General features: G+C 35.2%; 3 protein-coding genes across 3 annotated transcripts in view; 2 read left to right on the forward strand and 1 right to left on the reverse strand.

The window, feature by feature from the left end:
• Window positions 1–9084: 9084 nt before the first annotated feature.
• On the reverse strand, window positions 9085–17532 carry LOC119640162. The gene is made up of 5 exons (XM_038038017.1): window positions 17068–17532; window positions 16323–16612; window positions 14214–14362; window positions 11165–11575; window positions 9085–9695 (listed from the first exon to the last, which is right to left on the reverse strand). The coding sequence occupies exons 1-5, from the start codon at window positions 17266–17268 to the stop codon at window positions 9085–9087; spliced, it is 1662 nt and encodes a 553-aa protein (XP_037893945.1). The 5' UTR covers window positions 17269–17532.
• Window positions 17533–18097: 565 nt separating this feature from the next.
• LOC119640163 (putative protein TPRXL) lies at window positions 18098–21432 on the forward strand. Its single transcript, XM_038038018.1, has 3 exons — window positions 18098–18115; window positions 20526–21359; window positions 21418–21432. The coding sequence occupies exons 1-3, from the start codon at window positions 18098–18100 to the stop codon at window positions 21430–21432; spliced, it is 867 nt and encodes a 288-aa protein (XP_037893946.1).
• A 33377-nt stretch (window positions 21433–54809) lies between these two features.
• Window positions 54810–72089, forward strand: part of LOC119640123 (stAR-related lipid transfer protein 13) — a 30956-nt gene continuing 13676 nt past the window's right edge. Inside the window, exons 1-2 of the mRNA XM_038037958.1 lie at window positions 54810–55467; window positions 67704–67775. Of these exons, the coding sequence (XP_037893886.1) occupies window positions 55338–55467; window positions 67704–67775 (202 nt within the window). The 5' untranslated portion in view covers window positions 54810–55337. The remainder of the gene's footprint in view (window positions 55468–67703; window positions 67776–72089) is intronic.

Consider the following 72089-nt stretch of genomic DNA (forward strand, 5'->3'; position numbering starts at 1 on the left):
TCTGAGTGAGTGTTTTTACTCGTTTATGTATGTGCACAGCCACCGAACACATTTCGTCATTTTTTTTTTGCAAAGTCTAAAATATATTCTCCGTAAGTCCCCGTTCCAGTTTACTAGTTTAGAATCGAGGAAAGCTTTATATAAAGCTTTACTTATGTGTTTCAAACTAGAAACGTTACACAACTTTCACGTATTTTACTGATTTGACTTTAAACCAAGTACCGCTGCAACGTTGCTCTAGTATATTTTGGGCACTTATATAAGTTAAAAGTAAAAATTGTTGTACTTTGTCCAACGACTGCCCTTCCAGTAGAGAGAATGTTATATGAAATTTAGTTATCTACCGCAAAAGCGTTTATCTCCATATAATCCTCTCTATAATGTTGATAATAAAAAATTCGAATATGCTTTAACGTATCTAGCATGTCTTTTCTTTCATTTTGTGAGAAAATATATATTAATTAATCTCTGTCATATGAAACTACCCGGCCGAACATGAAAACGACCCAAAGTTTACGGTCATGCTTAATGATTTATTTTTAAATTTTATACAGTCTCAAGGGGATTAGACATCATTAGCTTCACTTAATATATAATATACTATAGATGTTAGCGGAGTTAATGAAGAAAGAATTTTAATCTTCCAAGTAATGAATCCCTTAATCAAAGCTTTACATTTAAATACTTAAGGTTAAAAATGCTGAACAGATGGAGATAAAGTGCTCACAGTTTCTCATTGGCTAGAGTTTTCTGTTGTAGAAGCTAAAATTGAAAAAAGGGGGGATCACGTATAAAATTTCTTTTCACACCTACTGTACAAATAGCAAAAATCGGTATCTACGTATATATATATTTTTATATCTATCGTCGAAGGATGAGGGGTATATTCATTTTGGGAAACCGCTTGCAACGCCCAAGAGGAAGCATCAGCCACCTCACCAATTACATATATTCTTGATCAGCATCAAATTCTAAATTAATTTAAGGATGTCCGTCTGTCCGGCTATGTAATGCCTATTGTTAACATTCTCCTGGCCGCAAAAATCAAGCTATCGACTTCAAAATTGGCAGAAGCATTGGAAATGCACGCCCACGTGAGCTGAGAACACCTCTGTTTTTGAAAAGGAATCAAAAATTGGTTTTTTGCTCATTACTCATAAACTATAGCAAATAAATGTACGAAAATTTGAACGCGTAGTCTATGGGCGATGCTGTAGCATTTGTGTACGAAAATGGGGAAAATTGACACTGCGTATATACATTATATTATAATGTACCAACGTTTAATATTTTCTTCAATATCTTTATACAAAACCACAGAAACAATCTTCAAAAATCCCATCAAGTATACAAATTCTAGGCCAGTTAGAACCCTTGAATGCACCTAAACATGGCCGCCTGTTCGTCTGTCCATTTGTCATAGATTTTACCATATTCCACTTGCGCACGCAAACCGAGATATTTTTGAAACGAGTTTCTAGTTCGCAGGAAACATTCATGGCATCACTTGATGAAAATAAAATTTCTCTTTCATTATCGTATGTCGGCATATGCAGGAATTAAAATATTGTCAGTGATTGGAAAATCTATATTTTAAAATTGTAAAGATTTTTGGAGTTAAAACATTTTTCTGGGGCACTCCACATCGGCCTCAGTGAACGAGTAGGCAAACGATCTCGACTAACAACCCAGTGGTTGTGTTTTCAATATACCCAATAGGCTTAAATGTTAATGCTTTAAGATCTGGTTTTAGAATTTGATTCTAATAATAATAAAAATCTCTATACATTTCATGATTACATAGTTAGAAGAAGTCGAGTTGCTTGCAAGTGGCTCAGGTGACATCACTTCTGCAGTGTTCAAATTATATCAATTCGATTATTAGACATATTCGGTTATTAGACATAATGTTATATCATCCCGCATATAAATTTAATTTCCAATTATAACAACAAATGCAGTTGAATAGTAATAACCAGCGGAACATTATTCCCTTTTATTAGTGCATCGACACATTCAAGGGGAAACAAATACTGATTTTTAATTTCCATAAGGGTAAACTAATTTAGCGCGTCCTCCTTCATTGAAAGGCGTAAGTTTGCAAAAATTAAAAAAAAAACCAAAAAGAAACTCAACGTATACACCCTTCGGATTTGAGAACTAATACTAACTTCAAGTACATGGCGGATATTATATTAAATTTTGACGACTTTTTAAAACTGGAGTGTAATAAAAATCGTCTGCCATCCGTCAAAGCGAAAACCTTTAAATTTCCATGCCTGTTGCCCTGCAACTTGACGACGAAACATTTCAAGCTTTTGTTTGCGAACTAACAAGTCCAGGAGAGATGAAGCAACTGACAATTTGTAGACATTGGTGAACATCGTTAAAGACTCGATTCAAGCTGAATATAATCTTTTTATACAACGGTCAGCTGCCCGTAGATTGTGACCTAAATATAAATTCAGTGAATGGAACGAATCTATTAATTTTGATTTCTTTAAGTTTAAGCTGGGGCCAGCGAGGAGGTAAGATATTTTGAAAAATAACTAAATTTCTCTGAAAAAATAAAATCATTCTTTCGAGAACAAGCTCTCGACTTTTATAAATGCAAATTAACCGAGAGGAGTAAGAGTGTGAGGATCATTTCTCGCATTTTTCTAAAACAAAAATTAAAAAAACTTCGCTTAACTAAAATGGCGTTAAGCAATTAATTTGCGTTTTCAAGAAATCAAAATATGCCCTGTCAAAAATATTCTGATTTTTTCCAAGCCAAGCAGTTTTTCACTAGCGCTTCTATATCGGTAGACAGCGTTTCACTAAAAAGTTACAACTCGACAGCCGAACTTCGAATCTCTGTATTGGTTTAAAGCAGACCCAAGTCTCTCAATTGTCCAAAATATCATTCTATTCGATAACGCCTCTCATCCAAAAGTGATTGATCATCATCAACTCTCTTGTAAAATCTCTCTCTCTCTCTCTCCCTCTCTCTCTCGCTTTCTCTGTTTGAGCAGTTGAAAAGGTACGAATCGAGATAAAAATTACTTAACCGTTAAGACTTACTGATTGAGCACACACATACACACACGTTGAAGAGCTTGTCCAAGAGCGAAATATTGGCGCGAATTTTTTCGAAACTTCATTTTCGATGCAGGCGTGCTAGCTGCTGGGCAACAACACAAATTCGGTAAAACTACGGTCTGTTCGGGAAAATCGTCGTACTCTGCGGTAGCGATGCACCGGCATTTTTGCTTTAATCTATAATTGGTTCAATAGCAACGTCTTCGAAGAAGTCCGAAGATTCGTCAATCAATTTGAAAAGATTTCATTAACATATTTTCCTGTTTCCTCTTTTCCTCTCCACTTTTTTTTTTTTTTCTATTTTTGAAGAAACTAATTGAAATCCATTTCCAACCATTTAAATGTTGATTTTGCTTTAATTAATATTTGACATTAAAAAATCACATTTTATTGCTAAAGGAAAACAGAAACAAGTTCATTTTGTTGTTAGTCGTGATGCGATGTCTGATCTGAATTAACGCAGGCACTCACTCTTCCCATCTCCGTTATAGATTTTAAATAATAATAATAATAATAATAAAAACGAAATGTCTTTCGATTAATTGAGATATAAAATAAAAAACTTAACAATTGACAGCCGTTGATTAGTTGACATGCAGCAGAAATGTTGAAGAGAAAATATTAACTGCACAGAAAAAAAAAGGAAAAAAGAAAAATATTCATTAAATTTTTTTTTTCTTTATTTTTTTGTATTGAAAAGCAATTGATCGTTTTTTTTTTTTTAATTTTTTTTTTTTTTTTAATACCAGGCGTTATGGATTGTGTGAATATATGTTTATCTAATAACTTGTTAAAAACTGTTATGAAAACGCAAGTCCTACATGTTCAGCATGAAAGACTCCCATTACCATCACTGTCATCGATGTGCGCGAAAGCAGCAGCATACCAGCAGCAGCTAAACCCTCAAAGTCAAACAAATTAAAAGCATTTTAGTATGAATTTCTGAACACACTTAACACGTTTAAAACGAAATTCATTTACCAGTTGTCAATGTTAGCTAAGATTATTACTTACATATGCTTACACACTAAACACTTACTTTAAAGCCTTAGTCATATTTCAATGATTTTTAGCTTTAATGACTGACAGACGCCAGTAACTTAAGTAACTAATGACTATTACTGCCTTAGTTGACGGCACTTGGGACGGCTTGATGATGTATACGAGGGTTACAAGAAAAGAAAGTTTTTAATATAGTTTCGCCATGAAAAACAAGCCATCAAAACAAGAATCCCAAATAGTTGCATATGCAGTTTTAAAGCTTGAAGTATTAAGGAGTGGCCGAATTCATCGTCAGAAAAGGCTGACAAAATCTATCGGCCATGTCACATGAATCTGCACACCGGAAGCCAGAAAAGACTTATGTCGTTGCACAAATCTCAAATATATCATATATTACTTTTACGTAGAGAAAGCATAGCTCGAGAAATGCGATTTGCATACGCACTTCATTTGTTAGAAAAACCGGAAGAAACTTACTTATATGATTGGTAAATTATAAAATGTCGTGGCTATGCTACGAAAAAACTCCTCAACGACATTGTCTACCGATGAGATAAGGGCGAGTGATTCATGGGAAATGTAAAGCAAGAGAAAACAATTCGAATATTTAAAGTAGCCTAGCGGTCCTACTCTGTTTATATGGTTCTTTCTTTCTTCTTTCCTAACTTCTTTGAGGCCACCACCGCGAATAGGGGATATCACCCGAGTGATTGGTCGTTTATGTAGCCCCTCTGCGTTTTAGTGCAATGTAAAATTTTTAAAGCATTTTTTTGATTGTGACCATACCTTTTTTTCGCAAATGACCCGTTTTTCAATTAGAAGATTCAGATATAAGCTACATAGGGCATATAACCGGCTTCTGATCTTTAGGTGCAAGTATCGATCCCATTCTCTTTATTTAGATCAGGCAATCAACCACGAGCTGCAAACTTTAGTCAGATTTAATCTATCCAAAATTCTTCTATTCTTCACTGTCTCAATGGATTAGACACAACGAAACTAAAAATTTGATTGTTTTTTGTTGCGCATTTTATTTCACTTTGTTCCATTTATTTTTGTTCGATTCTTTAAAGATTTCTAATACGTAAAAATGGGTGTTGTTAAATCCTCTCCCATTGTTAGAAATGCACTCAGAATAAAAGAAATCATATAGTCTTTGACAGACGATAAAGTAGGAAAAAGACAAGAGATTTTCTCAGTCTTTTATTTTTTCTTATGGTTCAACGACGCCACGTTACAGTTTGTTTGGGCAGTGAAGTTAGCAAGGCGTGCTTTTCGAATTTTATTCCAAGGTTCCGATCAGAGTTGCCGCATTACTTTCTTAGGTAGTGAAGTTGAAAAGGTCCCCTCTATTCCACTTTGATTTTTCTTCACTAGACTCCATTAAAATACAATTTATTTTAATTCTTCCTTTGATACTTTCTTTTACTTACAACGGACAAATCGCCCTCATAGTCCACCTTTATATACAATACAAAATAGGAAAAAATCGTTTCCGAAAAAGAAAATCCTATTTTACTTGAGGTGGACGATAAATTGCTTGATTGGCACAAAGAACGAAGGATATAAAATAAAGTAATGAACCATTTACTCTATCCAGTAAATATAAAATAGTATTGGAACTTTGTCTATTCTTCTATAATTGATGGTTTCCCTTTGAATGAAAGGACTATAACAAAGGTAGAATGCATGCAATATTTTACTAAAGATTACACCGTTGTATTCCAAGAACGAAATCTATTGGAAGACGGTACTGATTTTAGAGATTTTTTCTTTTTTTTTTTAATTTGAATGCATTTTTCTTTCCATTGAGAAAACCCTGCGGAAAGTTTTAACATATCCCTCGTATGTGGTGGCGATATTTATCTCCAATCATTAAGCCTTAAGTAATAAACATTTATAATACTAAGCTAATGAACATTTGTTACGTTATCAGTTCAATATAAGAGAAAGGAGACGTAGATGTAATGAATTTTTGACGTTGCTTTTAGTATTTGTTTAACACTTTTATTTAAAATTACTTCGCCGTAGTAAAAAATCGCTAGAATTGCAGTTACTTGAACGATTAAGGAAAAGATCGTGGTGTGCGCATATAGAGCAAAAATTTAAACTATATACGTCTTGCGAGATCTAGTATATGTTGTCTGTGGTAAACGATGTGTAAAGTTTCTCCTCGTTTAACAAGCAAATCGTTTATGCGCAGTCTTTCTTTACGATTTTGTTGTCATTACATCAATAGCCCTTGCTTATGACATTTTAAATATTCTCGTAAATGTCGTATGTGAAAGCAATTAGTTCGTGTTTTTATATCCTTTCGCTGATTTATTTTGTGTGCGGCCAGCCATACACATTCCGTAAGTTTTCGTCATTTTTGATCACTGGGAGAATTGATTTAGTTTGTTTGACTACATACGCTCCTGCTAAACATTTTTTGATGGACTATGGACATTTATTGCTTATTGCTTACTGCGAAATTTTAACACTCATTCATTTTTATACTAAAGCAATTCTTAGCATTTGTTTCGAATGTCCTACATTTATATTTCAGGATAATCTCCCCTTTTACATCTAGTACTTTATGGACAAGTCTCCCACTGGCTTGAGTAGATCGCCTTACACAATGCTACCTCGATACATAAAGCCGCCCAGCCTAGCGGCCAATTAAGTGCCTTTGTATCTCTTTTTGAAAATTTTTAGTCTTGGATTGATGGCTATAGAGTAGTGCTTTAAGTTGTATTGCTTTAAACAGCACAGCATTTGTCCACAAAGTCGTTTCGAATAAATGAAGGATAATTTGAAGATCGTTTTGTGCCTTTGCCTACTTGAAGTATCGATTTAAATAAAATATTTTTTTTTTTTTTTTGTTTATTACCATATTCAGCTGATTCTTATGAGGAGAACCAATTGAAATTGCCTTCTCCTTTAAGATGATCCAGAAACATTTATGATACGTATAAGATTATTATAAACAAGGGTCCCATTTAAAACAACATGAACAGACTTATTCCTTAACTAGTAGACCATTAACGTGTGAGAAGATTATTTGCCGCCGCTTCTGAAAAAGTTGGTAAAGACTTTCAAAGGTAACCTCGTCAAGTGAAAAACTGCCTGACATAGTTTGACATAAATTGAAAGAACCTCTTCTAGCAGATCCGGTAACATGGTGCTTATCTGAAGAACAAGTTCTGTTAAAAAAAAGTATCCACAATGGAGAACTCCTTACGCGTGATCCACACGTTTAACTCACAAATCGTGTTACTCTCACATTTGTTGCGATCTAAAAAGCGTAAACTGCACCTATGGTAGAAACGATATTTAAACCTGGATATGCTGAGTATCCAAAATTCATTTTAAGCCGAATGAATATCATTTTCTTAATCGTTTTTTCTTTCATTCTCATAGCAAGTATGCACTGGCTTCTCGGCTCGTGTAGGTTTGTTATTAAAATATTTTTAATTTTGGCACATTTTTCTTATATGATTTTTATATATATCTTTATAGTTTTTTTTTTTTTTTTGTATTTAATATCACAATGATTCGTTGGTGTCGCTGATTGTTCACATTAAACGCCTACGTTTACATATGTTACTACATTGTTGCATACGTGCAGACATATACAAATATGGTTAATAACTTTTAGGTGCGGTATAATAATGAAGGCAGATGCAATATTTGTAGAAAGGAAAATTCAAAAAGAAAAACATTATCGTTTATGGGAGTATTTGTGCCTTTTTTTTTGTTTTTTTTTTTTTTTGTTGTGTTTCTTCTTCTTCCATTTCAATAATATTATAAATCAGTTTTTATAAAATTTTTGCAGCCATCAACGAATGATCAGAGTAAAATTTATATATTATGCATTTTGCAACTAACGAAAATTTATGTCCGCGACCTCCATCCATTCCAGGTTAACCTGACATTCTCGATCGTTTTACCCAACGCTGTTGTATGTCCTTCCGTTTGGAGTCCCAACTGACGCGAAAATTGAGGGCAAAAACTAATACTCTTGATTAACGATTGAGCGATGAGCTTAGCTTGCTTAACTGCAGGCACCCTACCTATCGAACACGACTGTAACGACTATCGTAGAGATCGTAGCAGGCAGTAATCCGAAACTTGATGCAAGCGTTAACTGAAACCACGAGGAAACGACCAAATCGCAAATTAAAATTTGCGACTTGGTGGGTGTACGAAATTCGCTTCAACACAACTTTACAAATGTATTACTTGTGAGATATTTCTTAGTGGGTCTCAATGCAAAGGTGTGTTCTGATTAGTTTCCAATTTCAATTTCAATTCCAATTTAAATTTAATTTAATTATTGGTAAGAAATAATTGATCTTCAAAAGTTTGCACATATGATGTATTGGTGGGAAGTAAACTCGCTTTGATTCACTGCTAAGCTTATGAAACTGAAAGCTACGTTCAAGTGTATAGGTGTTTGTCAGGAATCCGTTGCCTTTCGGATATCTACAATGTTTTCCAAACATTGAAAGCTTGAAATATAAAATTGCTTCCTTTCGACGATGAGTGGTTGGAAGTTGAAATCTTCTTGATATTAATCGGATCATGATTCTGTACAATTTTTACATTAAAATAATTTGCTTTTTGTTTTTTTTTTTTTTTTATTGCTCACAATTATATTTTCTACATACGTACGCATAACATACATACATATACACATACATACGTGCACATATTTAAGATACATAACAACTTTAAGTTAACATGAGAAACAAAACCATATATACATCGTGAACGATTGAATATCCAAAGGCTTTGGCTGATGGTGTCAAAAAATCACTGCTTATGACTTGCCAGTTAACAGAAATAATGGCAATCCACGAAGGTAAGGTGTCTTTGCCTTACTTGCTTAATTATTCAACTAACGATAACCTTGATCCGTATTTCTTATTCTCTGCGTGCCGCGTGATGATAACGATATTGATATTCGAAGCTATATTTTAACTGATGTTTTTCTTATACACTCCAAGGTTTTAATCATTAGAACTCTTTAGCCAAAGGCGTCGCGCAATTATTTTGCTTTTGTTGTTGTTTTTGCCTTAAAACATTAACTATAAGATTAAAGCGTTTGTTATACGGTTGGTTATAGCTCTGCGGAATTACCATCTCTTTCGATAAATTCTCATTGTCAGGCATTCCATCGAAGAAATTTAATGCAATAGATTTATGTTGTACTTGTCTCTGAATTGTTGCCAAATTTTCTAGTTGAGGTCTTGCTTGCGAATCGTTCGCTTTAGAAAGCCACATATTATGTGAAATTCGTTCATTATGCGTTTGACTTTGAAAATTTCTTGCACTCCGTTTAAAGCGTAATCGATTAGGTTGAATTTGCGAATGCAATGCTCTTGAGGAAGATTTCATCCTACCTTGTGCAGTTTCTTCGTCTTCATTTGAGAATAGATTATTACGTTTACCGCGTGTCGGTGTAAACGGTTCCATCGACTTTAGCAATAAATTTATATCTGTTTTCGATAATCTTTTGCCGCGATTTGGTACAAATGTCTCATAACGTTGCAGTAAGCTATATAAGTCGGGTAGATCGTGTTTACGTCCCCGTTTCGGTATAAATGGATCGCTTCTGTAATCCCATTCTAAATAAATATTTTCAATTGAAAAGAAATTCGTTAATGAAAGTTTCAATGCTGTTAGGTTTTATTTTAAAAAAGATTTAAGGACCGAATGTCTTCTCCGTCGACGTCAAGTAAAGCATGAAATGAAACGCATCACGAAATCATTAATGCTCTTGAATGACGACAGGCGCAGTGATCTATTTTATGAGCACTTCCTTACAAGGTTTTCTACGTTCGTATTAGATTCTAGATCAATATATTTTAGTTAATATGGGCGTGTTTGCAAGTAGATAATGTAAAGTTTATCAAATAAGCAGAAGCTCCAGCCTTCGAATTACATTTTTAAAGGAGGACTATTAACTGATGAAGGAGTGATGGCAGGTGAACGGTGATTACAAGGACATTGTCGAAAGTAAATACCATTTTTAGAGACTCAGAGGAGCAACTCCACATACTACAAAAAAATAACTTTGCCAACGTACTCTCCTCGGACAGAAAACTCATACTCAATATGCCACCAGGTGTGAATGAGTTTTAAAGGATTTTTATGGAACGACTAGTACGTTGTCGTATAGGATGACATGGGGACTTTTTCATGACAAAAAGCTGTACCTACTGTTCAGGTCCGAGTACAAGCTATTTGGCAGAAGTGCAAACAACGTATTTGCTTTAGTTTATTTTGAACATTAAGTAAATCGAATTATCTGACGAAAGACGCCATTCGGGGTAAGCGTCGATTTTCCTGTTTACTTTGCTGAATCGTGTCGGCGGGTTACAATTGTCTAAAGCGCCAGAGCGATCATATATGTCAGGCGCGACATAAACCGTGTTCAAGCGCAAGAAAACCAAAGGACTACTGCCGACAACGTATGCAATCGGGATCGTTAAAGGGCAATCAACCGTGTATATGTCAAAAAGCCTGATGAAATGAATGAGATCGTTTGGCCCCATTTTTTAATATATTTCAGGATAACAGCAATTCTGCAGTATCCATCCCCTCTTCCCATCACTCCCCGACATATTCTGACTGGCGTTACTTTCAATTTTATGGTATTAGGCAAAGAATTCTTGATGTCGCGAGTAATCAGAAAAAGTCAACAATTATTTGGACACGGAATTCACTTCCTAGAAAATTCTTTCACACACTTCATACATAAAGGATGTGACTAGGGATCAAAAATTGTTCGCTCCTGAGCACATTTTGTCGGCATTTAGGAAATAAGCGAAGGAAGTAGTTCGACCCTTTCAATGGCGTGAGTTTTTGAAATGCTTCAAAAATTGAGACCTGTAAATTGATCAAAAACATACACGCGGGACAGATGGACAGACAAGCCTTTATCGATATATGCATCGACACAAACTTAATACACCCTTTTACAAAAACTTTCACCGTACTTCTGTGCCAGACCTAGCCTGAACTTTCAACTTTGTTAACTTTATACAAAAATTGTTCAATGATTGTTCTCATATTTATTATCACCAATACTCACCTCTTTCATCGTCACCGTGTGATTGACGACGTACGATCACATAATATGGTTCATCAACTATTAAGGGCGGTTCCACTTGCCCGGACGAGTTCAGTTTTTTCCATAGAAACATAGTCGGATCGTAATTATCGGCTGATGTAAGATCATTCAAATCGAGTAAATCGCGTGTGCGATACATTTGCAGTAAAGCCCACGTTAGAAATTTGATGAGACTACTTTCCGCATTTAATAACAAGAATATGTCATCATTACTCCGCATAGATTCTGTGGAGTCATCAAAAGTTTCAAAGGTTTCTGCTGGAACTGTATCGACATGCAATGAAGGATCTTCACTGTAATCACGTTGGCGATCCTGCTGACCTAACAAAGCATTATTTCTGCAATCAAAGACACAAAAAGCAAAAACAAAAGCTTACGCTGGTTAAGCCTCATTACGTTTTTTTTGTTTTTCTTCTTCTGAGATCGAATGCTAGCAATAAGTTATCAAGCCAAGTAACCTATTGCACCTACGTATTTAAGATATCATGTGACTTTAACGCGAAAAGAAAGAGACAACACAACACAAGAATTATGTTAACTGCGAAGAAACACTTGTAAATTAAAGGATCTTTTTATAAGCGTAGGCGTTTTAAATTTTCAAGTTGTGAACAGTATATCTTATTGAATTCGCAGTATTGATTACAACCGGCTTGGATGTGTGTTAAAAAATCTTAAGAACATAAAAGAAACAACCATTAAACTTATTATGTTACACACCTTAGTCGTAATAATAGCAACATAAAGTCAAGTATGTTACTAAAGCCTATTACTACAAGTTTCCCTTTTTTTTTTGTTTGTTGTATTTTATGATCTTGAGGTAAATTAATTTAAGCATTTTATTAAAAAAAAAAAAAAACCTCAATTTATTAAAGGAGCGGCTTAAATATTCTCAAAAAAAAAAAAAAAAAAAAAAAATTGAGTTAAAATAATTAATTGTAAATAATGTGTCAGCAAAAAGAAAAAAAAATTGTTCTTTTGCTTTTCGTGTTAAATACGATTTATTTGGTTACCGTTGGACTAAATTGAAATATCATAACGTATCATAATTCAGGATTTTTGATAACTGTATTAAAAAGTCAATACAGCAAAGACCACCTTACAGTCACATATTGCATATATATTTATATATATATATATATATATATATGTGTGTGTGCTCAGACGTAAACACAAGCACAAAGAAATCAAAAAAATTGCAAAAAGAAAATTTACTTACATTGTCCAGTCTATGTCTTAATGGCATTGTTGTCTTGTGTGTCTGCCCGTTCGTCCTGGGTGTGTTGTATCTGTCGGTTTTGGCTTATTGTAATCTACCGCCCTGATTAAAATCCAGCGATAATGTGCCAATTGTCAGTCATAAGCAAAAAGAGAGAAAAAAATTTCAATTTTGCAAAAAAAGGTGAAATTTTTTTTCTTTTATCTTATCCTCACAGCGCAAGAAGGCTATTTTTTTGTGTGAAATTTAAACAGTAGTAGTATTAATAGTAGTTTTTTTTCTTTTTCTGTAATTTTTTCCACTATTTTTGTTGACTTTTTTTTTTTGGTTTTGTTTTCTTTAACATGAAAATCAATTCATTTGTTTGGCAACTGTTGCACTGCCAGTGACCGTCTAGTGGTGCTTGGTTACGGTTGTTTGCGTCTGCGGCCCAACCCATTAATGGGATTTGCATGTCAAATTATTGTCCGTGTGTTTCACTGCGTTTCACAAGCGTGTGTGTGTGTGTGTGTGTGTGTGTGTGTGTGTGTTAAGTTTCACAAGACAAACTTGGACGCTGAACATATTTCCAACAACTTGTTAAACTTTATGTTTTATTTCAAACTTCAATTTCAGTTTTCTTTTTCTTTTCTTCTTCGTTTCTTTTCTTTTCTTTTCTCTTACATACTCCCCCACTATCCTCATTCATTTTCTTTTTTTTTTTTCTGAACGAAAGTGATTAATGTTCTGTTAATGTTTAAGAAGACATATTTCGGCTTTATCTCAAGCGTAATTTTTCTTAAAAGTGCTGCAACATTTTCGAGTATTTGTTTTTTTTTTTTTTTTTTGCACTGCAGCTCCTCTTAGTTATCAGTCAAACAAAGCATTTACTTAAGAGTGTTTATTTTATTAAAAGAGAAGAAAAGTTTATATTAAGGTAAACGATGTTAAGATAAAGACTTTTCTTCTATTTATGTACTTTGAAGTTACGATATACCAAATATTTTTGTCTACAAGAGCCGCACAAGCAACACACATTACACTAAATTCGACTTCGGTTAGCATTAGGTTTTGCAGATATTTCCGCGTCCTTCTTTCATAATTTGTTTTTTTTTTTTTTTTTTGCACTCGCTATCGAGGGATAGCGCGGATGTACGTTATTATATTTATGGTATCGCTGGTAACAGCCAAACAAAGAACACATCGAAGACCCGTTGAACTACATATATTGCTCGGCTTGTAGTCTGTTTTTGGATTATCGCAAAGATTCATGTAGATATAGGCCGAAAATGAGACAATTCTACCAAATCTGTCGGACAACCTACTTTTTATCTTTTGTTTATAAAGTCATTGACGGATAGTTGATGTTTACAGATTACTTTTGATGCATCTGGTAAAAGACCAGGGACAGACTACACTTAATGTATTGTTCAAATCATAATAGGCTTAAAAATTGATATAAAATATTGACCCATGCCCTTCTAGTTTATGCTTATAGTCGGGCGACATTATCGTATCTTCTATATCCGCCCATCTATTTGTAATTTGTTGTTTCCATTGATATAGACACAGGTGTTCCCGGAGTGAAATTGAAAGTGAAGTCATTTTGCGATATCCGGTCGCAAATTTTCATATAAAAAAGTAGAGCTTGACCCCCTTCAATGGCTGCCCTAGGATAAAAATTAAAAATTAGTGTTGTTCTGTTTTAATCATACGAACGTTATTCAGCCAGAACCCTTTTCCACACACTTCACTGCAACAATGGACTTACAAAAGCGGAGTACTATAATGTATTCCAAACGTGTTTCATCTCACGATCTACAGTAGAACTACAGACAAAAGTCTGGTAAAGGTAGTCCCTAAGGCCACAAGAACTCGAACTCTCGATCCTTGTTATTGATAAAATTTGCTGTAATTTTTGTAAATTATTTTCAGAATTGTTGTCATCCTTGTCCCTTGCCGCACTATACATTGTTTTAGCTAAAATTACAAGTGTAAGCATGAAAGGCATATTGAATTCGAGATGAGTGAAAACAATGTAGAAATATTACTAACTACTAACTAGTAGCAGCTAAGTCGATATAATTCTTAGTTTGATTTGCACCAAATTTTAAATGATAGTCTCCTATCGATTATAACTTAGGCGGGATTGTGGACATCAAGTAAAAAATAGTATGATATTGAGCATATAAGCCGTAAATACGGACAGCACACGAATGAACGGCCATTGTCAAGTGTACTCACTCTATCTTGTGTCAGTCATGAACAGATAAATTTTTTTTTTTTTTTTTTTTTGGAGCTTTGTAGTGTAGGATTTGATAGACAGACTAAGTTAAATGCGAACTTCAGCTCTTGCGGTTTCTAATGCCTATGACCAGCATCAGAAGAAGTCTTTCTTAAGAAGAACGCACTTCTTTGATATTTCAGTTCATGAACCGAAAGTAAGTTAAAGATCTACCTTTCAAATCACTTAAACTTTATTCATCTTCGAAGAATCTTAGATGTTCATTGCTTTTATCGCTGAAATGGACGTAATAAGTGGAGAAGTACTAGGTGTCAAGTCAAGCTTGTAGCATTTACAGTTAAATTATTTGTCAATATTTATTTGCTATAGCTTGTAAATAATAATTTTGACCTCAGCAAGTCTCAGATTCATTTGCTTTATGTCCAATTTACGAAAGTCTCTCATGGGAGACTTTTACGTAAGTCAATATCTCAAAGTTTCACAAGCCTACGGTCAATATAATCACCCTAAAAGTTGTTGTTCCCCTCTTGGCACCACTTTTAATGGTAAGCACGTTTATTCGGTATTGTCACCCAGTAATTTAACTTTTGAATAAGAAGTCAACAGTCCCTCTTATTTTGAAATCCGAAAGGTCTAATATGCAGAAGCTTAAAACTCTTTTTTAAAAATTTTCTTAAGCTAATGTTTTAAAATTAAGCTGAAAATTTTGAAATAATTTCATTCAAAAGCTATAAGCCATTATAAAATCATGCAAGTCTTTATTACTACTAAACTACTTATGAAAATACTTCAAAAATCTACTTAAAAATATCTTCAATCCCCTTAAAATTTGAACAAAAACCTAAACTCAAATATGTGGTGGCAAATTTTGAAGAAAAAAAAGAGGGAAAAAAAATAAAGAAAAGAAATTCAACGGTTAATGTTTAACATACCAACATAACAGCATTAACACATACCACAAAAAGCAATACAAAGCGTAATACAACGAACGCTGTAAGGTTTTATGAAGTAAGAAACCAAAGTAAAGTAAAAACATTTACCGCCAAACTCTGCCCCGTTGTTGTGCATCAATAACTGAATGAATAAAGGAATTAAGAGGACGAGGCATTGCCGTTTAAAGATCGCATGAGATGCAAAAATTGCTCTGACGGCGGCAAACACTTTCACTGCAACCTTGAAGTTTACGTTTTTTGTTGTTTTACTTTTTTTTCTTCTTCTTTTTTTATTATGCTGGTCTTATTGCTATTGTTGTAATGCATACTAATCTTTAAGGTTGTGTTTTTGTTTTTGTATTTGATGCTTAAAGCTATAAACAATACCCCAAAGGTTTAAATAACAGAAGAGTTTAAATCAAAATCTACTACAAACTGCTGGATGCACGCAGTTAAAGTGCATTAAACGCAAGACAAAAACCAAGAAGATGAAGTATTTGACCAATTAACCAAGTTACTTGAGGAGGTTACATGGTTGCGCTCAGTGGTAGGCAACGAGTGCGAGTAGATAGACGCAAGTTGCGCGTTACCATTTTGCGAATACGTACGCGTATGCACATTTCATGCTCACATACACACACACACACACAAACAAACACACACAAACAAACAAACGCACACACACATATATACATGCAGGCGAGCGCACATGAATACATACGCGAACGCACACGAACATACACTCACCTGTCAGCAATCAGAGCGCGATAATATGCCTGAGGGCAATTGTTTTCATTTTCAGTCTGACAATGTTTGCCCCAATATTTTAAAGGCTTTAAGAATTTATACCAATCGTTTGGTGCGGCGGGAACCGCTCGTTGATTATGTTGATCAGTAATTTCTCGTGGCTCCGCAGGCATTTCATTGAGGCCACTTTGTAATGTCGCCATCGCCACGGCAGGCATATTATTTACTGCATTGTCTGGCGCTGTGGAAGCAATATAATTTATTTCAATAATAGTTTCAAACGACGAGCATCAGCATCAGCATCATCAGAGCAATCAATAGGCGAGAAAAATTAAAAGCACTTTAAACTTAACACGCCAACAACACCAGCAACAACAACAATGGTAGCAACAACAACGACAAGATAATGTGAACTTAATGATCTGCACAATAAAGAATTCCCTATAAATAGTAAAAACAAAAACAAAAATCCATCCAATCACAACATCTCCCTCTAACACTAACAACACTAACAATAAGCCGAACGGATAATGGGTGCCTTACTTAGCCAATTCTATTACCATTTGCCGCTGCTGTTGCTAGAAGAATACACCAAACCAACGGGCAACGTGCTTGTTAAGTTTGTTTTTTCTTTTGTTGTTCTTGTTGTTGTTGTTGAGTTTTAATTTTTGCCTTTTGTTGGTCTTATTGCTGTAGTTGGTAACAACGTTGATGGTGCCGTGGCAATGCAACGATACCATCTTCAGAAAGCGATTTTAAGCTCACGTTTTTCCCAAAAGAAACGTGCGTCCTTTACCCAAAGACCTTTCGAGTCGCCATTGTGCGTTGGCCGCTTCTTCAAGGAAGCCGCTTGGGCGATAAGCGATGGTGGCAAAGATAATACCGTCACACACTTACAACAAATCGTTAGTCCAGCCAGAAATAACGTAACAACCGTGAGCTTCATATTAGTGCTTTGTGACGGTTATTGCTCTCCTTCAAAAATAAAAAAAAACAAAAAAAACGAATCAAGAAAAAGAAACACAACAGCAGCAGCAGCAACAACAAGAACGTGTATTATAAAAATATTGTATGTGACTACTACGCTATTGTTATCTGCTGACAAAGTAATTCACGTTACAATTTCGTAAAGAAACTGAAAGTTACTCTTGAAAATTATACCGCTTTTATAGCAGATATTTTCAACAGTTGTTTTACTCTACCAACTAACGCACAGGCAAACAATTTAACATTAGACCACACTTGTTGACCATTACCCTTAGAAATTTCTTCAGCTTCTCTGGCAAGCCAAGATTTTTTGTTTCCTTCCTTCCAGTGTTCTCTTGAGTATCAAGTTTATGTTATATGTTATTCACATACACACACACACATATATATATATATATATGGACAATTATATTTTGTAGCATTCAATCATAACTATTTACTATGTGTGGTATTGTTATGTGATGCGACCTTTATGGTCGCTTATATTTGTTCTGTTAGGCAGTGCATGAAATTAAATACAAAACAAAACAAACATTACATCGTAGGTATAGGTCATGATGTTAGCACAGCTTTACCGAATCAAAATAAATTTTCTTTTTATGGCCTTTTAAAGCGAAATTAAGACGAATTAAAGGCGTTGCTGTAAAATTTCATTAGCAATTTTTTGGTATTTCCATCGCTTCTTATCGTATGACTAAATTGTGATATGTGAAATATTCTTCGTTCCCATGATGGCGCGCGTAGTTTTTGAAAAATCAATCAAATGAATGAATGAGTGCCTTCCTCAAATGGTCAATGAAGAACAGGTATGATTTTAAGAATCTCTATATATCATCTCTAGTTAAGCTTAAGGCGCTCGTACAAATTGCAAATAGTCTTAGAGTTTACTCCAAAACGCAGTAATTGAGATTTTTGGAATACCAACGAGCCGAGTAACCATTGTGTTCAGGAGTAGTTCCGGTTAATCCTCAGGGACAAGCTACAAAACCTTTTAGATTCTTCAGTAATACTTTTCTATAATGCTTAATGTGAGGGTAGTGACAGTTTTCAATAAATCTATCATGCTCGGTTGGAGCAAGCAGCGCCAACTCGAACGTCTTCCTGAAGAAATCGTTTAAGCTTTAAATGGAATGATACGACTGTACGTTACACTGTTGCTAATAACCGAAATTCATTGAAACCCACTGTAAATAAAAAAATAAAAAAATAAATCTGCAATCTCCGATTACATTATCTGTCTCACGAGTCGTAGCATATAAGAGATACGATCGGTTGTTCGAATTGGTGGCAGAAATATGAAGTTTAACTTTCGTTGTAGAGAATTTGCATATGCTATCCGCGCACTGCCGATAATTGTTGTTCGAGGGGCTTGTCAACCTAAAAATGAAAATTATTGAATTCAAGATGGCTCGATAATGGGACCGTGAACCGTACTCTGCTTTTCGGTAGATTAATACGAAAAATCCCATATTCCAATTGGACGCTAGTCGAAGTTTAAATTTCTATCAAGTAAAGCATAAAACTCGAAATCGCTTTATATATTGTTAATGAGATCAGACTTGTGGCAAGAGATTAGCGTGAGAGCGACAGTTCCTTAATCGTTTTATGCAAAAATGTTAAGCCCGCTTTTCCGCCATAGTCAATGAAACTTGCGCGATTTTGAGTTTTATGCTTTACTTGATAGAAATTTAAACTTCGACTTGACGCGAATTTATTTTTCTCAATTATTGGTGCGAACCTAATGTAACGACAAATAGAAACGTAAAGAAACCGTACCAGAATTGGGCGAGGATCCAAAATTTGGCTCTCCATTTCAAAAAAAGATCGAAATTTTTGTTATTATATTCCCTAAGATGCAAATAATAGACAAAGTGCGTTGGTGGTGGGAATTTCACTACTTCACCTGAACCCATTGTGACCTAATCCGCGTCAATTTCCAAAGCTTTACATTAAAGTCAATGCCCTTTTAGTCTATTTGTCGATTTTGTTTAAATTATTGGAATTGGTTTCTTTCTCCTTTTAATTACGGAACACAGTTCATGAAGACGTGAAAGTCTCTTTACAGTTAATGAGTAAATGATTGTAAAGTTAATGCAAAAGGGGTTAACCGTAATCAGACAGCGATTTGACACATCTAAGCTTTGAACTTAAAGTTGAAACTATTTGTCTTTTCTATAACATTCTCTGTTATATGTAGGCTCGTTGCATGTATAAATGAATTTAAGCTACAAAAAGCAAAAGCACTAACATTATAATCAGGAATTTTTATAATGACTGAGAGTCACATCCTGGCATGATTTAGGATTAAAACGTCACAAGCAACGTTTAAATGTGAACGCATAAGTAAGGAATTTTACTTTTATTGTAAGACTTGTCTCGTAAGCGTGTTCAAAGTAATAAATTATTCTAAGGGCTTAAAGTGCACATAAATCAACAGGAAAATAAGTCACGAAAGATTCAGATCAAATTCTGCTAAAACTTCCAGTAATCTATTGCTTGAAGTTTCACAATTTCGAACAAAGTAAGTTAAGAGAAAATATTTGTATGCATGTAGTAGTAATGCAAGTCTTTTCAAATAAGACTTAAAACTGACATTCTCCAGACGTCATAAATCCCTTTGCAGTCGATATTTCTTCTTTCAGCTGAGAATTTATTTTAAAGTTGATGGAATTGAGAAACATTTTTCAGTGACATAAGCTTAATTAGCAACAATAGTCTTCAGAACATCACTGCCTCTCTCTCTCTCTCTCTCTCTCTCTCTCTTTCTCTTTCTCTCTTTACTTCTCTTCACGATATGTAGACATAGCATATGTTAAGATTTAAGACTTTTAAGCTGCTCTGTTCGAGCCTGTATGCTATGCGTACATAAATAACTGAAGAAAAGAAGGACAAGAAGTTTGCTAAGCCACTTTGTTGCTTAGCACATGCAATAAAGTACGGGAAAACATGTTGTTGTTGTGTGCATCATTTGTTGACTGTCACTCCGTTGAGCTAATTTATTGTTTTTGTATTGTCGTTGTACTCGTTACTCGTGAAGCAACATTGAAATTGAAAGTAACAAATTTCTAACAACATCAACTAATCACCTTAATAAACTCTATTTACCTTTTCTTGTTTCTTCGGTTCTTCTTTTTTTTTTGCGCGCGCGCGCAATGGCAGCATGAAATAAATGAAGTCTTTGAATTACATAAAGCTCGACAAAAAATACAACAACAGCTGCGGCAACAGGAACACAGAGGAAACGAGCAACATGAACAGCAAGAGCATGAGCATGAGCAACAGCAAACATTATCTAGAGACATACCAGCAGTGGCCGCTTTAAAGGCAGCTGTCTCAAATGATGAATTATCTCGCTCAACAGAATCAGATAGCGGCTTTGACAGTGCCAGTGGTAGTGGTACTGCTAGCAGTGGACGACAGATTGCGATTAAGCAGAGCAACGGCAACAACAGCAACAAATTACCAACGATAAGTAAAATGACAATTGAGGAAGAAATCAAAAACCAAATGACGGAAACCGAACAAACGAATGATGGCAGCAAACACACGACCATAATGATCGCCGCTGAACCATGCACAACAATAGCGAAAATAAATGAATTGACTTTATCAACAGACAATTCAGAAACTCTAGATATATCTACAGCAAAAGCATCATCATCATCATCGTCATCACCACCTATACCGCACCAACTACCATTAGTAACAACAACATCATCATTATCAACCATGACAAACTCAACGTCTTTGCCGCCTAGTTCAACATTAAAACGTCTACATAGACAATTGCAGGGAAAATCAGTAGCGGAAGCCGCCACTGATGATGTAAATATGTGGGCAAACAAATTCCTACGAGATTTAGACAACTTAATGGCATCAGATAAACCAATAACATCTTCATCAGCCTCCTCATCGCCGACTTCATCAGCAACATCGCCAATGCTATTGTCCGCTGCAGCAACAGCTGTCATTCAAAGTCGTTATGGCAAAGCAGCCCATGACCGTAGTACCTTTTTTGCATATGAACCTATACAAGAAACAACAGCAACGGCAACAACACCAACAATAGCAAATAATGGTTTAACTTTGTCCGTATCACCATCTTCAGCATCTACAGCAATAACAACAACAACAACAACAACAACAGTAAATAGTATAGTTGTGCGACCAGAAAAACATGTAAGTAAACATTACCTTCTTTTTCACAACAGTTGTACTTGCACTCTATTTCAGATATATGCTGTCAGCATGTTAACTTTAACTTCTTTAGGTTAATGTTTAATCGATTTAAGCATAACTAATTCATTTCTTATTTGTATAGCGATCACTGTCAGATGGCAAAGAAAGCATCATGCGCCATAATGGTGCCTCCATTTTGAGCTGATTTGGATCAAAGCCCTAAGAGCTAACAACCGTACTGTAGGGCACCATGCAATTAGGCTTTTCTTGCCCTATTTTTTTTGTTTTTTTACTTTCAAAACTTTCAAATTGATGGACAACATATGAACCATCACGGCCATATATAACTTTATTTCTTCATAGGTTAAAATAGGTTTACACGCATGGAAAGCGCGTGGAAGTAGCCATTAAAAATACCTTTATATATATATATGTAGGTGCAGGAGTAGAAAATTCTTCTTCATCTCCATAGCTGATTGTAGTGCCCTTTTTAATAAAAAAAAAAAATAAGTGACTTTGGGAGAGTATTTCTTAGAACAAAAGAATCTTTTAAAAAGATGCGCACAAACTTCATGGCGGAAGTATTCGTATTTCCTCAAAACGAGAACAAAGGTGAATGACTATCTACTCGAATTCATTGGACCGTAGAAACTAAAAGAAATTGCTTACGAGCCCATCGTGTCAACCTATGTTATGTAATATATTGAATGGGAATATTTATAAGCAAAATATATTTATTATAAGTCGTTGGGAGGCAAATGAATGCGGCTTAATGATAATGATGATAATGATTTTTCACTAAATTCATTGAACCATAAAATGTATACATCGGCCTTATGAACGTCTTGCTGCCGTTCATTCTTTGCAACTGTTATATAATACTTCGAGTGTGAGTATTTACAAATATACATATAAGTAAAATGCATGAAACTTTGATTAACTTAAGACGACTTTCGTCCGCAAAGTGTTCATATTGCTACTGAGACGAAAGCGATTCTCAAAAAAATGTCTTTGAGTAACTTGTTATTATTCAGGCTTAATCTCTCGCAATATCGTGCAAGGAATATAGATATTTTTTATCTATATAAGCAAAATATATAAACGATTTCTGTCACGCATTCGTTTCAGCTCTCACATCCGGAAGTCATTAAAAAATAGCATTCAATTTCCGATCTGAAACATGTGTTGAATTCTATCTTTTTTTTTCTAGAAATACACAGATAACGGAGCGTTGTAAACTCCACCCTAAACTCAGAGTTACTTTCAATACATTTCCTCAAGTGTTTTAAAGTTTTGATATTATTTAAGCAGTGAGCATAATGGGACGCAAACAATACTCACTGTCGTTCAAGAACAATGTAGAAGGAGCAAAAGCATTTTAAAAATATTGTGAATGGAAGAGCAAACGAACGGACTTTTTGTTTTGACGGAAAACAAGAGAAAAAGAAGTAAGGAAATGAGTAGGTGCTTGCATGTATTTTGATCATTTTTGCACTTGAAAAATACATTTATTGAGAAAAATCGGTACAATATTTATTAATCGGAATATTTTTCATCGCTTTCGACAACATTTTCGAAAACTCTTTTCCATCTTTCTGGCAACATGGCAATGTCGATGGCACGATATTGGTTTGCCAGCGACCCGCTTTGGCTGACGCTGAGGCAGAGTTTTGTATACCCACCACCATTTCTCTTTGATCGATTCGACCCATTTTCAACGCCTCAACCAAAATTGAAGCCGATATCAGTACTTCTGTGACCTACGTGTGAGTGTCACTAACACTCAGTATACAGACGAATATATATGATTAGATCGATTCAAAATACCGCGCTGATCAAGGATATGTATATTTCATAGCGTCTCTGAAGCTTCCGGTCGGGTATTGCAGAGATTATGACAAAATGAGTCGCCATCCCCCGTTCTTCGTTGGGGAGTGAAAAAAGGAATACCTTAAACTATGATTGTCATAAAGTGCAAAATATTGCAAGGTTACAAAGTCAGTTGAAGAACGGTAAGTAAATCATTGGTAGATATTCCGGATAGTAATGGATCGTAAAAATCAGATGATCAGGATAAGAAAAGAAAGCAGGGAAAGTAGAGAACAAGATAAGGGGGTTGAACACTAATTATTAAATAACTCAAAAAAGAGAAATCTTGCGGTATTTGCTTTGCCTACATTTCTGGTTCTTGATAATATGAAAATGCTTTAAGCACCTTTGTCTTCTGGCAAGGAAAAAAGGAAAACTATTCAAATGCTCCGCATAAACTGTACATTGAGTACAATTTATAGAATATCATCGCATTACACTAAATGTCTACATGTCTATAGTTGTTTAACGTAGGCTAATGTTTAATAGTTGTGTGGCATGCCTATAGATTAACATACATATGTTAACATATATGTTAACATATATTAACTATCGCATTGGTTAATAAAAATCTTTAAGTATTATAGTTGCGACGGAAATGTTGGAAAAGTTTAACGCTAAATGCATGACGATCCCCATAAATATACAATAGTCAACCTCATGTGACCTCAGAAAACTTCAAACGTATAACATAAGCAGCGTTTGAAAGGCAGATATCACATAATGTTAGCGGATACGTTTAAATAAATTTGAAATGCCTATGACATCAAGATAGTTGCATAGATATCTGGCAATTGAAAAAAGTGTATAAAGAATATGTTAGTTCAGGATCAATTCCATAAACTGTTAAGTGAGAAGAGCAAGAACCCTTAGTTGTTGATTGTCTTCGTCGTTAGAAACAACAAATGTCCAGATCCATAAACTCAATCCCTCGTCGAATGCACGTTCATAAAGGTATATTTTGAAATTCAGCCAGTAGTCCATGGTATCTTGTTATATTTGCTTTATATATATATATATGTGTACATTTCTATGTATATGATCTGCGTCGGTAATACGAAACCTTTATGCAATCCCGTGTTTTGTCACCGCTTTTCTGCTGCTAAAAAGCGAAAAAAGGAAAGAAAAGATTTACCCATAAAATATTGGCGTCTTTTTGTACACGGGTTAAAAACAACAATAACAACAACGATACTGACAAGAAATATTATGGCGATCAATATATGGCAAATTCGATACAATGAAATCAGTTTACACATTGACCACACTTGCCTTATATACCTGTACATGCCTGTTATACGAAAACATAAGCTTATACGTTCGCACTGTTGAACCTGTTACAGTTTATGTCGGCGGCATTTATTTAGTATTTTTATTTCACTTTGTGTGACTTTGTTTGTATTATTTTTCTGCTTTCAGCTTAACGCTTTTTCTTTTTTTTTTTTTTTTTCTTTCCTTCGGACAACATTACAACATACACAGTCGTTTTTGCCTTCAAGTCGCCTCTTTTCCTTTTGCAGTCTTTAAATGTTTTGCACTAAAGTTAAAGTTGTTGCATTATTCTATCTCTCTCTCTCTCTCTCTCTCTCTCTCTCTCTGCGATTTGAAATTGTTTTCCTTCGTTCTTTTTTTTTTTATGATAATATTTCTGATATCCCTACGACATGGGTGCTTATAGGGATTAGTGATTGGGTGGCTTTGTGATTGTGTCACATTTGAAGCATATTGTACGCTTCTCGTTAGCAGAAAATTTTGCCATATTGTCAACATATGCTCGCCTGCACATTTATTTTGAACGTAATAATATAACATTTTTGCAAGATTAGATCATCATGTCGCAAAGATGTTGATATTAATATGCATTAATGCGGAGAAGACATTTCATTAATATTTTTCTTTTGGGTGAGCTTAAGAAAATGAGGCCTAGCTTTATTATTATTCGGTTTAGATTCCAAGATTTTCAAAATTATATAAAAGTGACAACGGTTTTAATAAAATAGTATTATGGGTAGTAACAGTGCAACTCTGGGAATAATAAGTCTCGTTAGTTATGTCACTGGAACTAGTAGTGGTAGTAGTAGCCATACTCTTAATGCAAGCCGTGTGGTATTATTGCTATTGACGGAAACGTCTTGCTATGTAGCGACACAGCTTTAACTTTTTGTCAGCAACAGTAATTACAGTGGTATTATATTAATAGCAATAGTGAAGTGGCAATAGCGCAATTTCACAAAGCCGAAACACTGCAATTGTCGTGGTAGTAGCATATAAAAATGGACTTTGCCATAAGCATAAAACTATACGGCTGTTGTAGTAAGAATAGTAATATTTGTCTTAGTCGTAACAGACTAGTAATGGACTTTGACGTCTAGTACGTATAGGTATAGTTTACTATTTAGCATGATAGTTAGCATTCTAGCATCGTATAGTAGGGAATAGTTGTAATGGCAGTCATTGGGTAGCTTTATATTTTTCCTTTATGGGCTTAGTGATAACGGTAGAGCAAGACTCGACGGACTACAGAAGTATTCATGCAGGCATCTCTTCTACGTTGATTGAGGATTAAGGTTTTCACTCCTTACATCTCGTAACGACAAATAAATTTAGAAGTTCGGAATAAGTTGGGGCACTCCACAAATGCAGACTGGGGCTGGACTGCGCCTTTCCACAAATACATTTCATTTCGTCCGATTCTTTATATTTTTTGAAATTGTGTGGTTGGCAAGCGATTGAACAGTAAATATATTCTTAGCGTAGTGGCACTGCTGCTGTAGTGGTAGTGCTATCTCAATCGCAGTAGTAGTGTAATGATAACAGAAGTGTGATACTGGCAGTAATTGTCTAATGGTGGCGGTAAGAATGGCAGTCGTAAAACTTGAAGCCTTAGTAGAAATAGCACTATAACTATTGTATACTATGCTACCATTCCGGATACCCGCTTCTTCAGAACTGTACCCGAATAACTATCATCGCAAAATGTGGGAAGATTTCCTCTACCCAAGGAAAGGAGGATATACATAGACCGCTTGGGTGCAGGAAGTCCATGACCAATATCGTGTTAATTTCAAACAAAATTAATTAATTGAGTGACGAGGCTTGTTTTCTTGTCTGTGCCGCATCCGTAGCTGCGAAAATCCACGGGAAAGATACGGACAACACCTTCAACCATAACGCAGGATGGCCGTTCGACGGGGTTTCAGATCATACTTTTCCGCAAATGCTGCTGCTTCCACCATAAAAAGGCTGTACAGTGATAGTAGTACTAGTAGTTGTAATAACAGTATTGTTTTATGTTATGTGTTTGGTGTTTTGCCAAGATCTAGAGCCAAGTCTGATGTCTACATATAAAAATACTATTATTTTTAGTCGGTGCCACAACTATCCAATGGAATAAATCACAAGACTTTTATTTTACATTCACTGTAGAAAGAAGAAAGCTAGCTGCTCTTTATTGTGCTATTCTTTTGTTCTCAAGATGCCTTTACTCTACACCATATTTTTAAGTTACCCTCCACGTTCTACACGCAACTTCAAAACCATTGTTTATCCGATCTTCGCCCTATTCTTTTAATAAATAATGAAAACAACAAAAGCTATCCTATGATGAAATGAATTTTATTTAAAAAACAATTTCCCTACAAACATAATAAATAATGGATTTATTCGACAAAAGTCTGTCTATTTAAAAACACTTTCCTGCGGTTAAGTTCAAAGCTCGAGTGTAAACACATAATTTAATGAAATGGATATCATAAGCCCTCCACGCACACACAAGTTCAGTTATATTTTGAAACATTTCGTACAATTTTTCTTATTTGCTTTATATCGTGTTAAACGACAATAGAGAAGGGAAGCAACAGTTTGCTGTGTATCCGTGTGTAAATGGAAAGAACCATAAGCATTAACATAATGTTTATCTTAGTTGTTGAACAAGCACGAATACTACAGTCTCGTGTACACAAACATAACTGCGGTAGCCATTTATTTTATTTTAAAATTGCATCGAGATAAGTTGCTGTTGTGTGTTTGTTTGTTTGTTTGTTTGTTTTTTTTGTCGAAACATATATAATATAATATAAAATTTTTGGGTGTGTAAATAATAGTCTCATATACTAATACACATAAGCATGCACATACGAATAATTATCTAGAGCAGCAAATTATGTACTTATCACAAAGACCCCATAACGCTACCAACTGTCTGTAGCATATTTTTTCTTATTTTCGATTTAACATTTAAATGATGTGTTGACAGCATTTAATGAATAAATTTTACACACAAAATAAAACAAAGGGGAGTTAAAAAGTGTGGTTTTTTAGACGTTCAACTCACGAAACGTTCAACGATAAAAACATTTTTTTTTTTTATGATTTTTTGATGATTGTTTATGGAAAGGTTTCTTTAAAGCTTGGGAAATTTGCTTTAATATTTTATAAAAAGTGAAAATACTGTGCTGAGCCACGGCCCACCATCGAGCACCTTATATCACTTCGCTTAATAAATTTGCTCATATAATGACGTTTCAAAATAACATATTCTAAGGAAAATAATCGAAAAAGTGATCCAATCGGACCGATTTTCAAGAGCATTCGTCCTTGGAGCACACCAAATTTTACCGTAAATATTCCAAAAAAATTTTACCTGTAGATTAAACTTGAGAAAATAAGACGGACAGATGGACAGACAAGCTTAGATCAACCGGGGAAGTTACTTTAATAAAAGGTGGGCCTATTTCTAGTCCTTCTAAATGTTGCATACATCCAAACAAACTTTATATACTCTTCTACCGGTCTAGTGTATAAAAATTGACAAATTGATGTCCGCTCCTACATAACTTTCGTAAAAGTGGGGTAAGAATAAAAATTTCAAAGATTTTAACAAAGATTTCTCTTAAGTGAAATTCGTGTACCACTGCTACTTTATTAAACGCTGATGTAAGTTGGAAAGATTTCATACGTTAATTTTACATAAGTATGAGCGTATATAGAATTTCTTTTTCCGCTTCAGTTGCCTTCTGCATTTCATACATACAGTTAGACTTCTACGGTTTATATTTAGAATCACAAACTTAAGAATTTCCCGTTCATCGGCGTTGGTTATGATAGTTGCCCGTTGGTAATCATTAAGTGAAATCATTTAGATTCATCATTAGTGGCGACATTTATGCGCCATCCTAAGTACTTATTGAGTGATGTGTTACATTAAATATAGGCTTCATCTCCTGTAGTAATTTTATCAAAAATACAAATTCTGTTATAGAAAATGTAAGAGCCATGTACTCAACGCTCTATGCTGAGGGCCACCGTCAACTGTTTTTTCGAGCCGAAGAAGATCATTTAGCGAATTCGGAATCCTATTCAAGTTAACTAGAAACAAATTTAAAAAAAAAAAAATTTTTATTGTAAGTGCATGAGAAGGAGTAGCATTTCGTTCCCTGTAAGTATTTTAACTATATTAAAAATGAAGCTTGCTGCGGTTCTTAGGCCACAAATTCTGAAGTTCTAAACATCTTTAAGACCTCTAGATCTTATTCTTTATAAATATGCACAACTTGCCACACTAGGATGCCCGATTTTCATTTCTATTTGTTTATTCGGGATGTCCTGTGGTAATACCCATAAATGCAAAAACCTATAACTCTGGCCGCTTAGTTTGGATATGCACACCCATATCATATATATAAATATATCATATTTTGGAACAGACGGCTCTCCTGTGGCCATTTCCTATATCTCCCGCATCCCACTCTTTTCTAACCATCATAATGCTACCCATGTAGAAGACACTCCCTGCATGATTGGTCACATATGTAAGGAGAATAAAATCATTTTGTAAGAGTTTATACGGCATCCATGCGACGTATGAACAGCGATTCATTAAAATTTAAGATAACAATGAAATAATTTTCCAATAAAATTCAAATGTCTTTTGAATTCCGTAATACGCGGAATACTTGAATTGCTGCTTCATTACTACTACTACTACTAGTACACGCACATGTAACAGTAAATTTATATAAAATTTTATTACATAAATATGCCGTAATATTTTTTATTATCATAACAATAAAAATTCATTTCATTTATTCATTGAAAAATTAACGAACTAAATATTACATAAGATAGCAATAATTTCATTCAGTCATTTAAAGAGCTATTAAACTAGAACTTTATTGAATTCATTATGCTTTATTATATACATTGACAAGATTTCACCGATTTCATAAATATGAAATCAATAAAATCGCAATGTATATGAAAATAATGAATACATTTATTAAGAAGTCGTAAAAACAACGACCTACCTACCTAATGCGTGGAGAATTTCCGGTAAATTTTGTTAAATCATTTAATAATAATAAGAAGAGTTGATCTGCAACAAAAGAAACTGAAATCATTTTTTATTTTTTACTTATCCACATTTACTGGGTCAAGATGTTTTATGTGACTTCGTTCTTCTTTCTTTCTTTCTCTCTCTCTCTCTCTCTCTCTCTCGTTCTTCTTTTTTTTTCTTTTTCTTTGACCTATTTTGGGACTAAAACCGGCTAACGAAGAGAAATCTATTAAGTTTAGCTTTGGATTTGTAACGGTATTAGTAAACTGCAGTAAATTGTAGCTTCAGAAGCAGTTGCTTAGTTCGTTGCAAACTCTTGGAAAAACTTTCTTATTCGCTTTATGTATTGTTTTTTTAAATGTTTTTTTTTTTTATTATTATTATTTTTCTGTTCCTTGCCAGAACCTTTTACGCTTTTACTTTATGTACACATAAAAAGTTATGAAAGTTTAAAGGCGAAAAAATAAGCAGCATCACCCGCTCGCTTGGCTTTATGCGTTTTGCTTTACCATTTCTGAAAGGAAATAAATTGATTCTTATATTATTTTTTTTATTTTTTTTTTTTAATAAAAATGCAATTTATGTTTACGAACCTCGAGAAAAATAAACAACAAAAGTAAATGAAGCAATACCCATAACCAACACCATACCACCATCGGGCAAACAAAAATCAATAAAAACCAACAACGGGAAGCAAATCGACCGCACAACTGCATTTGTTGTTATGAAGTCACAAAAAAAAAAAGTAATCATACAGAAAATCGATTTGACCCAGTCTTCCGTTCTCACTATCTTTCTTTACTTCTGTTGGGGTTATACTCACCACCGATGTATACTAATATCGTCCTTACGTATGCGACGCGCCTGGCAATGGAGATTTGTAGAATCCATTAAAACCCCCATAAGGCATCAACACAACCTTAATTAACTAATAAAAAGGTCTTGCAACTATGCTAAATTACGTTATTACAACAAAGCTTTTCCTAGCTTCTTTTGCTCTATCATATTACTACGAATAAGGCTTTTCTGACTTTTCGCCTATGTGCCTTGATCGGCTAAAGCATGCATTTCTTCGAATAGACTCCGTCCGACTTGCTTGCCTATGGAAATTGTTAATTTTCTTTCTCCCGAAATCTGTTAACTGCTTCTCTGTTCTCTTTCGAAATGTTTGACTGAATGATGAGTTGCTTTAAATTAAGCCAATCTGATTATTTTCTTTTGAAATTATCCGTATTTATAACGACAAGCTTCACTGCAAAAAGAGTTATTACCTATGTAACGGTTCGTCCGTGTCTCTATTACTTGGGCAACTCCAAGTCGAGAGGAACGTATCAAGAAAAGTTCTCCACACAGTTACAATTTACTTCTTGAGTGACAAAAGATTCGACTTAAGCCGAGTTTAAGTATTTTTAACCGCCACCCCATTACTATCTGTTAATTATGCCATTATGTACAATTTCAATTTTTTAAAGATGTCTGTAAAGCATCAGTTCTGCATATACGCTTATGATGGCGATTATCACGTCAAAATTATTAAACAGTGGCCCTACCCCGAAATTAAATCAAAGTACTTGTTATTTGTGTATAATTGGAAACATAAAGACAAAAAAAGAAAATTCTTCATGGTAGATTAAAGATGTTTATGTCCCTTTTCGTAAAAGGTATTTTGCGCCTTAAAATTATTTGCTTCAAAAAATCATGTTAAACATTAAACTTTTTAATAAGCACTTTACAACAACGACTAATATAATGATCAAACAATTTGGGAGACTTTTAATCCCATACCTGCCTAAGCAAGTTATTATGCTTTAAATCGAAAAAGAAAAAAAAAGTTTAAACTAAAAGAATGTATATTTTGTTTGAATGCTCAACTCCTCAACCAACTACTGATTTTTATGAAAAATGTTGTGCCCAACAGGCTCCACTTAAAGTCAGTTTATACAAATTTTTTTTACGTGGCTAATGAATTAGTAGCACTATACATACAAGTAACATTGTTCGGATCATTGTGTACTACAATTGCAACAGATGTATTGTTATCAAGTTAAGCTCTCAATTTCCAGGTAAGAGGAGGAGTGAGGTCGATTTCTCGTTTTTCAATCCTACGCTAGCATAGTATTATTGCCAATATTTTAACGGTCAATCAGCATAAGAGAATTCACAATAAATGTGTTTAATCCATTCTTAGTGAAATACTCCACTCGGTAGCTTATAGCACCTATTCTAGTCTTACTAAACCACTCAACTAATAATTTGTTTGCTTCGCGATATGGGTAATAAATCTAATCTCAATCGCTTTAAACGCAGGAAATCTGAAACGAAATGAGTTTATCTTGAAAGAATCGTTCGACCATTCCGAGTTCGATTTTGACATCGGAAATTATATACAATTTTGGGGCAACTTTGTATTTCAGTCATTCAATTATTTGGATTTGTCCTAAGCATACGAGGTAATGTGTGACGTGTGTGAAAATCTAAAGTTGTTTCCTTGCGGGGGAAGTCAATGCGCTCAAGCAATCATCAAGAATTTCAGGTATTTTCGCAATATTTTGTCCACCTTTGTGTAATTTTCTTTGCATTGTAAAGGGTCTTCTCTAGTTGTTTGGCGTATAAATCAGGATAATCTACGGGTCAGTTAAATTTGATAGTTTACGTAAAAAAGTTTTTATTGTTCCATATCTAAGTTAGTTATGATGTAATAAAAACTGAAAGGATGGCAAAAAAAGCTATAATGCCACTGAGCCACTGAGCAACTCGTCCCGGCCCATGTTTCCTCAAATTTATTTGATCATATGCGCCTGCGTGATTTCTTTTTCTATATTTTTTTGTTATGAAACCTTCGCAGTCGAAAGCGACATATGTAATTCTCAAACGCTCTTCAACGTTCTGCTGTCAAATGTTAGACTTCTTGATAAAAGATCAGTGCCAAGTCGTCAGCGTTATGAGCCCTCTATTAAAATACTCTGCACACAAATGTTGAGCATTATTGATTTTGCTTAAGCTAAGTAATTGACCTTTTTCTCGGGGTTTTTTGTATAAAACTATTACGAGTGAATAATAAAACTGATATTCATGTCGTACAAATATGCTGTTAATTTAACTTTTTTGTCTTCCAATCGTTTAAAAATCTGAAATTAAGTTAAGTTATCTCTTTTTTTTGATTCGCTTACGGCAATTTTTTTTTTTTTTTTTTTTGCTTTAGTTTCGCTTTTCTGTGCTATTTTTTATAAACACGAGCATTATTTTCGTTACAGTAGAACTCAAAGGCAAAAAAAAGGTCTCAATACAAAAACTTCACATACATTACAATATACACGCAGATGTTGCGCACAATCTTGACACGCGCGTCAAGTATTGTTACGATGACCTAAATTCTGCACTTTTTAAAAGTATTTGAATTAAAAAGTATATTAAGTTAAGCAAAAACTATGGGTAATAAAATAAATAATAATCCTTTAATAGTAGCTGCAAGTCAGTGATAGTTTGTCTTACAATTTTTATTACATTAACTGAGATAAGGAGATGAGTCTTTCGTAAAAAGAAAACGCTGCTTCTTCGCAAGTAGGCAGGTGATGAGTAGGTATCGCTAATTCGTCTAGAGAGATAAAACTTTTTCATTCATGTGAGGTAAGTCTTTTTTTCAATTTGCGCCGCGTACATTCATTGCTAAAACATCTGCTTTTATTTAGCGTGACAGCTTACGCAGTCATGATAATTGAGACAATTTTTCCCCAATCAAAACAAAAAAAAGGAGAAGGAATTTCAGCAACTATGCGTTTTAGTATATACCGTATATTCACTTAAAATATATATTGGTATATTTGACTAGTAGGAAAGTCAAACACCTTATCGGGGAATCTTTTGTTTTTATTCATCGCGATAGCTCTCGTGTACTTGCTTTTAGTAAATTGAAAAATAATAATAAAAAAGAAAACTTTCGTAAACTATAGTGACTTCATTTAACCTATTGGAACCATTCCGAAATGATGTTGAAATGTGCACACTTAAAACTTCCAGATTAAATTGGATCTAAGAGCTTTGCCATTGACCCATCGTTTTTGGATAATGAACATTTTCAAACTTGATCTTTACCATTTAAGTTTCCCTTTACGCTTCAATTTTTGCGGCCTTGAATTTAGCAAAAATGAACGAACGAATGAATGAAGGAGAAGCCAAAAGCATTAATTCGCAAGCTCGTTCTGATCGAAAATACTGAATATACGTATATATATATATATATATATAAATATATGGATATATATGTTCACATATATGTGTATGTATATGTATTTATATATTTTATGTGTCCAAGAAACGGAGATATATATTTAGTAGAAATTGTATGTAAATTCTTTTCACTGCCTACTTTCGCTTGTCTGGTTACGGCGATACGTTGTTGCCTACTTTTAGTCATCAACCTAGAATAAGTAGAAAGCACAGGGGACAAGTAAGGGGATAGAGGGTAGAAAATTGGAGTAGAAATGCTTACAAAAGATTCTAGAGTATATATTTTATATTCTCAATAAGTTTGCGAATTTATTTAGTGCCGTCCTCTGGCCCAATTTCTGTTTGTTCGAGAGTTTACGAAATAAAATTTGTAATGTATAATTTCTTAGAAGATAGTCGGAGGTAAAAGTCGAAGTTGAGGCTTGAGTTGATAACATGATCTCCTAAATGTAATTTGCAATCTATAGCGAATATTGATCTATCGTAAGCTTTTAAAAAAATATCAAGTAGGGCCAACGGTAGGGTATGCGTAAAAATGGCGCTGACTTGCTAACTGAAACGCCTACACTTAATAATTGATTCTTTGCATTCATTGCATTCATGCATTGGTATTAGTTGATGAACGTGAAAGATGCGCCCAAAACCGACTATAATGGTTTTAGAGTTTTTTGTTTTTGCATTTTTTTCAAAACTCGTAAATATCAACGCGAATGGCAAAAAGGCCAAAATCAAAAATTATTAAAACCATTCGCTTATGAATTTAAAGCATGCATATATCCTTCTTTGTAATTCTTGTCGGCGATTAAAAATTTCTTAATTTCTTGTAAGGCATGTTTAATGAAAATTTCAGTAATCGCACAAAGATTTAAGAGATTTTATTACTCAAGTTCGTTGGTTTGTTCATTTCACATTTATGTATAGTCTTGATTTTATTTCGATATATAATCTCCTATCTTGGCCAAATGAGAATGTAACGAAAAGGTTCGATCAATTTAAGTGCCATCTTACAGAGACCCTCGCTGAGTCCACTCCACTATCCGCATGAGTAGGTGAGTAGATAAGGCTCGCAATTACACGATAGTGATTGCTGCTCAGTCGTTAAAGGCACAACACTCGCCAATGGGGCACACAGCCGCTTCCTTGTCTCCTTCCCGACCGGTACCGTATTATGCAAATAGGCGAAATCTCCTAAGTGATTAAAAAAAAAAAAAAAAAAACAAATAAAAATAAAAATAAAAATAAAAAAAAAAAGTGTCTCTCTCTGTAAAGTTTACCTACGTCAAAGTTTACTAAAGATTAGTCTATTAGTAGTAAATATTCAAATCAGATGAACATGGCGCAGTTTATATTTTATCTTTGATTGGTCAAAGCATTCTGATATCTTATGAAATTTTTATATCTCTTTTACTATACAAAATTTCTAAAAATTCCAAGTAAGTTGAGAAAGTCATTGCCTTTATGTATTTTTTACCCAGATAAGCAATATATAAACAAACTGAATTAATTGAATAATATATGAATACGAAGGGTGAAGGATGTGCAATTTCCTTGACTTGATTGATTACCAAACTTTGACTTTAAAATTATTCAATATCTTCTTCTTTTGGATTTTTTTGTTGTTGTTCAAAGTACTGAAAATGCATCATAAAAAGTCACTGCTGAAAATGCCTTAATCGATGCGTACGCATTGACAGGAAATCATCCTGAAATGCAATACCTCACATGTGGCCAAAGGTGGTATCGTATCGTATCATTTCCAAATAGCTGTAAGCGTACGGGTGGTAAGCTAAGTAAAACATAAATGGGGATTTATTGAGCTAACTAAGTTGAATAAGATTGTTTTACTTCTCTTTTCTTTCCTCTATATATATATATATATATATATATATAAAAAATGCTCATAAAGTGCGGTTATTGTTCAAATTGATTTGGTTGAAATTGACAGGAAATTTATACAAAACGAAAAGAAGAAGAAAAAGTTAAGTCCCCAGCGGAAGAATAACTAGTATTCGTGTAGGGTGGATGAAAATATTGTTATTCGCTTTAGCTGACTCCAGCTGAACTCTTTTAACGAGAAATTGTGTAAGGAGAACTCAGCCGTACTATGACATTTCTGAACAAAGTGACCAACGTCTTATCTAGTTTTTGTTAAACTTTTTCATGTTAAAGTCGAACTAGTGTAACGAATAATCCCTTGAGAATTTTTAAGTTACACGGCATACACAAAATCGTGTACCTTTCAATTACAAGTCATTCAAAACAAAGTTTGCGTAATGCGGTTTCTTTCACAGACATGCACAAGAAAATGTTAATGATTTCTTTGTTGTTTCTTCGGTATTTCGTGCAACTTTTAACTCAAAACTTGTTAACAAATGTTTACTAAAATGTTTCAAGTAATCAGCCCGTTTCCCTGTGTCCGCTTTAAAGCTTGGTTTTGATTTTAAAGAAGTTGAAATTTTAAATACTTTTCGATTTTTTTTTATTGCCACTTATAAGCTCAAAAGAGGAGTATGCTAACTTTGATATTCATTTTGTAACACAATAGGACAAATGTATAGTAATCAACGTGACATCTTTGTTGGATGGCAGATATTGAATAGCTATATGTGTCCGTAATGCTATATGTGCAGTAACGAACCTGTAAGAGCGTCAATACAGTTATCGAAGGTATAAAGAACGAAGACTGTTACATGGGCTTTGCAATTCTAGAGTTTCTTTTCTGCTCAGTTAAGAATGTGTTCAACGACCCACAATGGGGATAAGACACGACACTTTATAGATTATACTTCTCTTGTATCACATCGTGTTGGTGTTTAACACCATGTAATAATATGTACCTGGTTAGAGAGGAGGAAAAAGTAGTTACAGTAAAATACGTGAGTTGTTTTAGGTTTTCTTCATAGAAGAACATAGAAGTCCCCTTACAGAAGACGAGAAAATGATACAAAGTTCTCTCAACTCGCCGAAGGATACATGGTGTGCATTGCTTTCTTGCCTTCGTTGCGACCATTATTGGCAGTCATTACTGCTTAATATTGTCGCTTTTCAGACCGAAATCAAATATTTGGAATCCTTTGTAGGAAGTAGCAAGGGAGGGATTTTATGTAGGCTTGAAATTTATCTAACACGGTACTCCCGCGAATACAGTTTTCTCAATTATCCAACTTATTTTCTAAGACTCTTATGGTTAAAATCACGCTCGCTGTTACACTTACCTAACTTAGCCGATAATCCACTTCGTCGGGTGAATTTTTTCATATATAATTCAATAAAGCTATTTATTCTTTAAGATTATTGTCATTACCATCAAAAAGGAATTATCTTGATATCATTGCTAACATTGCATCGCAATTTGAGTTGGCAGTGTTACTATATCTTTAGCTAATTGTAGCCTAAAGGGGAAATCTATTTCTGCGTTCAAATAGGTTAATAAATATTTTCTTTATCAGATGAGAAAATCAAATACAGATTTTTTAAATTGTCTCACATTTTTCCTTTGTGATATATCTACTTACCGTACTCTGTTAAAAAATTTTTTCTCTATATAAATCGATTCTAGAGGTAAAGCAATAAGAAGCAGTAGTGCTTATCCTAACTTTTATCCTCGCTTTTTCTCATTGTAAATACAACCTAAGAGCGACAAACTCGTGCAAGCGTTAAGATTTTTCGATGTACATCCAATCTTTACATTATTTATATATAATTTTGCTGTAAAAGTCATCTGTTTTGAGGGACACATTAGGTGTTACCAGAGACGACTCAAGCCCAAGTTAACTTTTATCCTATATATTATTGCAAATATTTAAGCTTGCAACTACAACTGCGACAACAAGAGAAAAAATAAACATTCAATTACATATTCTGTTTTATTTGTTGCAACGATAACATCGCATTGACAATTGTCTTGCTTCGCTTGTAATCCATTCAATAAGACGACAAAAACAAAAAAAAAACAAAAAAGAAGGAAAAGGAAAACACTAAAGCGTATAGAAATCTGTCCGTCGGTCCGTCTGATTGTTGCAGCCAAATATGGTTTATGTCGCCAATTGGGTCGTCATCACTTTGTGATAATGTTGCAGTGTATTGTTGCTGTTGTTGCTGTTATAATAGCATTACATCTTGAGGACGCTTTTGAGCAGATATCTTCAGTTATTTCATCAATTTCTTAGTGTTCAATGCAGGTTACAAGAGCCGAAGTGTTTAATTCTTATTTTTGTCTTATATTTTTAATTAAAAATGTACATACATTAATTTGATGAACACCATGTTGTCATCATTTTACAGTGTGCATTATGCATGACACGATATGTCTGCATTCTTAAGTAAATGTGTTGCGCATGGATTTATGAATTATTAAAATAATGTTTGTTTTATTTGCTCTCTCCTTCTCTCTCTCTCTCTCTCTCTCTCTCTCTCTCTCTCTTTTTCTTTGAAGTAAACAGTGGATCATATAGCTTGTTTCACAAGAAAAATGTTGGGTTTTTTTTGTGTTTTCTTGGCATTTCGTTTTTCTTTCTCATTTCTGTCCCTCTCTAATTGACAGGAGACAAATTATGTGATTCATAACATAACACCAGCCATTAATACACAATAACGAAAGACTCGGTTCAGCTTGAAACTCTAATCGATGGTGTGAACGAGTTCATGGCAAGGCTGTTAAAAAAGCAGGGAACTATGGTTTTTCAGCCTTTTATTCTAGTGAGAAATCGGAATATTTTTTCCGACAATTTTAAATCTTCTTCTATTCCAAAGCGATTATGCATTTGTTTCACTAATCTTTCGGAAACTGTGACCCATAATGAAACCAATTCCTCGGATTCTTGTTGAGTGAAATTGGATGCAAGTAAAAAGAAAACCATGTCTCTTGCTTCAGTCATTGTTTTCACTACGGGCAGAGAGAAAGCCATTACTAAATCTTTCCTTTCTGTAAGCTTGCAGGGATGTGTGTATTTCTCGAAACTTCTTTGTCATATTTAAAAAATTCGCACCGTTAAGCGAGCATAAAACTTTAAATAATCGCTAACTGCATCTTTCATCAGCAGGTGTCTATTTTAATCCAGAAAAAAAACGATATTTTCGTGAAAAAGTTTATATTTATGTATAATCGCAAGTAAAAACTCTGAAGTCAGAAATGAAACACAATGCCTGCCCACTATTCGCGTTGACTCATGTTACAACCAATCATTCCTTCGATGAAATTTTCCAACACAAACTTCACATAATGGCGGCTTTACTCCAACAATGGCGATTTTAACATTGTGTTTGAGAATATGAATCGCTGCTGGTCATATTTAACGTGAAGAACGTTGTGAGAAAAGTAAAAAGTAAGCGGCTTAACGATGCTAAAGCGTAGGATCTCGGCGAATAGTTTAAGGTTCCATTTCGAGAAAGGAGACCGTCTAGGTGCATGCCATTACTTTCGGGGCAAATATTGTCCGTTAACACCTTGTAGTAAAGCACCTACTTACCGCAAACATTAACACAACAGAGTTTTCAATTACACTGAATTACGGCTTAAGAAAATTTCCAAGCAGTTACTCGCTGTGGTTAAATGACGAGCTACCACAATCATTACAGCGAAAAGTCGCTTTTAAAAAATATCGGTTTTGTCAAACCGTCAATCGTAGTATTCGATTTTTTCCCTTGGAAATTCTGAGCTCCAGATACAAACACTATCGATTTTGTTAAAGCATTTCCAACACCAAATGAATGAATATAGAAACCGCTCAGCATTTATCTGCGTAGTGTCGTCGCAGTACCAGCTCTATGTTGGCAGCCCAAAAATTGCGCAACATTTAAAATTACATCTCGTACTCAAAGCTCCTATATATGTAAATAAGTTCGTGTGGCTTTCTCAGAAAATGGCATGCGCCAGCATTCACATATAGTGCTCAAAAATGTACCGCAGTCCATCGGTTATTTTCTCTAGAAACTGGGATGGAAAATATCTTTTGGAAAAGTGACCTATCGGAGAATAGTCACTTCATTACTGGCTTTTATAAAACCATCAAATTCGTGCAGAATTCACTCAATTCAAATCAGAAATTACCTCGATGTAAATACAACCACATGCTCGGCTTCGATAAGATTTCATCGAAAAGGAAGTAACCCAATCATATATTGGATTAGTTCCTTTTTGAGGCAACATCTTGCCGCTGCCATCTATCTCTTCCTACATGCTATTCGCTTGTCTAATAGGAAAGAAAGCCCAACAATCATATCATATAGACACAGCAAGCTGTGAACATAAAGAAAGTGATATTTTAGCTCGGACTCTGCCTTTATAAATTTTCTTTCGATCTTCACTATTTCCGTTGTCTACCACTCTTTACTCTACTTTTTTTTCATTTTACATCCTTTACATTTTACATAGACTGCGTACAATTTACACACACTATGATCCGTCTGAGTAGCCGAAGGCGAGGAATCTCGACTAGCAAGTCAGTCAATGGTCGTGGGTTCGAATCTCAAGTGCGGTAGAGTTTTTAATAAAAGCCGATAGCCTTCGATGCTAGTGCTTTTAAGAGTTTAGTCTTGGAATTTATTTCTCTGGCGAAATTAATAATAATAATAATAATAATAATAATAATAATACACACACTATATCCAATCCGTATATATTTCCTTTCCTGCTTTCCTCATTCCTTTAGGATTTGTTCTGCGTTGCCTTCAGCTTTAATTTTTCAGCCGCCCCCCAAAAACATTCAACTTTTTCATGCCCTTAAACAAATTACGTGCGGATCGAAAAGAATCTATGGTTGCTCATGGCATCCGTGATTAGCGTAAGCGAAGGCATTCAATAAACAACTCTAACCCCCTGCTTAATTATTATATGCTTTCTCTAACCTTTACCGATAATACTGCATACAAAGTAATTGCTTTTGGCGTTAAGAAAAATATAAATTCAAATAGAATACCATCACGCGTCATATGCATTTTTAACGACTTGTGCGCAAGATCGTGACATTTTATAATCTTTCCTCTGCGGATAAAACTAAACGCAACGCTTCTTACCATATATAGAAATTGCGAAATAAGTTAAATTTTGTATAAAGGCGACAGACGAAAGAGAAGAAAAAAATGCAAAGACGACGATATGTTGTTAATTCGTTATACAGAGTTTAGCATCAATTTTACTTCAAAAATGTTGTCATTTAATGTCCCATAAATTTGAATTTAACCTTGACATGACTAAAGTATACAGGGGCCGACTGACAGACAAACCGATCGCCTGTTAGCATTAATCTGTATCTCTAAGTCTGAACGCATTCTGTTGACAATTTTTTGCTTTATTTAAATTTTTTTTTTCTTGCCAATGACGAGAAACTAACTCTTCGCAATATATGCATTTAAAGAGGAAAAGTAAAAAAAAAAAAAGTTCAAAAAAAAGATGAAGAGAAGAAAATGAAGAAGAAACTGTCAAATCGTTTTCTGCTTGAAAGCAAAACCGCAGTTTAAATGATATGCTTTGACGCTTTTAAGCATTTATGTAAAATAGCTATTGATAACGACGACGGCGATGATAATGATGATGATGATGACGATGATGATAATGATGACAACGACGACGAGGACGATGACGATGACGATGACGATGACGATGACGATGAGGACGATGATGATGGAAAGAGCAAGAAAAGCACCGACAATAGGAATAAATAGGCAAAAAAAAAAAAAAAAAAAATATTTACATACAAATGCAATGCGTACACACTCGCGCATACGTACATAAAAAACGAAAAACCTGTTGAATAAACTTTTGAAGTCTCGGTATGGCTAGCTTTTGCTTGCTTATGCTTTCCTGACACTACCATTAGTGACGTTCACTATTCAACAAACTCTATTGCATATATATATATATTTATATTTATATACATTTATATATATTTATATACGTATATAATAGTATTAATGTATGCGTTTAAATATGTAAAGAGGCTATCACTGTTGATATTGAATGTTAAAGAAAAAAAATCTGATTTTTTTGTTTTATTCAAAAATGTATGCACAAAAGCAGTTAACGAAAGATCTTATAGAAGATCGCATGAAATGACAATGAATATATATAGAGGAGAAGACAAGAGTACTCTTAACTCATTACGCATTCAAGGTCCTTAAGTGAACGCACAACAACATAAAATAATAAAAACAAATCGCAAATATCCTCTTTTGAGATACGAACAATGCAGATGATGATGCTGATGCTGATGCTGATGTCGTATTAGCATTGCACTGTTATTGTTGTTCAATCACGCGTTTTAAAGCCTCATGACGTTGAAAACATGTCGCTTTCATAACTAAATAGTCGTTGCAGACTGAACAACTAGCCGGCCAACTAACCAAGCAACCAGCTAACTTTAACATCAGTAGCCATATGGCGGCATATTTATGAACATTGTGTACCCGTTTTGCTTACCGGCAGGCAGTAGATAGCAGGAATCTCTTCAGTAAAGAAAAAATATTATCTTTGCATTTTAACAAGATTATCATAGCAGTCAAACGTTAACTCATGACTAAAAAAAAATTTGTGTTTTTTCTTTTTTTTGCGCTTTAATATCTTCTAGGCTACAATACCATTACAATCATTTAACCTTGATTGTAGTAGAAGACTAGTGGATGCCAATGCTACCAACATTATTGCTACCAGTGGCCCAGCTAAAACAAACGTGGCTTTCTTAAGAACATTATCGGCTCCGACACCATCGAACTCGATGGGTATCTACCAGCAGCAGCTACATCATAATCATCAGCCTGATAATAGAAGTATAACATGTGACACGGCTCACGGTAAGCAATTGCTGCAACAACAGCGTCAAAGTTCAGCTGACGGTTTTAATGGCGCGCTGGAAAGTGCAGCGACTACGGCTCATCATCATCACCATCATCATCATCATCACAATCTGACAAATTCGCCAAGCAAGGAGGCCATCGCAAATATTAATACAGCAGCAGTTGCCAGGAATGACAGTGACATCGTATCAACGGCAGATGCAACATCAACCATGCCAGCAACTCCAATGACCATACTAAAAATTGAAGAGACATCTGCTGCCGTGGCTGCTGCCGTCGCTGCTGCTGCTGCTGTTGTGCCACATCTTTCTACGATGTCGGCTCCTTCTGAACTGGAATTATTGCATTTGAAACGTTTACGTCAATTGGATAATGAAATGGACCATATACGCAATACATCCATAGATCAAAGCCAACAACTGTCAACATTAATGCAACAAAATCATTATTGCATTAACAACAGCAACAATAACAATAACAACAACAATAGCAACAGCAACAGCAACAACAATAATAATAATAATAAAAACAGAAATCATGCTGACAAAAACATTATTATGACAACGTCACCTTCCATAGCGAAACGTATACAACATATAACGTCTACCGCTAAGTTAAACTTGACAACAATCGCCCCACAAACAACAGCATTAACAACAACCGGGACCACAACAAATTATCTTTTACATGGCAATGATGCTACCAAAAAAGGTTCAACCTCAACAATCTGGACATCAGAGGAATCGATTTTAAGGAGTGTTGGCGCCGTCGATGAAGACAATAAGTAAGTTTCTCTTGTTATTTGCCATTTGTTCACGAACGTATCATACATCTGTTTACCTTGTTGCTGTCTTATGTTGTATTGTATTTTGCTTAAAAATCCATAGAGACATAATTACTATAAACGATTATGTGTTCGTGTATACGAATCAATAGATTGTCTAGCGCAGACTTTGGCCAAATGTGTGGCTACATTGGCAGTTCATGTGTGGCCTCTATGGGGAGTTGTTTAGAATGCTTTGTAATTTTTTCCTTTCGTTTGTTTTTTTCCTTTATTTGAACAATTGTTCTTTACTGCAGCCAACCATCTTCTAAAATCATAACCAAAAAATGCAAAGAAATCTCTAAGATTACATAAGAAAATGGCATACGTACGTATTGCTTTGCTTTGGCACGAAACCGCTACCTTTGAAATGCTCAGTTCAAAGGATTTCTCATCTTCGGACCAGTTTATCTAAGAGGCGGACTTATATCTCCATTATTTTGCCTTTTGCCCTTTGCCCTTGACAATTCGTTAGGCATATAATCATAGCTATAATATTAATAATATTTGAAGAAGAATATAAATAGATATTAGAATAATGCTCTACTGCTATACAATCTCCATTTCAGTTCTACTTCATCTTCGGCTTGTGAAGAAGCCTCTGGTGTGTTAAGTTCAGGTAAATCTGGCATCTCGTTGGATTCCTCCGGTATAGATAACGATCATAACGAGAGCGGTATTGGTACAGCTACCCCACCTAAAGATATATCCTTTTGGAAGAGTGTAGCAAGTGCTCATCATCCACAATTGCCTCTGCATCATCATCATCATCATCATCACCATCATCATCATCAGCAAACGGATAATGAATCGGTAAGCAGTTTGGAAGCCTTGAGGAAAATTAAATTCCAAAAAGTTAATTCGACCGCATCATCAGAAGATCCCGATCTCTTGGAAGTATTAAGTATGTGCGATGAAACTCAAGGCGACGATGAAGAAGAGCAAGAGGAACTTGACGATTTGATTATTGAGTCGGAAACACAAAGTGTTTTAAAAAGTGGCGGTAAAAAGCAACGGAACAACTCGAAAGCCCAAAATCGTGCTGTTGCTGGTAATGATATTGGCGGGCAAATAGATGATTACGTTTTGCTGGATGAAGAAGATGAAGGTCATGATGAATTTGAAATTGTTGCTTATTGTGATTGCGAATACACAGATGGTGATGCTAGTAGTGCTAGTGCCGGGAGTGGTGGTCCTCAAGTACCTAACTCTCATAATCAAAGTTCGCTAAACGATACCAACAGCGTGGTATTGAGACGCAAATACTCAGCTTCGCCTATTATGGTGCCAAGAGGAGGACGAGCTCAGAAATGTCGCAGTCATTCGTTAGATACTTCCTCTCTTCCCAATACCTATCAACAGCACAATCATATATCATCTCATTTTCATCCCCATCATCCGCATGCTCAGCTAGCACGTAAGTTACAACATTTACGCGATCGACGCCTGGCCACGGATCGTAATCAATTATGCTTGGCTTTACGCCAAGAACCATTTCAATCGTTAATGGCGCCCACACATTTCCATGAATTACCATCGCCCAGTAGCGCCTCATTACACAGCGGCCATGAGATACTCGATACCCAAGAGCTCTCCACCAAATCAAATTCGGCGCCGTTACTATTAAAACAAGAGAAACGTCGCGACGACTTTGCTAACCAGAATGTGGTAAGTTTTGCATTAAGTGGAAAATGGAAAAACCGAAACAGACCTCCACTGCTAACATATTTCAAGTTAATTAAACGCTATTAACAGAATTTAATGGAGCTTAACCTCCCTTTTTCGTTCGCATGCGCACATACATAAACATACAAAGTATACGTATAAATCTTAATATTAAACCATCTTCTCATTTTCCGTTTTGCAGACACTGCGTTATTCACGTTCACAAAGTGATCGCTATTTAGCAGGTGAGTGAGCGAATAATTTTTTGAGTTAATGTAGTTCTTGGCGTCTAAATCTAGTTCTTTAGAAATAAAATGCTAATAAGCCTAAGCGCACATATTTACATTAATATTATGCTGCAGGGTGGTATGAAACAGATACGGACAGACGTGCACTTTGTTGAATCTGTTGCAGTTTGAGTGATTAATTGTTTAGTCATTTTTCAATGGTTTCTTATATTCATTCAAGCACGATATTATTATATGTAACAAAAAAGAGACGAAAAAAGAAAAAAAAAACTTAAGATCGACTTTCAGTGCCTGCATGAGGTAGAGGCACGGTCGCCTTATACGTAGAAATATTATAATTAAAGCTGTGGTAGGTAAAAAGACAGAGTTAAGTGTGTTGAATTTTTTCCCCTTATTATTATTTATAACATTTTTTAATAGATTTTGACATCAGAGATTTGGTATCATCTAGTCGGCGTAGGCTTAGATATATTCCAATTTATTTATTTATATATTTATTAATTTTTTTTTTTTAATTAATGGAATTTCTTCATTACGATTTATCTTATGCTGAAGAGTTACAGACTTTCCTTAGCACTAATAAGCATAAAAACTCAATTAAACTATGTTAAAATCTTCATAGTATACTTGTGAGGAGTAAGGAGTAAATAACCGATCATTCATTACAAAAATATTCGATTATAATTTAAATAAAAATTTGTCTGCCTTGCATTGCATAATAAATTTGGGTAACAAAATAATTACTAAATAATCATAAGGTAAGGAGTTGACGCAATTCTAAATTTTTTTTCTTCTTGAAGAAGGATAATAATTTAAAACTTATTTAGAAGAACTCGGAATAAATTATTAGACGAGCAGAGCAATTTTTAGATCCGAACGGGAATACACTTTGTCAGAAATGTTTATAAGAAGTGCAGAAAGAAGAAAGCAGCAGAGCGACAGGAGCATTAACAATATATATTCGAAAGTTTTTGCAGATATACTAGAGCACCCGAAACGTTATTAAAGATCTTCAGATTCTTAATGTGGCTTCGTGGGAGCCATCAAGCACATCTTTTAAGACTGAAATCGATACCTAAAATAACATCGAATTTTGCTTGCATGGGCGCCAATGAATCCTGAAACAAGTTACTTGAGAACTAAAACACTGTTGTGGTTGGGCACCGCTAAAGAGGGATTCTAGGCTTGCAAGCTGAATATCGTCCACAAATTGCGGAAAATATTTGCATTTAAACCCGCCAATTCGCTATCAAGTTGGCCTCTTGAAACTATGTGATGGTGCGTTACACATCCGTAAACACAATCAACTTGCCCTAAAAGCATAGCTAAAAAGTTAAAACTTCGGCTGTCATCAACTTGATCTTTAGTGTATTGGGCTACAAAACTAAGCAGAGTTTTGGTTCACCAACTGTGGTAGCTACGGAATGATGCCCATTAAGCCCATTGCCTTTGAGGCGGAACATCAAATGTAGTTACGCTAGGTTATTGGCCTGGTGAACTATTATATCGAGGGAAGAGTTGTACGAAATAATTCCGGCCTTATAGGTTTTAGTCATAAATGCGATTGGGCTAAAACCCCAATCGAATTACCTTTAATAATAATGGCTTTAGTTCCGCTTAACAGTAGTGCAGGAAGGGGAGCGGGAACGGAACTAAACTTTACCCTACCCTGGCAACAGAATTACAACCACTACAATATAATTTTTCGCCTTTTGATTTTTTTCTTTTTTTGCTTTTTAAAGAGAAAGATTTGACGAAAAATTTATAGAAATTTTTTAAAAAAGATGAAAATGAAAAATTTAGTTTTATTTTACCACATAATGGTACCATTGTGTTTATTTCTATGTACATCACCCACTCAGCTCTTTTGATTAATATACAATTTTATCTTTTGACATTTAATAAAACTTCCTGGTCTTTTCTTTTTACGATGGTGATGTATTAAACTCAGACAAGTTATATTCTCTCATGTTCATATACAAAATTAATGTTCAATTAAATTGCTCTGATTCATCAATATTTCAAAAACGAAAACAAAAGCTTGGTCTGTAAGTATTGTTTTAGTCACAATGTGTTGTTGTGTATCTCTACCAAATTAAAATTCAATTTAAACTGTCATTCAAATCATATAGGAAAGAAAAAAAAAAAAATAAATAAACACAAGAAACAAAAATTGTATAATAAATAAAACAAAAGATAAAGAATCTTACTTTTTTTTGTTTTTTTTTTCAATATCTACTAAAAGCTCATGTGAAACCTTTTCATTACTTTTTTTTTTTTTAAACGAGTACAAAGCTAACAACAATTTCTTTATTGCAAATAAATAAAACGAGTTAATGAAAAAAAAAAGAAGGAGAAGATGAAAAAAGAGCAAAAAACCGTCCACAGCAGACTACAATTTTCAGTGGGAGAAATGATTGAACAAAATATAAATGAATAAATGAATGAATATGATGAGCAGTGGATGCAGCAGACGACAAAAATATAAGTAGCTGTCATTCTGTCAATGTACACAACACTTGAATATTTACTGTACTAATTCAATCTGCTTGCATAGAGTTAATCCTCATCAAAAAATGAAGGACTTGTCAGAATAAAACTATCATAAAGGGGAAAGCTGGTCGGTCTTTATAATTACGATCTTGTTGTTGGTTGCATCAACAAGAAAAGAGAAATGTGTTTTTTGATTAAGCGGGTACAGCATGTACACGATATCCCATTTGGCGATATGTATAAAGTAAATATATATCGCCATGTGACGAATGTGAAGCTAAAACGTCACTCAATAAGTCTCCTGTCTGATATAATTGTAGCATCACTGTCGACAGACCCATATAATTTCTGGGTAGTACCAACCTTTTAACAGTTAGTCTACAAATTACAATTGCTCTAATGCGACTATTATGCTCAATTAAGAATAGAGTAAAATATAAACAGTTAGGGAGATTTTTTATGATAAGTATTGTGAAAACTCAAAATCGGTTACAGACTAATGTCATGGATTCACTTCTCGGATAGCTTGTGTCATCTATAAAAATATTTCCATTTATTAGAATCGATTGCCTTTTTATGACTGCACTCTCTGTCCGAGCTCCTAGCCGCAAGCGTTTTCCAGAAGTGGTCATCAATCTCCGTGGCTTTGCTTTCGTTCCACCTTGCCCAGTGATTACATTACAGCGATATATTATAATCTCTCTGTTATCTATTTTTTTTTTTTTTTTTTTTTTGTAAGGTGGAAAACCACCCCTTCTATCCCCTACCCTGTGGCACGCCCGTTTAGGTATACCTTCACAGAGAGGGTAGCCGTTTAGGCACTACTTAAAAGCCTACGTTGACGCTCTTCTTGTCTTTGCTTTCGCATAATGTTTGCGGCGAACATTCCCACCGCTTTCCATTTATTCAGGTCGTGCAACATATTTGTCACAAGATTGTCGGGGAGACGTAAAACTCCAATTTCCGTCTGTAGTCTCTGTCGTTCGTTATAGTATTTCGGACAGACAAAAAAAACGTGTTCAGCGTCTTCGATGCACTTACAAAAACTACAGAATGGGTCCTGTTCTATTCTAAACCTATTCAAATATGACCTAAAGCAGCCATGGGCGCTAATTACCTGTGTCAAATAAAGATCAACCTCACCATGTTGCCTATTCACCCAGGGTCGTAAATCTGGTATGAATCGACGCGTCCACCTACCCTTACCCGCTCTGCTCCAGCGCTCCTGCCACTCTTCCACTAATCGCTGTTTTGCACGCTGCCTAGCTGCATCAGCCGACAGTCTGTGAAATTCGGCTCTATATAGGCCTTCTTTAGCACGCAGGTCGATTGGCATCATGCCAGCGATGACCAAGGCCGCATCCTCCGACACCGTCCGATATGCGATGCACACCCTTAGGGCGCACAGCCTCTATGCTGCTTGTATGTCTCTCGTATATGCCGGTATAGCGAAAGTCTTTTTCCACACAGAAGAGCCGTACATTATTGTCGCAGTTACCACCTCTTCTACGGTCTTGCCTAGGGCCACGCAAGTTTGGCAGTATGCGCGCCAACGACTTTGCTACCTTCGCAGCCTTTTCGCCCGTGTATTTCAGATGCTGTTTAAACGATAGTCTGCAGTCTATCATCATTCCTAGATATTTTATGGCTTCTTGAGACTGTATCCTCGTATCTCCCACCTGGATAGTCACTTTCTCCATTTTCTTCCTAGAAGAGATTAATACCGCTTCTGTTTTCTCATCCGCCAGCTCTAAATCCACTGACCGCAGCCACCTCTTGATCATGTCGGTGGTTTTATTCGCTATAGTGGTAATACCCTCCAGAGTTTTCGCCACGATAGTTATCGCTATGTCGTCAGCAAAACCCACGACGGATACTCCCTCTGGGAGAGGTAGTCTCAGGATATCATTGTATATTACGTTCCACAGTGTAAGGTCTAGGACTAATCCCTGAGGTACCCCTCCAATGATCAGCCTCTCTCTGCACCCTTTATCTGTAACATATCTCAGTTTCCTGTCAGTAAAATAACTAGCCACTATATTTATCAGATACGGTGGGACTCTTCTTTCTGTAGGGCAGCTATGACGCAATACCAGTTTGCTGAGTTGAATGCATTCTTAATGACTAATGCTATTACTAATAGCAATACTTTTTATTCCCTTTATCCATCGTGTACCTTTAATCGTTTCTGCTGTTGTATTTGTGACCATATTTATTGCACCCATTGGGCTTTTCTTCTTCCTGAAGCCGAATTGGAAGTCCGACAGCCCTTTAGATCTCACCAGAGATGCTTCTAAACGATTTCGGATGATCTTTTCGTACACCTTGCCTATCGTATCCAATAGACAAATAGGGCGGTATCCATTTGGCACATGCGACGGCTTATTTGGCTTTGGCACCAACACCAGTGTTTGTTTTTTCCACTTATCTGGGAAAATTTGTTCCTTCAAACAAGCATTGAATGTGCTCGCAAACATATCAGGCCTTGCCAACAAAGCTTGCTTAATAGCGCAATTAGGGATACCATCAGGGCCCGGTGGGAACAGTGTGCCAATTATTTCTTCCACAAATTCTACACAGCTTGGTTGCTCTGAATACTTTAATTTCTTCATTACCAGCTTATACGCCATCCCCCATGGGTCCTCATTAATCTCATTAATCAGTTTGTGGAAACAGTTCTTCTTGCTGGCAATTATCGCTTTTTTTAAGAGCCTTCTCCTGAGTTTGAACTCTTCTTGGTGGCTGAGATAAGCACTAGTCCCTCCCGATCTTTGGTAGCCCCGCCTCGCTCTGTTACAATGAGACCTTAGTTCGGCTATCTCGTCTGTCCACCAGTATACTGGCTCCTTGGTCTTATAGAAGCAACGTCTTGTCATTGAGCCGTCACAGGCTTTTATAATCCGTGCTAAAACCTCAGCAACTGCAGCCTGAGCTGGGTTTCTGGGTTCTGCTTCTTCCAGAATATCTTCGAAGAGTTGCTTGTCAAGAGGTTCTGGTTTCCATTTGGGTCCCCTGAGACGCAGTTTTACCCTGTTCGCCCGCTGGCTCTGCTTCAGTTCCCAGATTATTGCTGCGTAGTCACTGTGTGTATATATGTCACTAATACCCCATTCTATACGCAAGGCCAATGCACTACTGGCCTTGGTAATATCGATCGCGGAGCCACGACCGTCTCTGTTGAACGTGTTTTCACTCTCTGCTTTCTATGTGTGTGTGTGTGTGTGTGTGTGTGTGTGTGTGTTTGTGTATGTCTGTGTGTGTTTTTTTCTTTGCTCTGCGAGCTGGAAGGTGAAAATCTTCATAGGATACTGCTGGTTCTTAATTGCAGCATGCACGATTCGCCATCCATGGCGCGTAAGTACCAAAAACTACCCCCCACACGCTTCTTCTACCACTCTCCCCCGCTGTACCACCGTTAGGTATTACTTCGCGGGGGCACCTTGTTAGCGCGCTAGCAATGGTGGAATCTCAGTCGAATACCCTTTTGGCTTCCACTCCCTCTGCTCTCCACCCATTGTCTCTCCATTCGTCGTAACTCCACCAGGGGTTTTGCTAGCGAACGCGTCTAGGGCGTTCCAAGATGCTGCACTGCCGATCATCATGCTCGTTATCACTTTGGGTAGAACAAAACCTGCTCTGCATCCTCCTCCATATCAGCGCATATCGGGCAGTTAGGCGAACTGTCGTATCCGAATCTGTGGAGCCGTGGCGAGTCAGAAGCTGGGCGAGGTAATAGTTTACCAACCCATCTTCTTATGCTAGGGATAAGAACGAACGTGCATTTTGCTTTGTCGTTCTTTCCCACCTCGACTGCCATATCCTCAACGAGGCCATCCGTTCCTCGCTTCTTATAATGAGTGAGAAGGGCTTGTTGCCGCGACGCCGTTCAAAGATGCGGTTTATCTCGTCGGCCAGAATGTCGACTTTCAGAGTGCCAGCTAACACTAGCGCTGCTTCCTTCGACACGGTACGGAATGCGCAAATCTGCCTCAGGGCGCTAAGGCGATCTTTGGAGTGCCGTCTTTACAGTCAGTACACCCGCCCATACACAGCTCGCATCCATAATGATTGAGGTCACCGCAGTGGCTATGACCTTCCTCTTTGCTGTTTTAAGCCCACCCACATTTGGCACAATCCTTGCCAGCGCCATCTAGATACCTGCCGCTTTCTTCGCCAGGTAATCAATATGCCGCCTGAAGTTGAGGCGGTGTTCAATTATGACTCCCAGATATTTGAGTGCGGGGACTGATTGCACTATGTGACCCCCTATTCTTATCTTGCACGTCTCTGGCTTCTTCCGGGTACTCACAAGCACAACTTCCGCTTTGTGTTCAGCCAGCTCTAGGCCGACCTTGTTTAGCCACCCTTTGATGCGCATGATGGCCTCGGTAGCTTTCGTTTCGATTTCTGCACTTTGCTTTGCCACTACCACTATTGCTACGTCGTCGGTGAATCCAATACTTGTTGTGCTGGTGGGCAGATGCAACTTCAAGACGTCGTCATACATGATATTCCACAAGAGAGGGCCCAGAACTGACCCTTGTGGGACGCCCGCTGATATTTTATACAATTCTGTGCCATTGTCGCTTTCATACACCAACATACGGTTCGATAAGTAGCTCGTTATGGTATACATACCTTGGGACCTGAGCTCTTATAAGAGCCTTACGGACAGCTTCCCAATCCGCCGAGTTAAAAGCGTTTTTAACGTCCAGTGCAATCAGGACACAGTATTTCTTGGTGCCACCTTTCCATCTATCCCCGGCTATGGCGTCGGATGCCATTCTTACTAGGGCTGGTATGTGTTTGCGTGACAATATTGCTTTACTTACGTTCAATTTGCTGTGTTTATCTACCTGCGATCATCTTGCCCTTTCTGGATAAGTCCGGTGCGCAGCTGCTCACCTCTCACAAGAAGAAAAGCATTTCATTTTGCGTACAGACATGAACTTATTGGGATATAATTGGGCTTGTTTGATCCCATAAAGTTGATTATCGTCGAGCTTATTTTTACTAGAAGTGGTACTGTTAATTGACCTAAAACTAAACTGCAATTAACTTAATCTCTTATCTAAGTACACATACGGCAATCCCTAAAAGGGAAGTGACCTTCGACCTTATCGTCTACAATGGTTTAATTTCATCGTTTACTTTAAATAATAAAAATATGCAAGAAAACGATAGAGAAAGCTTAGGTTCAGTTATAGAGGGATTTAGAAGTGATATACATATATAATATATACAATATGCGCCATAAAGCGAATGGCTTTTCTGCCTCCCTGCTTTCTCTACATAGCAACTGGAATTTGTAGATCAAGAAAAACAATTCAGTTCACTTTTATTATAAACGTTTAAAGGAAATCGCTTGTTGCTAATAGAAAAGAAAAATATTTAGCAGCGGAGAAATAAGGGTGGATCACTCATAAATAAGATGAGCACACTTTTTTGAAGAGCTTACATGCTCCTACATGACCTACATAATGTTGTTACAGTAAAACTTATTTCTTTTTCTAAGAAAAACTTTTACTACACACCTACACTTGCTTTGTTATTGATAAGCTATTCATATCTGTTACTATCATTTTTAGTCCTTTTAAATGTGTTTAAATGTGTTTCAGTTATTGTCTGCGTTAGGTAACCCGGTTTATAGACATGTGCGGTTTTTAAGTAAGTAACAATTTTATATAATTTGTTGCACAGATTCTATAAATTTTCTAGCCACTAATCACCCCCACTAAGCTGGCCATAGTAAACTAGTTCAACGGAATTTAGTCTGTTGTGTTTATTTAACTGCGCAAAACCACGTCTGAAATGTCTGAACTTAATTGAAAGTATTATCATTATTCTCATCTTTGTCATCATTATTGTCATCATGGCGCTTGGCATCGTCATCATCATTATTATCACTATAATTCTATTTGTGTGTGTGTGTATAGGTATGTAAGCTAAGTACGTATATAACACATGCTTATGACAACATATATCTATTGTTATATATATATATGTATATATATATATATATATGTGTGTATATGTATATATATATATATATGTATATATGTATAATGTAATCATTAAACAATCATACGTATCGTAGAACTTTATATACTTCCCACACTCATGCAATATTGTTTACATATAAAAACCAAAGAGTTTTCCCCACATAAACGTGATGTAGTTTACTATAAACCATAAATTAAAACGACTACATTATCCTTATGCAAGCTTTGCCACACAACCACCAAACAATCGAACGCTAAATGGCGCGCTACGTCGTACTGCTTTGTATATATATAATAAAGTATTTGACGACTTGTTTGCTTTTTTTTTTTGCAACACAAAATTCAATTGAGTACACATATATGCTCAGTTGTCCTTGTTGCAATCATTGTCGGTCTTTATCGGTTTCGTCATCACCAATCATTGCTTTCACTATCGTTATCATTACAAGCAATTACGAGAGGAGCGTTTATTCAGAATTCTTGCTACATTTGTACACATCGATGCCAAGCATTGTCATCATCATCGCCATCATCATCATCATCATCGTCATCGTCATTGTCATCGTCATCGTCATCGTCATCATTATCATCTTCATAGACATCGTCATCATCATCTTCATTGGCTTTCACGCCAATGTTCGATTATTGTTGAACTTTCTCACTATTGTTATCGTTGTTGTTGTTGCTGTTTGCCGAGCATTTTGTTAAATCATATTTGCACGGCATACGGGACTTTTTGCCGTATAAATCTAGCAAATTCATTAGTACCGTTACAGGCTCCGTTCTTAACAGACGGTTGCTTACGTTTACTTTCGCCTTCAAGTTAATGCGTGTGTATCGCATATAACATACAGACAGTAAAGAGGAAGTAAAACAAGTGCAGTAAATAATTTCCTAACTACGTTCGCGTAAGCATTAACAATACGAATCGCAAACACGAATACCTGTACAATCAATGCAATCGCCAAGATTCTCAATTCTCGTGCAATGAATGAGCGTATGGCGCAAACCGCGTTGTGCCTGGGCAGTCTTCATATTTATTATCGCATTTACGGCCGTGTTAAGTATTAAGTGCGTGCGAATTAATTTTTTTATTTATTTTTTATTTTTGTGTTTAATCAAAACAAACTAAACTTGGTTTTGGGAAACGCAAGAGAGATAAACGATTAAAAGATTAATCTTTAAAAAAGAGAAATTTGTTTAAAAAAAATTTATTAAAGTTTTTTAGAAAAACCGCTTACCTATGCAAAGCGTTAATTAAGTACAGCTAAATATGAAGATGCTTAACTGTCATTAGCTTTCACGTTTAATGAAAAGCTATATCTTTTCTTATCAGTTATTAGAAAAGTTAATTGATTTTGTCAAAAAAAAGAAAACAAAAAGAAAAACAATTCAAAAATGCAGCGTCGTATGTCAGTGACCATACGCGAGTACAAGTTTTTTCGCAGCTTTTCGCAAAAATTCGAAAATTGGCCGAAACGTAAAGCTGAAGCGTTGTGGCGTAAAATGCGTGAACGAAAAATAGCAGGTAAGCATAACATTTAGAAAAATACATGTGCCAGCGTAAGCTGTCAGCTGTTTGTGGCTTTCTATCTGAACTTTTAGTTGCGACGACAATATTTTGGAATTTTCTTTTCCATTGTTCAGTTATGATGACACTTAGTCTTTAACCATATTTAGCCCTCACACTATATTCTTTATGAACGATTCGGAAGCTAAGACACATTTCTTTCGCGAATGAATTCCCAACCATACCTCTTGCTTCCCTACATTTGTTGCTTCATATGCATTCTGTGGAATTTCTGCCAATGAAGGACCTGCTTTCTTCCGATGCTTGACAGAAAAGCCTATCTCTCGAATCTTTTGCTGTAAGTCTCTTAAAAAGCTGCCAGAGAGGATACAAAAGAACAACAATACTTTGCAAAAGTTTCCGGGCTTTGAGTCTTTGTTTACATTTTTGTAGTATAATATGGCATTGAATGCCATTTTCATTTTGAAGGTGACTTTCATAATGTATCAAGAAAGTTAAATCGATATTTCTGCTAATGTACCTCAAATAGTTAATTATTAATAAAGGAAAATAGAATTTTTTTTTTTTAAATTTAACAAAGAATTTTTGTGTTTCGTGATTTATTTGAGCGCAGTCTTAGTAAATTCGCATTAAATAATATATTCGTTATAGGGAGGGTTATGGATGAGGATCACCAAAGGAACGTGTACTTGAGAATAACTACACTTCTTTAATTGGTCTGGTAACGACTGAGCTGATTGAATTGAGTTGCACGTTCATACATGTCAGTATAGTAATTCTCGATTTCTTTTAGAAAACTGTTATCTAAAACATCAAAACTGCTATAAGTAATTCCTCATTCAGCTCTCTATTATCGTAACAGATTTTTACTGTTCAGATTTGGACCTACGGTTAACGACTTTCGTTACATTGAGGACTATAAGGAAGGACAGATTGTAGATATGCAAATCGATGGAAAATTATATTAACGAAAAAAGAAATAGAAGAAAGCGATTACTCGGGGGATGTCTCCTTATATGGGAGACATGATGGCGGTCAGAAAGAAGTAGGGCAAGAGAAAAGAGATAGGAATTGCTCGAATTTGTCAATTGAGCTATAACCATGCCCAATCATCGTTAATCCGCACTGAGATTTGAATCGGCTCGACTATTCCGCAGCCAACGTATGATGAGCTTTCCTGCTGTGTAAAGTGATGGACGAAAGAATACATAAATGCGTGGACAGATACATTGGGATTATTGCCACAATCCAGCATTCAGCGAATAAAAAGAGAAACATGTGAAAAGACCAAGTGGTGGATGAACAAAATATATATATATATAAACGCTTGGAAACAGTAGCAATTACATAGATGAATGTCCAGACGGATGGACCAAATCCTTCGGAGGGCAGACTCCCAAGTGTTACACGCACCAATTGTTCGCATTAGAAGCAATCGCGAAGATTAACTCAACCGATAGTGCGATGGCCAAGCCTGATTGGTAAGTCCTACGGGAGGTTATAGAAAGATGGATAGACGAACTCGATATCAAACCTTACACCAGTAAAGGGAAGAGAATTTTTCGCGATTTTGTGAGAATACAACGCTCAAATCAACTCAAAATTCCATGTTAATTCGGAATACATTGGCTTTATTGGAAATGCTTATACATAGTCGCGAGTGTTGCAAGTAAAATAATGAGATCAATATATTCGCTGAGCAATTAGGGTAGAAGATATAAATATACATAATATTTATGACTAGATGTGTACATCATTCATTCATGAAATGTTCTTGGAATACCGATTATTCATTGTACTATTGTCGCTGCTGTCGCGTTCATATTTTTATTCACACTTAAAGAAATTCATTTCATCTGAAAGCTAGATGTAGACAGACGACAATGCGTGAAAATGTTTCCTTAAAAATAAATTTTTATGATTAAAAATAATTAATCACCACAAAAAGATTAACGCTGCTAATAAACGATTTTGACAGTCGGAAAGCAAACACAAGGAAAATGTTGCGTTAAATCGATCGCCTTTATACGCCCACTTTGACTTTTATTTACGTTTTCTTATAACATCGCTTCCCATCCGATTAATCTCCACTATAATGTATTCTTTAAGTAAAATTCGTATCATTATCATTAATAGGATAATTTTTCAAACTTTATTAACAATCCCAACAGTGTGTAGAAAGCCCATGCTTCTAGTGCACTTAACCTTTTTATGCACGGATTTCGAGTAGGTATAATTTGATACGTGTTCAGAGAGAAGCATAAAGTTAACACCGCCTCCCACGCATGTATACATGCGCAAGGTCTTTCAGGAAAGTACATTTAAGCGGATGCTTCATCAAGAAAGGAACTTGTAAATAATACATGAAATGCAATATTACGTAATAAGCTTGACGATCCAATGTATGGTGTTGTACTTAAAATTGCTCACAACAGCTTGCTGATCTATGCAAACATTTTCACATTTTATCGAACAACACCAACTCCCCGATTAATATGTTTGTCGAACACGATTCCGTACGTCTCTCTATTTCTTTCTCTTCCCTCACTTTTTTCTGATCGTCGCCTATCGTACACGAGTAGGGGACATGCCCTGAGTGATTGCTCATATCAAAAGGGAAAAAAGGAAAGCTCTAAGCAGGTTAAAGTAACAAAAGCGATAAAAGTAAAAGGGTTCCTAAACTGAGTACAAATACAACAACTTGTTTCCAAATATCTCCTTAATGTAGGAACAGTCAGTCGTATGAGTACATCATGGGTTTGTGAGAAGACTTTCAGCGAATCAATCCACGACAACAAGTGGATTCTCGGGACTAAAGAGTTTTGTAGTGAACATGTTTTCTCTTTTGGCTGCACTCTGTGTATTTTAACATACTTTTATGACATTCGAAGTGCAAGTTTATTTACTTGCATATGTATCCATGTATGCATGCATGTCAGAAAAAAGTCACAACAATATTAAATTCATTTTTGCTCTCACATGGAATTAGCATCACACAATAAGTTAAGTGTTTTAGATAAACACATATATTTCTATATATATATATAGTATTTATATTGCTGCATAGGTAAGCATTGACATATATACGAAAATATATGCTACCATGTGAACCCATAATAAATTCCACTGTATATGTATTAAAAAAAAAAAAAGAACGAGAGAATTGCTCCTACAATAGCGGAAATTTTTATTTTTATATAATAAAAAAAAAATAAATAAATAAAATGCAAAACAAAAAATTTCCGAGAATATTTTTAAATGTTTTGTTGACATTTATTAATTGTTATTATTAACAATAATCATTTTTTTTTTTTAAATAATATTCATTTTCATTTAATTAATTTTTAATTGATTTTATAAATAAATATCAAAGGTCATGTTCTGAATATAAACATAAGATTCTCATTACAACATGGAATCACTTTTTAAAAATTGTTCAACGTAGAAGATCATTCTCCAGACATAACGATCTCTGCAAGATCAATAAAATATACATACACACGGTTAGATAGAAAAATAGATGCAAGGTGTATTTTCCGATCCTAGGCCAAAGAAATTGTAAAAGGTAGCTTCCACACAGCCTATACAACGTTTTTAGATGTTGTAACACAATTCAAAATTAATTCCGGCCAACGCACCTGAACTAGTTCATGCAAAAATTGAAGGCTTTTATGTAGCCTCTCTATGTGGTGCGCGTCCTCTTTAAAGTTGTGCAAGTAAAGTGTATTATCATATTTTCCTGCAAAGGGTTTTGGGTTGTAAGGGTAAGGAGGAAATGCAACAAGAACTAATGTCTATTTACAATAATCTTAAATGGGTCGAGCACATTAATGCGGCGAGGAAGGAGAACGGCTATGTCATCGGCTTCGAAATCAGGGAAAAGCGTAAAAATTTATTGCCGCATCACTAGGTCGTTCACAAAACTTCGTCGCGAATGTCTTATAACCCCAAAAAATAGTATTCAGAGACGTGGAGCAATTCAAAAAATTTCTGCGGTGACCGATAATCGCATGATAACTTAGCAATGCGAAACGATCCGTTCAAGTCGTCTAAAGCAATTTCAATGTGCACTTGGAAACTTGTGGTATTTTTAAACTGAACTTCTTGTAAGGTTTTGTTTCTACTTAACTCTAAAAGCATTTTTAAATACAGAAATTTTCCTACGTTTTAAATAAATGATAAATATAGTATGTAATCGGAGCAAAACAGAAAAAAATGTCTCGCACCTTGTCCACCCTTGTACAGGGAACAACAACACATATATATATGTTATAAAAATAAGTTTCATAATCGGTTGCGTAAAATCTGAAAGAAAAAATTTCTTTTGATTAAAATATTTCTGTTGATAAATATATTTAATTATATATACATGATAATTTATATTATACACGATATTATGCACGCTACAACGTGTGGGTCTATTGTTGGAGAAGCCTTTAAATTTTTTCTTAATTCTATCGCCAATTATATCATCTAGAGGATGATTATTATTTCAATTATAGCGCCCAACAGCAAAAGAAGAACAGACAGGCAGGTACATGGGATCTGAACCATCTTTCTTTGGGCTGGTAATCAAAGATATATGCGCTTTATATCTTTTTTTACACGAATTGTTTGCTTTTGCCAATTTTTAGTTAAAATACTCAGACGCCGTGAAACATGCCTCCACATTTGTCATATGTTGCATGCGTTTCTTACACGATTATGTTTGCAAAGTTTCCCAAGGGACGCATATGCCGCGTAAAAAAAAGGAGTTGAAATATTGATAAGGGCTTATTCACAAATAACTTAAGACGTCATCTTAAGCTCTAAACCAAAAACTCTACCGTCTTGGACTGAAGTTATTGAAGTAAGCCGAAAATCAGATACGATTTGTAGATAACCATGCGATCGACATAAATGACTTCGTGATCAAAAAAAGGAATAACAAGATTAAAATGAAATTTGCCATTACGTGCGATGTATGACGTCACAACCCTGATGTAAGCAGACACATTCCAGCAAATGCGCAGCCCTTTACCAGATTTCCTCAAATCGATTCCCCTTAATACGCATTTGGCCCGAACTTTTTTGCTTGAAATTTTTCAAGAGACTTTTCTGATTATTAGAAACGCTTCATGTTTGTCTTCGACTGGATACCCGTCAAGTAATTGAGCAATCCTCGTTAGTGATGAAAATATCCCTCTATTATGTGAAGTTTTAAATATTAATATTTGTTTATTGATATTTTTTTATATAGCTTACTTGAACGACAACTATGACATGGCTAAGTTTTCTATATGCACTTAGAGTTACCAATCTAAAATAAATATTTTAGATTAACAATATTAAGATAATATTTTTTATATTTTACGTCATATGTCAATTGCTGGTAGTGAAAATACGAAGCTTAAACAAGTAAGAAAATTATATTCGGTTGTGACCGAACCCTTTATACCTATCACCGTTATCCTAAAAAAGATAAAAACTAAATTTTCATGCTCTATAACATGAAAAGGGGGCGCGACTGATTTTTCCGACATTCAAAATAAAAAATTTGGTCGTATAGGCGGGTGAGCGTTGTATGTGTGACCTTGGAAAAGTCTGAGTCACTTTCAAATTTTTTTGCAAATTTTTGTTTTCGCTAATGGGAGAATGTTTAGCACAATTACTACACAGTTGCGCACACGGACAAGTGAACAGACGAACAGAGGGACGTGTTTAGGTACATTCCAATTTAAAACTGGCCGAGAATTCATATACTTTATGGGGTTTTTCAAGCTTGTTTCTGCGCCTTATAAAAATATTGAAAAAAAAACTAAATTTTGATACTGGAAAGGCGGTCAATTTTTTCCATTTCTCTACAGCTGCTACAGCATCACCCTTATAATATGCGTTCAAATTTTCGAACATTTACCTGTTATAGCTTATGAGTAAAAAGTGAAACAATTTTTTATTGCGTTTGAGAAACAGAGGTGTTCTCAGTGGTGCTGTGGGCGTGCGTGTCCACCGATTTGCCATTTTCCATACCGAGCCGCTTGTAAGGACTTTCAACGTTTCTGCCAAATTTGAAGTCGAGAACTTCATTTTTGCGGCCAGGAAAATGTTTACAACAGACATTGCTTAGACAGACATACACATAGACGGACGTGCTTGAATCGATATATGAATTGATGCTTCCTGCTGGGCGTTGCAAACGCTTTGACAAAATAAACATACCACTCATCTACGGTGGGTATAAAAATAAAAATGGAGCGTTGAAGCCGAAGTTGGAGTAACTCATCAGGATTCATATCTTGGAAATTTTTTATGTCTGCGATTAGAGTTAGTTTAGAATGAAGTAGCCGAGTAGCTAAGAACTGTGACTACCCAGTCGGTGTTCGCAGGTTCAAATCTCAAGTACAGTAGACTTTCCTTTGATCATAGCTATTTTCGCATTGGATTGCAAGAGCTCGTTGTGTTAATACCAAGTCCTGTGGACTTTGCTTTGTTCTAAGTCTATTCAAATCATTAGTGTCCATTTTCTGCCTAACTCCAATATATTTGATTTTATTTCTACAAGCGAAGGCTCACCGGAATTCTCAGATATCCTCTCTAGATAGCCATTAAATGAAGGTACACCTATCAAAATTTAATTTTTGCTTTTTGCCTTTCTAATCGATCCATTTCGTAGCCATTTTGTCACTAATTTCGTATAATAAGGACACAAAAAGTTTGTTAACTTATAAATCTTTTAAAAGGGATTAAATGCAAGAGAGATTTTAAGACAGAAATCTGAGCACGTGCAATGCGAAACATAAAGTTTACGTAATGCAAAGAAACGTAACGCTTGTAGTTAGCCAAGTCAATTATCAGGCAAATGTAACATTTAATCAACTTATATAAAGATCATATAAACGCGTATAAATTATTACTTTGTCATGCTATCATATATAAGCCTTTGTGTTCAATAAGCCTTCGAAAGCTTTTTTTTTTATTAATTATTGTTCACGTGGGCAGATACAGAGAGAGAGAGGGAAAGAGAGAGATAGAGAGAGAGAGAGAGAGAGAGAGAAAAGATAGGAAAAGGGGTTTATGAAACCACACCTTGGTATCGCTTGCGGTGATATTTTATTAAAAGCCTCAAATCAACATGGTTTCCGGTATCATTATCCTTTACATAGTTGACGTCATTATCATCATCGTGCATTTACATAGAAAGGACAGCGATATCACAGTTGAGTGCAGAACATGATGAAGGCGTTAACCCGGTCAATATGCATACATCGCTATTACAACATAAAACAACTAAATATTGTAGATTTTCGCTTCAATAACTTTATGCTGCGTTCCAACAACAACGACGAGAACGACAACAACAACAAACAAAATATCAACACTGGCGTTGGACATTAAATTGAATTGTTCTTCGAAACATTACGTTATACAATATCTCTCATGATGCTGTTAAATTGAAAAAAAAAAAAAAAAAAAAAAAACAGCTAAAGCGACATGTATATCAGTTAAATTAAACCTTGAGTGCAGAGAGTTGATCATTCAATTAAATTTCCTGCATTTTTTTTTTATTGCCTTTTTTGCCCCTTCCTATGCACCTAGTGGCTGTCATTTTACTGTTTTCATTATGCAACTTTCAAGGCTTTTTATCGAGTTAAAGTATTTTTTTATTTTTTTATAGACTGGCAAAGAACTAATGGAAAAATTCCTTTTATTTCTGATTTTATAACAGCCGCAGTATTTACAGGTTCCAGCAAGTTTTATAGACTTATTTAAATTAAAGAAATTTTATTCCAAACCGAACTTCGGATACCAGTCACTTTAGAAAGGATGCCAGCTGGCCGATTGAAAGTATGTTTCTCTTACAATCTTCGACGAGCATGATATTCGAGCCGAAGCCGAAATATTTCACTTTTTGTGTACTTGGTTTCTTCTTTAAATCGTTCCATATTTGCTATTGAAGCACTCAGATATTTAAAACTGAATTGCAGGAGTTCACTCATCTAAGCATATCAATTTTCAACCTTGTGTCCCAATTTCAGCACAATTCTCCGACAACAGAAGGTAGTCTGTCGGAGGGATCAGGTAAACCTTCTTCTAAAGTTCTTTTTGTTCTAGCTTTTTAGCTGCAACACAGAACGGATTGTAGCCTGACGTAGGAAGCATAAAAAATAACGTCCTTCTAAAATGCTTTTTTATAGTGTAAATAATCTGCAGCAACATAAGATAATCTAACGGATGAACATGGTTTAATTCCTCCTAAATTGCTTTTCGTCCTAATTATTTAATGGTTGGGGAGCCTGCAAAAGGTAGTCTGACGGAAAACATGCTTTAATTCCTCATGATTTACTTCCCATCCTAATTATTTAAGGGGTGGGTAAATAGCGACAACAAATGTTAATCAGACGGACCGACGTTGTTGAAATGCTTTTTCAATTCTTTCTCTCGTAACATCTTGAGGTTCAGAGAGCCTGCGAAAACATACATAGCCTGACGGGGAGGCCAAGTTAAGCTCCTTCTAAAATACTTTTTTCTTTAAATTTTTTAAGGTTTGAGGATCTTGCGATAATAGAACAAAGTCTGACGGATGGACATGGTCCGATTTCAAATTCCCTTTCCGTCCTGTTCTTTTACCTATTATTATTATTATTATTATTATTATTTATTTATTTGAGAGTTATTTAATCTCCTTTAACGAAGGATGAATGAGCAGACTATTCTATTTGAAGGAAAGATAGAAGAATGAACGGTTAGACTGACCCAACGGAGCAAAATGAAAAATAGGCTCAGGTTTTTCCTAACGTGTCATGCCGTCTATCTGTTTGAAACTGTATGACAATCTCAGTTTGCTTCTATCTAATGCTAGCATATGCAATAACTAAAACTGATATTAAAAAACGTATATGAATTTGAAAATGCCATCTTTGGATGGAGGATGAAATAAGGTTTTCTTCTTATCATCCCAGGTAAGCTTGTTATTTATTTATAAATTTTAATAACAACATAGACTGGCGTTTGCTTTTGCTCTTTATTTAAAGGGTATTAAGGACCGTTGCGGTATACATTTTTTATATCTAAAATTAAATATATAAATAGAATATGTAAAGAGCAGGCTAACAATTTAAGTAAAAGGTTCTTCTCTTTCGCACACATGTGTATTACATATGAATGAACATATGCACCCAGACACTGCACACAAACAATGTTTGGAAAGTGTAATCTTTTCAATGAAAACAAACTTTTACCGATAACATGTTATACACATGCACAAGTATTTTATAGCGCTATAATCATGTAACTATATATACTTACAAATACTATGCTGTATTACCTTTCCATCGTGTTTGTAAAAAGTTAATCAATTGAAAATCTAATAATAAATATAAAAGAAAATTTTAAACGTATATAGGTGCAAAGAAGAAGAATGGATGTAATATTGATTTCCTCCTTTCTCTGGCTGCCTCAGAGGGTGAAGGCTTAAAGGGAATTCTTTGCATATACTTTACGCCGTAGCATAGCTGAGAAGCATTGTAGGTCATCACAAAGATCGGATGACATGAAAGTGAGTGAAAATTTAAATAGATTTGCAACAGCGCAGCTCAGTTACGTCACTACTTCATATGTTTTATAGGAATTAAGGATTATTCAAGCGAAAGCATTAGTTAACACATTTGAATAACAAAATTATAAATACTTAGGATATGGTGGAGTTAGTGGCTTCACAAACAGCTGACAAATAATAAAAGCAAAGTAAAACGGGTGGAAATTCATATAGGAATGATTTCAATAAATTGCTGCTAGACCTAAATTAAGAACTTTTCAACTGACGAAAGCAAACATTCTTCGTTCGTTCGTCGGGTTTGTCGAATAATAACACAATTTTTAAAATTTCCCTACAAAACTTGCGCTGTAACCGTATTTAGGCATTCTAAATTGATATAAACACTTTGGTTAAGCTAGGACAGGTTTTTGAATCCTCTCTCATATAACCAAATCTTCATATCACATCTTTATATGGCAAAAAGATGTAATTTCCAATGTTTCATGGTGAAAATTGAGTCATAACAGTAAATCGACAAAGAAGTCAACCTTATCCGAATTTGGACCACGTAGATGAATTTCTTGGATACCGCCGTATAGTAAAATTCTTAGGAAACGTAGATCCTCACATGCCAAAAAGGCCTAATTGATAATGTTTTATGACGAAAATTTCTTCATGATATTAAGTTGACATAAAAATTAAGTGGACCAATTGTGGAACACATAAGTCTATTTCTTCGACTACACTGCATATAAGATTTTTCTTGAATAGTAAGCCGCCTTAAGAATAAGGCTTCATTTTTAATATCTTATAACGAAAATGGATCTATAGTAATTAAATAACGAAAAAAAATTGACAACAAGAATTTGGTTCACCTAAGTCTATTTTTTAGACCTTAATACATATATAGAAATTACCAGGAAAATCAAGCCCTCATATGGAGGAAACGTATAATTTCTAGGATTTTATGACGAAAACTGAAAACTAATAACATTTTTGGGAAGTAAATTAATTTGCTAAATTTGCATCACATCTTATGACGTTCTGGGCATCCGCCAAGACACGGGCTTTGATAAAAATTATACCTTTGCATGAACATAATATGTAATTTTTGATATATTATTGCCAAAACGAACAAATGACTGTACTAGGCGGGTATGGTATTTGACAGTCGGCCTGTGGATATGCACTACCTCAAGCGAATATATAACACTGGCAAGGTTTGTAAGTACATCAAAGCAGTAATCGGAGCTTTATGTGGCTTTGACAAATGACTATAACCTGTTTAGGATCGGCTTCTAAGCTAAAAAGTCAATTAAAAGAAAGCTTCGATATTTTCGGTGCAAGGGACATTTTAATACTTCCTAGCAGCTTTTGGAAGTCTCGACTCTAATGGGCAGAAAATTATTTTTATTGGTTACATTGATCAAGAATACACATGATCTGCAAAATTCACAAATGTGTTTTTGTTTACATCTGCTGTCTGTCGCAAACATCTGCTGTGTTAACTGATCTTCTTAACTGAATATGAAAATGGTGCAATTGATAAACGTCAACCAATTTGCCCTAAGACGTCTGCTTTCTTTATTTTTCTCTTTTTCTTATAAGATCTGGAAATTTTTTGGTTCAGTTTGGTTTTCATATCAAGACATCACATAAATTATATTTAATGGAATGTTGGTAAATTCGATTAGTTACAACTTTCATTGGTAATGTTTAATCGTTGGTCAAGAGATGACACAACCAATTAACCGCAGTGGTAATGAAAATGTCAAAAAAAATAATGGGGAGAATATTAAACCCTACAAACACTGAGAGAAATGAAAGTAAGACTGTGAAGATGGGTAATTTTAAGAAGTCTAGGTAAAAGTTTTTACACTAGAATTAAGTAGATCTATAAATTATTGCTCGATGTTAATATGGATTTTTTTTTTTGTGTTAAAAAACTGTACAGGCTGTCTGTCTTGTTCGCCTCACCAACAATTGCATCTATCCCGTTTCAATATGTTCCAGCTGACAAAGATGGTGATTTAAATTGAACTCGACAGGGCTAAGATGTATTGGTTGCTTTCGCAAATGCGACAGAAACCACAAAGTGAATAAGTTTTTTGCTATATGACCAGGATGGAACCAGGGAACAGTGTTTGTGTGCGTCTGATTTAAAAATGGAGTCCTAAGGCACGGCGGGAGGTACGCTTGGTTGGTAGATTGTTGCAAAGGGGCGCACTGTGATTGAAAAATGACAAGTAGGTCATGCAACATACAAACACTTCCAAGACGAGTGAGTGGGAACGCTGAGAAAGCTTTGTAACCCCTTTATATATAAAAAAAAAAAAATACTGACCCATCGATCGTATAACCGACGAAAGCTCAGAACATCCGCAAAATGACGGTTGCTTTGCTTAAGGTCAAATCACACGAGACATAAAACCTTAATAACCAATTTGTTTATTTTCGAGCTTAGACGTTTAAAGTTCTTGTTAAAATATTTTTAAAGTGTATATTTTTAAAACTCTTAAATTTTTCCCTAATTGAGTTTTTTTTTGGCAATTTTTTACCATCCGAAGGCTTAAAAAATTTATTATTTATTGAGCCGACTTTATCGAATATAATATAACCAAATTTATTATGCACGCGTATAGTTCCCTTCCTTCTTTTTTTTTTTTTCTTACTCTTTATTGATTAAATTTTTTCCTTATTTTACCTTTGTTTCTTGCAGAAATCGAAGCTGTCGAGGCATGTAAATGGTTAAGAGCTGCCGGCTTTCCACAGTACGCTCAAATGTATGAAGGTATGTATAAATAGGGAGGAAGAATAACGAGAAAACAAAAAAAAAAAAAATAAATAAATAATAATACTACAAATCAAATATGTGAACAAGTTGTAAACAGTTGTATAACAAATTATTGGAGAAGATATCAAGGAAACTTCTCTCTTCATCTTGATACTTGGTGATACTTGGTGGATGGAGAAAAGTTTAAATAAACATTGATTTCTTTAAACTATTTCCTTGCATTACTTTAAATAACAAATCGATCGATTTAAAAGTAGGTTTTTTTCTTTACGTACGCAAAGCAAATCTTATAAAATATGAAATAAAATATTTTTCTTTCTACTTAACTGTATACTGACAAGTTTTATATAACTGTTAACTGGCAATATTGATTTATTATGTAGAGAGAGTAACCGCGATGCGTACTTTCACTTGCAAATGTTTCGTACAGATTTCCTTGTAATTCTATCAATTTCTGATTAAAGTATTTATAAATGAAAATATATATATATATGTATTCTTTTACGACCTTGAATGCAGAAATGGACAAGTCGTATTGTAACAATTTCATAGCACAGTTTCAAATGACTTAACAGTCTTTATTTGATACACGACCTAATTTAATAGCATACTTTTAAATGACAATTATTGCAAGATCTGTTTTATCTACTGTCAGGCGCGAAATAAACGTAATTCTTATATAAAAGAAAAAAATCCTATACATTATAACATTATAAGTAAAAACGTAGTACAGTTTTTCATATAATGGCTTTCTGGTCGGTCTGATCCGAACTATTTGCGATAGCGCTCGACGTTGGGCCCGAGCGCGCCCGTGTAACAAATTGCATCAGAATATACGAAAAACTACGACCAGTGTGTCGAATACAAAAAATCAAGGCGGACAGACGAACAGAGAAGCTTAAATTTGGAATTGTTTTCTGAATCGACCGATACAACAAAATTCCGCATTAGCTCAATATATCCTTATACCACAAGTGATGTAGGATATAAAAAACAAGTGAAGCCATCACTAGTTTTTCTTTTTCTTTTTTTTTTTTTTGATTGTACGAGCGAGAAAGAAGACATAAAATTTCCCTCAAGAATTCGGATGTGTGCTAGGTGTAAGCATAGCTGATAACTATAACATCGGAAGCGATAAAGTCCTTATAAACGTGTCTTCAATTTCGCTGCAGGAATAAAATATGCGGTGAAGATTCCATAAAGTGCATTCATCACCCAGAATAATCTGTCTGTTTTACCGGATCAGATCATGATTACAACCTCCTAGCTTTGAACTTAAATTTTTTCTTATCACTAGAATAAATTGCTGAAAATTCTCTAAAATGTAAAGTTTACAATTTTAAGCTAACCTTAAAAAGGCTATAATTTAGATATCCAAGCTTTATTCTCCAACTTTTCACTTAATAAAATACTAAGGCCAGTTTCGAATATCAGTTAAATTATAGTAAAGTGATGCTGGCTACGAAAAAGAAGAAAGTAATAAAGTCGGTCTCAAGCTCAATAAATTATCTCTGAGAAGTTACCCTATAAAAATATGGATTCTGATATAAACAATACAACATATACATAAATCCTTGTATATCTATATACGCGTGTCAAGAATATGAAAGCCCGTTCAGTCTGAAGTCTAACATTTCGTATTTACGTGATCGAAACCGGGATTCATTTCCTTTGGGTTTCATTTTTACAACACTGCTTTTGGCGGTAATTTAGTTAAGACATATTATTATTAGCGTACATAGAGTGTAGCTTGGGAGGCTCTTGGTATGACGATTTAAAACGTAGACTGATAACCTTGAGAAAATTATTCCCTTTTTGGGAGAAGTCAGGAATAATTTTGAAGATCTCGCTCAGAACGCAAATCACATCGGCAGGGTAATATAATGTAAAACTTCCTCTCACTATTAAGAGATCTTTTTGCGTAGGAGAAAACCCACCGCAATTGCTGAATAATAATAACGAAAACTAAACATTAGGGAGTCGTATGGTGAATATAGTACACTTGATCAGGGTAACATTTCCTTCCGTCCGTCGTATATTATTGGAACGTTCGTAGTCGTAACAAAACTTAGATAAGTTCTTAATTGACGAGTGCAGAGAAGAAACTTGCGATTAATCTGTGACAAGGACTTTTAACATATGCTTAAAAGTGTCAAGTTGTTTTATTTATTAATGAGGTCTATTATGAAACTATATACAAGAGAAAGACAGTAGTGGGTACTAGAGTGGCAGCAAGATAAGCTAAAGATACAAAGGAAGAAAATACTTACTAAAAACATCCCAATTATCAGTGGGTAGATGAGCGCAATCAGCGATTAAAGACACAGCCAATAACCTATGCATTAAGATCTAGAAGCCTTAGCGGAAAAATAATGCGAACAACAAAAACACATCTAAAGTCAATACGTATTATAACACAACAAAAGGGAAAATTGACGTTAACGCAGCAGACGACGCATTCATTTCCTCTGTAAATGTAAAACTAATAGACGACCAATTGCTCTGTCCTACAGCTTTGTTGTCGTATACGCAATAGCACCGAGGGTCCTTTGGCTAAATATCAACCCTAAATGGAATCGTTCCAAATCGAAACTACGATGCAAGTTGTTCGACTTGACGTGATTTTTATTATTCCGGTAATTTTCATAAGTGACTCGGAGTTACATCGTGGTAATTCTTGGGTTCAGTTTAATCTAAAGGTTAATGCAAATATTTTGCAATACAATAATGACCGAACAGCAGATACGCTGACAGTTAGAGCATGAAAAAAAATTGTATTTGAACGAGTTCGAATTTTTTTATATCAAAGCAGTTAGCAAAGACTAAAAAAGACAATAAAAACTAAATTTCCATACCCTATAATATTGCGTGGGCGTGGCTGATTTTTTTCTGTTTTTGGAAATTTATATCCTGTGTCTGCTATAGCTTCTATCTGTATCTTATTTTTAAGTACCACACCACATCGCGATGTCCACGTCTTCCGTATGCTATTCCTGATCGATTATACTACTAAGAAAAAAAGGAACCTCCACGTCATGAGGGCCACCGTATTTATTTTAGACATATGATGTGTTTTCATCTAAATTCCTTACAGAATAATTTTCAACATTCTATCCTTTTTACCTTATAAAAAAAGAAGCAGAAAACAGCAAAAAAAATGAAAAGAATAAAAATTTGATCAATTACAACGTTGTATATGCACGGCCGATTTTTCCCGTATTTGTACAGATGCTGTAGGAACACCCAAATATAAATGCAATTTTTTTCGTTGCATCTACTTTGATTTAGAAATATCGGCTAGGAACCGAGCATATTTTTTTTTTACCCACCACCGAAGGATGGGCGGTATATTTGTTTTGTCAAAACGTTTGCAAAGTATATATATTCCTGATCAGCATCAAATTCGAATCGATTTAAGCATGTCCGTGCAAGGTCTGTTGTACACGCACAAAATTGACAGACACATTGGAAGTTCTTGGACGCGGCTTGGTATTGCAAATGGACCAAATCGGCCGAAAAACACGCCCACAGCCGCCACGTAAAATGAGAACACCTCTGTTTGTCGAAACGACTAAGAAATTACTCATTGCTCATAAACCATAGCAGATAAATGCACAAATATTTGACCGTATATTCAATGGGCAATGCTGCGGTACCTGTATAAAAATGGAAAAAACTGACCCCGCCTACCCAACATTATACCGTATCAATATTTCAGTTTTTTCAATATCTTTCTAAGAGGCAGAAACAGGGCCCAAAAACCTCATAAAATGTATAAATCCTTGCGTGGTCTCAAATTTGGAATGCGCCTAAAAATGTTCGTCTGTCCATCTTTTCATCTGCCCAACTGTGGGCAGATGTGTGGTAAATATTCTCCTGTTAGCGAGAATGGAGGTATTGCCTACAAATTTGCCAATGAATTTGAAATTGATCTAGACCTTTCAAAGGACACGGTTGTAACGCCCACGTCTCCACATTATAGGACGCGAAAATTTAATTCTCTTGGTGTTTTTTAAGATAACGATGATGGGTATAAGAGATTCGGTGAGGACCGAACATGATTTTTTTACTTGCTATTTTTCAAACATGAACAAACATGAAGGATTTCTCCATTGCTATGCATATTAAACAATCACTGATCAATGAATTTTTAAATAAACACATGTTTTCTCTTCGATTCTAAGACGAAAGTGATGCTTCTTTCCTTTTTAATAACAGTAATGATGGCAAGTAATGCTTGTGGACCACAATGTCAACGATTGTGGACTTGCAAATTCACTTTCTCTTTCATTGGTTTCGAGCATTTTGTGA

The sequence above is a fragment of the Glossina fuscipes genome, unplaced genomic scaffold (assembly GCF_014805625.2).
Source record: "Glossina fuscipes isolate IAEA_lab_2018 unplaced genomic scaffold, Yale_Gfus_2 115, whole genome shotgun sequence".
Lineage (NCBI taxonomy): Eukaryota > Metazoa > Arthropoda > Insecta > Diptera > Glossinidae > Glossina > Glossina fuscipes.

What these genes read in the sequence shown, in the direction of transcription:
- LOC119640162 (XM_038038017.1), bottom strand. Translation starts at nt 17,268, where the DNA reads ATGAAGCTCACGGTTGTTACGTTATTTCTGGCTGGACTAACGATTTGT. An exon ending in CTGTAGTTCTACTGTAGATC is followed by an intron (nt 11,576 to 14,213) that starts GTGAGATGAAAC and finishes AACCAGCGTAAG; the next exon opens with CTTTTGTTTTTGCTTTTTGT. An exon ending in ACACGGTGACGATGAAAGAG is followed by an intron (nt 9,696 to 11,164) that starts GTGAGTATTGGT and finishes ATATTTATTTAG; the next exon opens with AATGGGATTACAGAAGCGAT.